A 71460-nucleotide genomic window follows, 5' to 3' on the forward strand; every position below is an offset into this window, starting at 1 on the left:
ACTTTCCTAAATCTAGGGAGTTTACAGGACACATCTGAGGAGAAGTATCCGTTTTACTTTCCTCTGATTTAACAGAAGTATGGCAGATTTGGGCCTATAGCACCCTGCCTCATGTAAGGCACCAAACAGATGTAACACCACTTTGGCAAAATAAACTAATTTGAAGACAGCTGCTCTTATTCCTATCTGTAATAGGCACAAGTCTTTGTAAGCATCAAAATTCTGAGAAGCAAAGAAAAGATTTCCCATCAATACGGAGACTAATAATTTACTAAAAGGCTCAAAGCCAGTTTGAGAGATGCAAAACGGTACAGAAGTGAGCAATACTAATGTTACAAATCCCGTGTTGCCATTTGACAATTCTGATAGTCATCATACCATACAAAAAAATAGGTTAAAACAAATGTGTGGTTTTTTTAAAAAAAGAAACCGATTTGCTTTGATAAAAACAAAATTTTGGATAGAGAATGCAAGTTGAAAAAGAATTTCAAAGGCTTTGTGTGCTATAACTATCGATGGGCAAATTCCTCTTAGTAAGTGCACCCTCCCTCTCAAACTCTGAAAATAACTTGGGCCCTTTCAAATCCAGTTCTGAGCCTATTTGGTCTTGATTTCATTGGTAGTACAACAAGGTTTGATCCTTCCTGAAACTTTCCCAATGATATCCAATGCTCCGTCAACCACCTTTCTGTGTCCTCCCATGTTTCTGTCCCCTACACTTGTCTTTGTTGCTGCTCCAAAAGGGGCAGTGATGGCAGGACAAGTGAGGGAGGTCTCCTCTCAGTTTCCTAATATCTGGCATGCTGCTAAGGCTGGATGCCAGAAGTACTGTTGAATAATGTCATTTCCTAAGTGTTGCTAACATGAGTCAATAGCCATTAAAGCATGAAGCCACTGTAGTGTCAGGGATGGAAGAGATACTTCTTTTATTCACTGCCAGAGCAGCAAAACCTAGGAGGGGGTTAAATGGCTTCAGTTCTACTCTAGTTTGAATTTTAATGCTATCTTTGTATTGAGCATTACAAAGTCAGCCTAGACCAGTCTTTCACGCTGAGGGCAGATGGATCCATCGCTAGCTGTAACATGTTTGAAGAACCGTTCAAAGTCTTGCATCCTTTCTTCAATATGAAAAGCAGGTTTTCAGGAGGTATGATCAGCGTAAAATTGACTCTGATGTTGCAATTTATTGTCAGTGGGCCAAGCAAGCTTTTCTTCTGCTGTAGGTCTGATTCAAGGCACACCTTATCTTCTTTTTACATGGGGATCATATCTGAATGGAACAAAACAATGCATAAATGCCTGGTTCTGAAATCCAGTAAAACTGAAAACACAGTCACATGACCTGCAAGTTGTCCATGAAGCTGACTGAGTGACCATATACCAGTCATTGCTTCTTGGCCCAACCTGCCTCATAGGGTTGTTGCAGGGTCACAACAACCTGAGCTTGGAAGGAAGCTGGAACATAAATAAATAAAACCATTAAGGAGCAGTTGAATCTCAAATCCATTAGCAACAATGCAACCCACTGCTGAAAGAGTCGTATCTTTATTGCTTGTTGAATATTAAGCAGTGATGAGGCCACATGGGGCCAGTGTGGGAGGACAGTCTACAGTTTAAGTATCAGAGTGACTGAAAAGGCCCACATGTCATACCTCTGATGGCAGAACACAGAACAGGGTCTCTGATGGTGATGTGAGCACATGTGCAGATTGTATCAGAGACATTTCTTCTGTCATTAAATCTCAGACCCCAAAAGGGTGCCGACATGCCCAGTGGGAATTTAGGACTGCCTGACCCAAGGGTCTCTGAATACTTGTGATATGGCATATTCCCCAAGCAGAGTGGTCTTTGCCAAGGAATACATAAAAGGAAACAGACTAATCCAGGGTGAATTAACATTTTACTTTACTTCGATACTTTCTGGGCAGTCTGTTGCTGCACAGTGAGTCATGCATTATCATGCACACTGCTTCTTCAGATTTCCAATAGACTGAGTGTAGAAGTTTCCACCGTATGATCCGAGGCTTCCTGCCTATTATCACCCAACAGCAAGAGCAGTTTGCAACTGACAGCAAAAATTATTGTCACTTATCAAAATTGTCAATAAAAAAATTGTTAATTAAAAATTCTCATCTTTGGGTTTTCCTTCCAGAAGCAAAAATGAGGCAGAAAGTTGTCCTTGCTTCTTAATTCTGATTTTGGTCTGCTCTGAAGAACCAGGTATTAGTTTGGTGTATTTATTTATATATTTAAAAGCTAGCTATGTCCATTCTATAGTTTGTTATTTGTTTGGAGGGAAGAACAGACAGTCACATGCAGTTTGAGCAAACATACAATGAGTCCTTGGACTCAGCTATATAGCTGCAAATAAAACATTTTAAGTGCAATATACAGCACAATGTGACACTAGATGGCAATGGAGAGCCTTATGGAAAATCCAATGTGTTTTTAAAAACATTTTTTAAAAAAGGATTTTCAGAACATTTTTGTATGTGTGTAGATTCCACCCTTGAGTCCATTATGGGGAGGAGGGGAACCCTCACCTGAAGAGGTCATCTGCAAGCGAATCTTCTTTTGCTTGGCGACTCTGTTCCTAGAAAAATAAATGATTCTTTGAGAACTTCTGCCAAATATGAACTGCTCTGAACCAGCATGATTTGGGTGCAGTCAGGCATTTACACATAAATACAATGGGTGGTATCCAATACTGCATGAGCATAAGGAAACAAGGGATATTCCCTACCGTCTCCGCCCCACTGCATACTGCCTGCCCTGTGCCAAAAGGTCTCTTCTGAAGATCCTACAAAAAGGCCAGGGATGGGAGGACGGTGGGGCTGCAGTGGGAGTGGGGAAAGTGGGAAGAGGCCGCTTGCAAGCGGTCTCCAGCCAATTTTCCATGATCTTCCACTCCCAATGCAGCCCCTCACCCAGCCAGTGTATGAAACACTGACCTACAGCTCATGATCATGACCGTGATAGCTCAGTTGGGTTAGAGCATGGTGCTGATAATGCCAAGGTTGCAGGCTATTTGCTTTTAACTACTACTTCTTGCTCCTCACCTCCATTTCTTGCCTCAACCATTCTTCCATCTCAGAATTCTTTCTAGCATGATGAGCTATCAGATCCGATCCCCCAATAATGTATGGAAGTTGTCCTGCTCCAGGATAAGCTACCTGTCAAATGGAAAGATGTATTAATCTCAACTCTATTTAACTCAGGTTTCAAGCTGGGGCTCCAATGCATTTACAAGTCTCACTATGCAAAGATGGAATCCGAAACAGCTACTTACTCAATTCAGCTTCAAAGAAGCAGACAAGGGTGCCCTTTGTCATTATTGCATTCTATCATTTGAAGAAAACTCAGAATACATTAAATACAGTTGTTGAGTATTATTCTTTCATTCTAGGTTTCGGCTGTAGAGCAGGAGGCACTATACAAACTATGCAGGTTTCATATACACTACAGGAATAATATAATACAGTTATAACTACAATTATCCACTTAGAATCATAGAATCATAGAATTGGAATAGACCACAAGGGCCATCGAGTCCAACCCCCTGCCAAGCAGGAAACACCATCAGAGCACTCCTGACATATGGTTGTCAAGCCTCTGCTTAAAGACCTCCAAAGTAGGAGACTCCACCACACTCCTTGGCAGCAAATTCCACTGTCGAACAGCTCTTACTGTCAGGAAGTTATTCCGAATGTTTAGGTGGAATCTTCTTTCTTGTAGTTTGGATCCATTGCTCCGTGTCCGCTTCTCTGGAGCAGCAGAAAACAACCTTTCTCCCTCCTCTATATGACATCCTTTTATATATTTGAACATGGCTATCATATCACCCCTTAACCTCCTCTTCTCCAGGCTAAACATGCCCAGCTCCCTTAGCCGTTCCTCATAAGGCATCGTTTCCAGGCCTTTGACCATTTTGGTGCCCTCCTCTGGACACGTTCCAGTTTGTCAGTGTCCTTCTTGAACTGTGGTGCCCAGAACTGGACACAGTACTCCAGGTGAGGTCTGACCAGAGCAGAATACAGGGCACTATTACTTCCCTTGATCTAGATGCTATACTCCTATTGATGCAGCCCAGAATTGCATTGGCTTTTTTAGCTGCCGCGTCACACTGTTGGCTCATGTCAAGTTTGTGGTCAACCAAGACTCCTAGATCCTTTTCACATGTACTGCTCTCAAGTCAGGTGTCACCCATCTTGTATTTGTGCCTCTCATTTTTTTTGCCCAAGTGCAATACTTTACATTTCTCCCTGTTAAAATTCGTCTTGTTTGTTTTGGCCCAGTTCTCCAATCTGTCAAGGTCGTTTTGAAGTGTGATCCTGTCCTCTGGGGTGTTAGCCACCCCTCCCAGTTTGGTGTCATCTGCAAATTTGATCAGGATGCCCTTGAGTCCCTCATCCAAGTCGTTGATAAAGATGTTGAATAAGACCGGGCCCAAGACAGAACCCTGTGGCACCCCACTAGTCACTCTTCTCCAGGATGAAGAGGAACCATTGATGAGCACCCTTTGGGTTCGGTCAGTCAGCCAGTTACAAATCCACTTAAAAGTGTATATCTTCATTGTTTCTACTCAAGCTTAACAACATTACAAATGGATTCCGACTGATCTGCTCTAAGTTTGTCTTTTTACAATAACAATACCAATTTCTGATCATTCCCAAAGAGTGCAAATATAATTTAAACATAGAAGCATTCTGCTTCAAGATACCCTTGCAATAGCTTTTAGGGCTACATTTAATTCAGTCCTCTATTCCCCAACACTGTACTGCAAACCTCTAGATTAAAAGACACACCCAACCAACCAAAACCAGAAGATGGTCAGATTTAGCTAATACAGATGTACCTTGAAAGTCAAAAGGAATCCGTTCCGGAAGTCCATTTGACTTCCAAAAAGTTTGGAAACGAAGGTGCGACTTCCGATTGGTTCCCGACTGCACAGGAGTGCCGGAAACAATAGCAGGAGCTGCGTCGGATGTTCAACTTCCCAAAAAATGTTCGAAAACAGGAACATTTGATTCCCAAGACATTCAGGAGCCAAGGTACGACTGTATTTTTACATATTTTCTGTATGTTATTATCCTCTTGTGAGTTTAAAAGCATGTACCAACCTTTTTAAACTTTTTAAAGTTGTTCAGATGTCCATAATCTATTTTTGCAGTGCAACGACCATCTTTCCTTGGCTGACTAACAACCAATGATCTAAATTCAGTCAGCAGGAGCCTGCTGGGCAGATTGCTAGAGTCATTCGCACATCTATCAGGATTCTTATTTAGGAGGGGGGAAAGAATTAGAGCAATTACTGAGGTTATTCTAATCAAACTTGTTTATTACAATAAACATTTATTCTTCATCATAAGATTGTAGGTACTTAGTCATCTATTTTCTGAGATGGTATTTGAAAACATTTCCACACTTTTTCTAACTAAATCAGTTTCTTCAAGGAAAACCGAAATCTCCCTTTAGCCATTTAATGAACTATGAAATATCTGCATCAATTTATACATTCACTATCTTCACACCTTTCACTCGTTTTCGTTTTCACAACAAACTTGCCTGTTCCTCCTACAAAGTAGGACAGGAAAATGGGTCTATTTCCTAGTTCTCTAGCAAAACAATGAAAGTTTGATAGTTTCAATTAATAATTGGGAGGGAAGCGAATAAATAGAATGCTAACAAAATAGTTTAAAGACATACTATTTTTTTAGATATATTTTCAAAAAACTAAATGTCACTAGCCTTAATATTGGAGTATCTTTTTAATTTAAAAGAATGCTTTTCCTACCACATTACCTATTGCAAAAATTAAATACACGAAACATTAACATGAAGATATTCCTTACATTGGAGTCATTCTTTGCGGAGCCTGGTGATTCTTCTCTCACTTGTTTCTGGTTTAAAACTGGAAGCGACTGCTTCTTTTCTTGCTGTTTAACAAAAGGTATTGGTAAGTGTCTAACATATACTCTATACCACTGCAGTAGAATTAGGCTGAATACTGTAGGCTGAAAGCTACTTGTTTGAACTCTAGCTAGCAAATGCTGAACTCGTCTGTCTCTGACTACTCCTCAAATAGAGGAAATAACAAATGGTTCTTCTGTCAAAGTGTGTGGTAGCTCCCACACGAGAGAGCTGAAATAAATTACTCTGAATGAAAGAGTTCTTCAGCATGGTTTCTCCCAAGCTAAAGAAGCCTTCTATTCATCAGAATTTATTTATGGTCACAGCTTGCAAAAACAGAACTTGACTTGTTACCTAGTTCTTGGGTTTCCACGTGAAATACTTTCACAGCTTTAAAGTATAAAAGAAGAAATAATCTCTTTCATTAATGAGCAACTTTAAAATTGCTGTTGTGCAGAGCAGTGTGGCTGATTTACTGTGGCAGCACGATAAAAGATGGATGTAAAAGAGTCAGTACATACTCACAAAAAATCTCTAGGAGAATAGTGTGAAGTTATTCAGGAAAACAATTCCGACCCAACAAAAGTAGGTTTTCACGAGAGGTCATTAAAAATAATAATGGATAAAAGCTATTTTAGATAGTAATGTAAGAAAAACCCAGCTGGATCATGCCAGGGGCTCATGCAGTCCAGCATCCAGTTATCACAGTGATCAACTAGATTCCTATGGGAGGTACTGCAAGCAGGAATTGAGTGCAACTGCATTCTCCACACTTGTGATTTCCAGCATAATTCAATATAGACTTCGACATACATAAACCTGTGGTTTCAATGGGACATAAATGCTTTTAATTGTGCAGCGGATTGTGACTAGTTTTGTTTTTGAACCTTAGGTATACTAGGCGACCACTGTTCTTCCATGTAAAAGTTGTAAAGCTTTAAAGGAAAATAAACCTCTCTCTCCACTGTGAGTATAACAAATGCCATCACTGGCAGAAACAGGCACATTGCATCAATCTGTTTCATGTTCAATGAGCACATGGAGTTTCTGTGCCCAGTGGCTTCCTTCCATACAACAAGAAAGCATGTGCAAAAACATGAAGTACATGAAGCTGCACCACAACTGAAGCACATGGGAAAATCTGAGTATGCTAGAATGGACATGCACACATTTGTGGGCTGGGGAGGAAATGAGCACTACACAAAAAATGGCGAAAGCAACAAAAAGGAATCTCAACCTGAAGGGGATATTTATTGATACTGCCCGATGCTCTAAATCAATGATTTAAATATTTTACCATGTTACAGAATATTTAGCTAATCACCAGATATATTTTTAATCCATCACTGGCTTGGCCCTGTTCTAAATGTCCCCCCACTTTGTCAGATCTGAAGAGTAGTTCTATGAAGCCCATCCTCTAAAATTCCAGAAGTCTGAGTACGATATATACCCACCTTGTTATCCCCTCTTGTAAAATAATATAAAGCATTTATATTATTCCTTCTTTTATTGATAGAAATTCAAAATAATTTTATCTTTATGCTAATAGTCTAAAATTGTGGTTTGTGGCATCTCTCTCTCCCTCTCTCTCTGTGTGTGTGTGTGTGTGTGTGTTTGTGTGAGACAGAAAAAAATGTCCCTACCTGAAGTCTCCCAGTCTCCATATCTGAATTCTCTTCTTTCATTTCCAATTTCCTTTTCTTCTTTGCACCTTGAGTACTGCCTTCACCATGATTTCCTATATCGTCTTCCCAATCCAGTTCTTGGCTTGCAAAGACAAGTTCTAACGATGCTTCGTCTTCTATTGAGTCTTCCAATTCTTTTCTCTTTTTTGATGCAATAATGCTTTCATTATTATTGTTTTCTAACTGGCTAGTCTCAGCAATAGACTTTCTACTTCCACCTATACAGGACTCGTTTGTGTTCTGGTCCAAGGTACATGACCCCTTTTGAGATCCTCCTGCCTTGCTTTCCCACAGCCAAGAAGTTACAGGCTGAGTATGACTAGAAGCCAGCGATGACTTCTCCTCTATCTTTGCATATTTAGACTGTGATGTTTCTTCAACCTCATCCCTTTCCCTTGAATAGAAAGAAAAAAGCATTTTAGACTTTCTTTTCAGATTGAGGGAGAACCTAACATCGTGCAAGTGAACATGATAGATCTCCCAACCCTCTAGAGCAAATGTTGCTGGTGCAGAGGAGGGAGGAAAGGGAAGCTAAGTTCCTATTTGCAAAAGCAGAACATCACAAATGGATATACACAGAAAGATCACAAACACACACTTGTTCACTACTTATCTTTATGATGAATAGCTATGACCCCAGACAGACTGAATCCAATCAAGTACAACTCAGATGGCACTTGTAATAATCATAGCAAGCATTTAACTGTGCACTGTAGTGTCTCTAATTTCAAATGGGATTCATCGTGATGGCATCCTTAGGAGCAATCAGCAAAAGGTAGTTTACTCATAAGCAAACTTATTTTATTAAAATGTAGCACTGATTAGCATTGTTCAGGCAAAGCTTCTTGGAGCCAGGATGTTATCAATATGCATTGTTTGTGAGGATTTCACTTATTTTCAGTTAACTATGGAACTGAAACATCTGAGATCTTTGAAAGCTAAGCAAAGACCAAAAATTAGGGAATAAATATTAGAACTAGCCTGACTGCAAGAGATTTATGAGAACATACCTTTTTTTGGTAACTGTCTGGAAGTAGTCTTTAATTGAATTCAATTGTTGCTGTGAATCTCCCTCTTTATTTCTCCTATTCCCTGACATTTTAGAGGGAGAGGGCAAAAGGCTACTCTGGTTAGTCTCGGGCCTTGCATTCAACCTGGGTAATGTAGCCCCAACATTCACAGTGCCAGTTCCTGCTGGAGTCTCATTAACAGTAGTTATATCCAGTGGGTAAGGTTTTTTCCTTTGTTCCCTAATAGGAGTTGTTGTTCTCTTTCTGTCCTCTCCTGACACTTCCATGCTGTGTAAACAAGGAAAAAAGGAATAGGTCAGTACTAAGTCAATGACCAAAATCTGTACCACCACATTACATAATCTATAATCCGTTTCTCAGATTTCTGGTTATTCTGCTGATCCCTAGAAATGTGAGGTATTTGTAAGGTCCATGCATGGGTTGCACCTAAAGATGAGAATTTCTTGCTAGATTGAAGCAAAGATGAGAATTTCTTGCTAGATTGAATTTCTTCTTTTTTTTTTGCCAGCTCCCAGGAATTTGAAATTTCTCTACCATCATCTGCTATAGGAGTAGTAACAGACCTGATGGCAGTGACTGATATAATCAGGCATTGGCTGAGGGTCCATGAGCTCAGATGGGCCCCTCATTAATCTCATCCTCACTTGGCCACCCACCTCCCTACCAGGACCCTGAAATGGAGGCATAGTAGTAACTGCATTTTAGAATGGCAGCTGCTGAGCTCCCCTACATGGGTGCATGCATCTTTGTCAGTTCCTTAAAGGGACTTGGGTACAAAGCACTAGTAAGTATGCTTGCAAACAAAGGGCATGGCCACCGGTGCTGCATATCTATGAGTTTGCTCCTGTTAATCCTGGGTGGGTTACACACACTTAGCAAATGAAAAGAAAAGGAAAGCCATTTCTTCCCTTTCCATTGTTTGCTTGCTTTCGTCCACCCTATTCCTCAACTTGCCCACTGAAATCACAGCAGCAAGGCAAAACTGCAGGAGAAGGGCAGGGCCTGAGGAAGAAAAATCTGCTCCTTTGCAAAGTATGTATTACCCACCAGTATCGGTTGGGGTTGCTGGAACAAATTCAAAAGCGCAGCAGCACACACCTGCACACACTCTAGTAGTGCTTCCAGACACTATTTTTTTCTTCAATCTGGTACAAACCAACTAGTTTGCTTTCTTTTTGGCTTATTGATTGATTGATTGCTTTCTACCCTATTTGCACTTTCTTGCTTTTTTCCACCTGTCCCTCTGCTCATTTTTCTCCTCTCTCGAGCTTCCTAGGCTCCCCTCCAGCAGCAGCTTCAAAAATGACTCTCTTCTTTTTTGGAAACAGCTGGCTGTGTCAATAGTAACTGGAACTCAGTAAACCCTATGTGATCTATGAAATGCTAATATGACTAAAGCTGCAGTCCTAACCATGTCAACACAGCAGCGCTCCCCGGTAAGTGGAATTAGGACTGCAGCTTGAGCACCTGAGGACCTCGCCAATAACAGTCTGTACAGAACACCCTGCTTAATTTTGGGAGGTGAGGAGAGGGGTATCAGGGCTCAAATGCATCAACAAATTCCACCTTCTGATCACCAAGCCATTAGTTCCTAAATGGTGCAGAGGCAAGATTCCAAAGCTACAGCTGACTGCATCTGCATGTTGATCCCTATCAAGATGCCTCCTGTAAGTTTGTTGCGATTTTGGCTGACTTTTTTTTAAGAGAAGAGATAAGATCCTAAAATGCCACTCTTCGGTTATCAAAAACATTCCTTTGTTCATTGTTTGGAAGATGCAAACAGTTCTGTCACCAAAGCAGCTTCCATATCACTTGTAAATCTTCCTGGATTTATAGTGCAATGCTATAAATGCTTACTCAGAGTGAAGCCTCATTGAGTTCAACAGAGGTTACTCCTAGATAAGTGTATGTAGGAATGCAGCCTAAATATTCTAAATCTAAAATGCAGCCCTAAATGCATTTACTAAGGGTAAGCTCACTGAATTAAGTGTGACTTTTGAGAAAACATGCATAAGATTATACTGTTAATATTATTTTAGCATGCATTCTCATTGATGTCAAGGATTTCAGAAGATATAAGCCACAATCACTAAATATGCATACAGTGGTACCTCGGTTCTCGAACATCTCAACTGACGAACATTTTGGAATCCGAACGCCGAAAACCCAGCGTTTTTGAACGTGCCTCAGAAGTCGAACGGCTTCCATTGTGTATTTTTCAATTTTCTCAACTGAATTTGCCAACAGCCTTTTTGCCTCGGTTTTTGAACATTTTGGAACTCGAACGGTCTTCTGGAACTGATTACGTTCAAGAACCGAGATACCACTGTAATTATGTAGCAGCAAGTAAACACAACAGGATGCATTTCTGAGCAAACATGTAGGATTGTTTTAATTCTGTAGTGCTGAGTAATGGCTACCCTTGGTTCTGATTTTCCCACCATCTGCAATTCTCCCCTCCCCCACATTTCATGTGTAATAAACATTCCACATTTTGCACAATGTGGCTAGTGATAGTCTTGCTCTATTTCCCAATTGTGTGTACTTAATATACCCTGAAGTTATATGTCAAGGCTAACACTTGACTGGACAAGACCCTGGGCTGGCCTTGGACAGTGGCTAGAGTGTGGGCTGCACTCCTCTCAACTGTTTGGAAGAAGGTGGAATATGAATGAAATAAATAACACTGGTTTGTTGAGTGCATGTACACAGAAAAGCAGTATACAAATAAAATGACTGAAGTGTGTTTACATGAAATGTTGCATTTTTTTCCTGCCTTAAAAACTCACCAGGCTTTTTTTTTTTTTTTACAAAAGAAAAGACAGATGCAGTACTGAAAGTTACTCTCCATAAACTAGGAGTCCCTGTCTTTTGTAACTTCAGAAGATTAGAAACTCAAGAATCTACCCATGCAGTTTTTGGCACATGATGAAAGTTTTCATGTGAAAATAAAGGCATCACAGTCAGACTAACTGTGGCTCATGAAGCCATATTTAGAAAGAGCAAATCAAAAGAGCTCCTGCTGGTACATTACCATGTGTCCATCAGTTGGTCCATTTCTGTGTCAGCTACGTATGCTGCAATGGTGGGCATTACTGTTTCATCTACTACACTTTGAGAAAGGTTTGGTCCTGTAACAAGTGGTGCTGATGTGGGTTTTACACCTGCAGTTTAAAAGCAGCAAAGAAGAATAAATGTTAACATTTTAAAACTATATAATTCATGCCATTTCAGACAAAAATTATTCAAAAATATATTTTTGGGCAACTCTGCCTACTAAGAAGTGTCCATTTATCTCCCCATCTTGCTTCTTCAATACAGTGGAACCTCGGTTTTTGAGAGTCTCGGAAGCCAAACGTTTCGGAACCTGAACACCAAAAACCTGGAAGTAATTGCTTCTGTTTTCAAATGCGCCTTGGAAGTCAAACGGCTTCCGAGGTGCATTTCCCATTTTTTTCAATTGAATTCTCCAACCGCTCATTGCACCTTGGTTGTCGAATATTTCGGATGCTGAACAGTCTTCCGGAATGGATTACGTTCGACAACTGAGGTTCCACTGTACAGTGGTACCTCGGGTTAAGAACTTAATTTGTTCCGGATGTCTGTTCTTAACCTGAAACTGTCCTTAACCTGAAGCACCACTTTAGCTAATGGGGCCTCCTGCTGCTGCCACGCTGCTGGAGCACGATTTCTGTTCTCCTCCTGAAGCAAAGTTCTTAACCCGAAGTACTATTTCTGGGTTAGCGGAGTCTGTAACCTGAAGCATATGTAACCCGAGGTACCACTGTATTCAATACCAAAACCTAAAATCTAGTATATCCTCTTACTTAAAATTCTATTGCATGAGGTGTCTGAGCATCCTAAAACTAAGGGCCAATCCGGAACTAATTCTATCCAGTGGTCAACCATACTTAATGAATTGGGAGCAAGTCACAGGACCCGTCTCTGGCCTCTCCCATATAAGCAAATTAATTAGATAAAGAAGTTACAGAATTATGCTGCAGAAAAAGAATGGAAGTGAATAAAAGTGAGATTCAGCTTATTTGCTGTTAAAATTGGATACTAAAATCCTGGTGCTTTTTACTTTTCCAATTGAAAGCTATTTAAAATCTGTTAAATCTGCTAGCAAAAAAGATGTAGGGTCATCAGTAACATAAGGCTATCTGTTATCCTAAAACAAAGCACTCTTAAATAATATGCTCCCTCTTTTAAGCTGTTTGCTGAATTCAGTTCCTTAAAAGTAAAAAATGCAGGACAAAGATTTTTTTAAAATATAGATTTTAAAAATTACCTGCATCTAGTGGAGTTTGAGGATTACAGTATGTTTTTGTGGATGAAAAAATAACTGCTAGACCAATTTCTGCCTCAGATATTGTCCTCCATTGCTTCCTATTAGAAATAAAACACACTGTCAGAAAAACAAGTGGAAGTCATTCACCAAATAACATCCTTGGAAAATAATGCTAAAACATTACAGCAAAGGAACAGACTATCATGCAGGATGCAACCTGTGAATTGGCAAGGGATGGATATCAGTATTTGTTTAAAAAATATATGGCATTCTAACAAGACTCTGGGCTGGGTTATAATGAAGGGTGAGCTAACAATATTTTAAATGAATAAAATGGTCCAAGGGAAATTGTCAGTGAAACATTTAATTCTAGTAACCTGCTGTTTCCTGCCTACATTCATTTATATTCAGACCGCACATGCATAACAAGTCTGGGAGACACTCCAGATGTTGTTAATTTATAATCACTATGTATATACTGGATTTTATTGAAGCATCTCAAGGTGACTGAACCCAATTTGCCATCAAACCCCAGCATAAGTGCTAGGGGTAATAGGAACTGTAATTCACATCATCTGGAGGACCACCATCCAGTGGTGTCCAAACATTTTTCAAAGAGGGCCAGATTTGATGAAGTGAAGCGCTATGGGGGCCGACCAAAGTTGTTGAGCTTTTTTTATTCTAATTCAGCTACAATAATTTCTTGCATGTGATAGAAATCTGTGGACTTACTTTAACATTAGATATGCACAGATATTTTACAGACCCTATTTGTATATTTGTATTCGTTATGGTTTTACAGCCCCTGCAACAACAAAAAACAACCTCTGTACTCTGTACTCTGTACTCTGTACTCAATTACTAACATTTCAGCAATCCTACCTTTGGAAGACAGCTGTGATTCTATCCATCCATTTCCTGTCCAAGTCAGAAATGGATCCTTGAGAGTTTGTCAACCCTACTTCAATGACACAAATATCAGGTGCTACCAAAGAAGAAACAATCTCTGCTTCCTCCGTTATCAGTTTCGCTTCTCCTCCTCCAAGTTTAATTGCTGCACTCAGTTTTGCAAACTAAAATTAAATACAAAGCCCAAAGGTTCAAAGAACAGAGCTCACATTAATATGACACATTTCTATAATAAGCATACCATTTCGTAACTTAAGAAGTAATGTAACCAATATGAGGACTCTACAAGTGACAATAAATGCAATGGTATATACAGAGAATGTTACAAGTGTGCTTATTACTATTTCAAAGGTTTCTTCTTTATTACCATTTTATCATATTACCTTGTCTAGAAAGACTATCAACTGTAGTATGGAACCTGTGATCCTCCAAATGTCACTGGACTACAAATGCTGGCGTGCTCTGGTCCATGGGGTCACAAAGAGTCGGACACGACTAAACGACTACAACATCTGGAGAGTGACAGGTTCCCCATCCCTGATTTATATCATACAACTTGAGTTCCTTTAGCAAGATAGGAAAGAGTCAGGCAGGTTCTGCATTCTAAAAAATGCCAGAGTACCCACTTTGGACACTACATTGCACACACAGTAATGCATGTGGGTGCATGCAATGCAATGGGGGGGGGGAGAGACATGGGAGGAAGTGGGCAAGACCTTCTTCCAATCAGAGAACAAGCCCTTGGTGGTCTTTCAGCCAGTTCTCTGCTCACTTTTAAAAGCTGCATGTTCAACGTGCCTTTTGTTAACATGAATGCAGCTCAATAGATGACTCTGAATAAAGACAAGTAGAAAATTGACTGAAAAGTCAAGTTCTGAGCTCCAATGAGTACAAAAGTCCTTAACTTGGGTTACAAATGTTCATATATCGAATAATCTAATTTAAATGTCTTTGTTACTTTTAATTTTCTTTGAGGCACTTGAGTGAAATTTTTTTTGACAAATAAATAGTAGGGGCTCAAGTTTTTATAAGAAGAAGTATGGACACATCAGTGGCTCCACTCACAACATCACAACCCCCAGGGACCTAATCTCAACATCTGCACACTGAGCATGGACATCTGCAAAACGGCACCTATGAAAGAGTAGCTGGACATGCATATGTAATCCATGTGAATGGGGATCCCTGTGTGCATTCACACACTCGATGTCCATGGATGTCATGAATAATAATAATATTATTATATATACCCCACCCATCTGGCTGGGTTTCCCCAGCCACTCTGGGCAGCTCACACCATAAATCAGAAAGTACTAAAACATCAAACATTAAAACCTGCCTTCTGGTGTCTTCTGAAAGTCAGAGAGTTGTTTATTTCCTTGACATCTGAAGGGAGGGTGTTCCACAGCCAATACTGAGAAGGCCATCAGTAGGCCAAGCAGTGCAAACCTTCTTCTCATTATTGCATGTGTACAACATTTAAGGAGGGCTAATGAGTACACAAAACCTGTGCTATTAAAATAATCTCTGTAGATAAAAGTATTTTAAATTACTTTTGTCAAGCTTTGAACAGTGCCAGTTACCTGCTTAGCAGTTAGAAACACAAACGTTTTTCCTTTGAATATTGTTCTTCTTATGGGAGAGGTTGCCAGATCTAATTTGTTATTCTTAACACTCAGCTCATCAATAGGAGGGTTAAAACTGTGAATGGAAGAAATGATTGTAAAAATGTAGCTTACATTTTACACTACTATTAACTGTCATTCATTTCTACATTGCTTACCTAGTTTGAGTACATCTGTTTTTCTATCCAACATCTAGCTGGTTTACTATGTTATACGCAGTGTTGCAGACAGTAATCTTGAGGCATTATCCATTTGCACACAGGCTCAACAATGAAGGTCTGCTTCTTCCCCACCCATGTAGCATGTAGTCCTAGAGCCCAGGAATCACTGAACACATGTTCATTTTTTTCTCTATCCAGCCCCCCCTTTGCTGAACGCAATCTTGAAGTCTGTCTTGGTCAAAGGCAAAGACCACAACCATGCACCCTAATAATATCTTTATTGTCACTGCCCCCTCTCTTGATTATCTATTTGATTAACAAAAATCTGAAAACTCCACAGGCACGTTTTTATGACATGCCCACTGTGTATAACCTGTCTGCAAAAAAAGTTCTAAGGTTTAAATAAAAGTTGTGAATTCAAATTACATAAAAAATAAAAGCTGTTCCATACAGTTTATATGGACAGTAGGTCCTCTCTAGAGGCAATATAAATTTTAGTTTTAATTGAAGATCAAAGCATCACAAAACTGTTAATTTTATTCATCAGCAGAAATAATTTAACATTAACCTGATCTTAGATTGTGAATTGAGATGTATTTTACCAAGGCAATTATTAACTACATAATTTATTTTTAAAGCAATGTTTTGTTAATGTTCATATTCCCAAGAGTATTTGCACCACTTCAAAATATATTACCAAAGATATCTCTATAGCAACCTGTGAAAATGAAGACGAATCAACTCGCATAACATCCAAAAATATCCTGTCATTTCCCCAAGAGCTCATAGCAACGAGTCAGCAGTACAACACTTTGCCAATTAAATATAATTATACTTAATCTTCCTCACCATGGGAAGACTTTGCTTCACCTAGTCTGAAAGAGGGAAGACCATAGCTGAGGAAGTCTTCACTGGATCGACATGAATTGGGAAGTTACAAACCAGTATAGAATCCTCCTTTCCTAGACAAATAAATAGACTTTGGCTAAGCAGCTCCAGATACCCCAGGGTGGTGTTTTATTTATTTATTTAGAATACTTGCATCCCACCAAAAGGCTCTCAAAATGGCATATATAATAGATTTGCACAATACAATCATTTTCAAAATGATTTGCACATGTAACCAGAAATAGCATGGTGAGAGTTGATGAGAGCTGGAGTACAGCAACATTTGGAAAGCCAATGATCCCCTACTTCTGCACTAGCAGATTACAGAAGGTGGTGCTGGGAGACAGATATTTTTCCTTATAGGAGTTTTTTTGTTGAGTTCCACACAAGTCTATGCTATTATTTGTTATGGGAACTTTCTTGTGGAGTTCCACATGGGTCTATATAAAACTACGGAGAAATGTTGCCTGGATTTTAAAGTGGGTTGTCACCATGCCATCTAGCTATTTCTCCCTGCCAGGTGAACCAGGCACAATGGATCAATGACAGCCAGAAGTCAGTAGTAAGTTTGATAAGGGTGAGTAAGTTATAATAATAACAACTCCAGGCACGCCTGGAAGAAGCGGACCATTTGGATCCCTTCCAGTCGGGATTCAGGCCTCATCATGGGACTGAAACTGCCTTGGTCGCACTGGTTGATGATCTCTGGCGGGCTAGGGACAAAGGTGAGAGCTGTTTCCTAGTTCTGCTGGATCTCTCAGCAGTGTTTGATACCATCGATCATAACATCCTTCTGGACCATCTTGAGGAGCTGGGGGCACTGTTATACAGTGGTTCTGCTCCTTCCTCCTGGGCCGTGTTCAGAAAGTGGTGGTGGGGGATGAGTGTTCAGACCCCTGGGCCCTCACTTGTGGGGTGCCTCAGGGTTCTGTCCTCTCCCCCATGCTTTTCAACATCTACATGAAGCCGCTGGGAGAGATCATCAGGGGATCTGGGCTGGGTGTTCATCAGTGTGCGGATGATACCCAGCTCTACCTCTCTTTCAAATCAGAACCAGTGAAGGCAGTGAAGGTCCTGTGTGAGTGCCTGGAGGCGGTTGGAGGTTGGATGGCGGCTAACAGATTGAGGTTGAATCCTGACAAGACAGAAGTACTGTTTTGGGGGGACAGGAGGCGGGCAGGTGTGGAGGATTCCCTGGTCCTGAATGGGGTAACTGTGCCCCTGAAGGACCAGGTGCGCAGCCTGAGAGTCATTTTGGACTCACAGCTGTCCATGGGGGCACAGGTCAAATCTGTGTCCAGGGCAGCTGTTTACCAGCTCCATCTGGTACGCAGGCTGAGACCCTATCTGCCTGCGGACTGCCTCGCCAGAGTGGTGCATGCTCTGGTTATCTCCCGCTTGGATTACTGCAATGCGCTCTACATGGGGCTACCTTTGAAGGTGACCCAGAAACTACAACTAATCCAGAACGCGGCAGCTAGACTGGTGACTGGGAGCGGCCGCAGAGACCACATAACACCGGTCTTGAAAGATCTACATTGGCTCCCAGTACATTTCCGAGCACAATTCAAAGTGTTGGTGCTGACCTTTAAAGCCCTAAACGGCCTTGGTCCAGTATATCTGAAAGAGCGTCTCCACCCCCATTGTTCTACCCAGACACTGAGGTCCAGCACTGAGGGCCTTCTGGCAGTTCCCTCACTGCGAGAAGCCAAGTTACAGGGAACCAGGCAGAGGGCTTTCTCGGTAGTGGCGCCTTCCCTGTGGAACATCCTCCCACCAGATGTCAAAGAGAACAACAACTACCAGGCTTTTAGAAGACATCTGAAGCCAGCCCTGTTTCGGGAAGCTTTTAATGTTTGATGTATTATAGTATTTTAATATTCTTTTGGAAGCCGCCCAGAGTGGCTGGGGAAGCCCAGCCAGATGGGCGGGGTATAAATAATAAATTATTATTATTATTAGTAGTAGTAGTAGGTTTGATAAGGGTGAGTAAGTTGAAATCCGGGCAACATGGTAGGAGGTTCCAGAATCTGAGAAATTGTGAAAGTGTCTGTTCTGGATACTCTCTACTTAAAGAAGTATACAGATGCAAAAAGAATTGCAACCAGTCAGTAGACAACAGTGGGCCAGAAATAGCAGTATAAAGAGTAGCTCCTTATAGACTTTCCTAAGGAAAAACCAACTATAGCAGCACCATTGTATAAATTTACAAAATGTTTCTGCTATACTTCAAGAACGTAAATGTTCCATATAATTCTGAATGTGTGTAAACATATAATGATTTAATCTGACGACATATAAAATTACACTATGGCATAGATATCTATAGCGTGTATGTTATGCATCATATTCAATTCATGAACGTGCATGCCTTGAATATGGTTATATCCAGTGCTTTCTTTCTAAAAAATAATGTTAAAGGGTACTCTCACTTTCCTATTCATATTAAAATACTGCCCCTCAATGAGGCCAAACTTAGATTCACAAAATGTTTAAGGGTATGTGTCCCCCTGCGTCCCCACAGAAAAAAAAGTACTGGTTATATCTAAGCAGGGCATACTCCAGGAGTTTTTAAAGCCAACTGCTACATAGTAGAACATAATAGTCCAAATTATAATTATCAAATCCTTTTTAAATCTAGGGTGTGTATTATAAGGTATTACCTTTCAGGTGTCGGTAACTGCTGTTTCGCCTGAATTGCTTTGATTAATTCATCAAAATACTCTGGCTTCACAATTGGTCGACCACAGATCAAGGCACATATTGCCTAAAGATAAAGCAGATAATCACTATCATAATTGACAATAGTACAAAAACGCTGCATGCTCTCTCTAACCTGTCTTCATTCCCAGCCTTTCACTCACATCTCTCTACCCCAGTCTCACAACCCACTGGTTAGTGGTACCCTCTTAAAACAGAAAACTACAACCCTTTTGCTGCCATTGTCTGTGGACACCATTCTCACTGCCTTATCAATTCCTCCCATCAGCAGCACACCTTAATGCCCCATATAACAACGAACTCTGCCAGGATGGTTACCTTCCCATCACTCCCAAACACATCAATACCAAACTGAGCCTCAGAAATTACACCAGGCTTCCTCAACCTCGGACCTCCAGATGTTTTTGGCCTACAACTCCCATTATCCCTAGCTAGCAGGACCAGTGGTCAGGGATGATGTGAATTGTATGAAAACATCTGGAGGGCCGAGGTTGAGGAAGCCTGAATTACACTCAACTCCTAAGTACTTCTAAATCAATCATCTCCTTTACTCATATGCTTTACAGCAGCTTTCTTGCTAACTCTATACAATCTTGCTAACTCTATACAATTCAACTTCTCTTCTCACTCCTGCACTCGAATCCAAAGATTTATGCCAAATCCACACCCTCCTATATCCTAACTTCGTTGTTTTTATCTTTCTATTAAATTGTTCATTGCATGGCCATCAGTGTCAGCTCTACATCTTCTGGAATGCCAAAAATACACTCCCTCTTATTTGACTCCATAATGGCTATTTGTAATCCACTACACACCTCTAAGAGTAAACCCCAAGGAACATATTGGGACTTCCAAGTAATTATGTGCATGACTGCATTTTTAAAGCACAAAGATGCCTCACAAAAAATGTCACAATTCTCCAGTGCCTGCTGCCAGGAAGTCTCAATTTTACAATGAAATATTAAAGTGAATTGACAGGAAAGGGAATATGAAAGCACGGTTTGCGGCATATAGGACTACAGACCATTTTACTGCAATGCACAGTTCAGAAAAATCAGTATTACGCTTGCATATCAGATGCACTTGAAATGTCACAACTCACCTTAACTGTAAGTTTGACTGAGTCCATAACAAGATGAGTACATCCTTCTTTCCACTCATTCACTACATGGCCTCCCAGCTGTAGAATATTTTTACTTAAAGCACTTTTCTGTGAAACAGCTAAGCACGAAGAGCACACTACCAAAGGCTCATAGAATATTCTGCAAAGTAGGGTTAAAAGAAACACACAATATTATTACTTTATTTAGTTAAATAATAGCAACTGAGTGTGTGGTCCTTTACAGGGAGAGGTCCCTGCCCTGAAGAGCTTATCAATCTAAATTTGACACGGGAAGCAACATAATGGTTTCAGTTGCATGTAAAGGTAAAGGTACAGGTACCCCTTACTGTAAGGTCCAGTCGTGGACAACTCTGGGGTTGCGGCGCTCATCTTGTTCTATAGGCCGAGGGAGCCGGCGTTTGTCCTCAGTCAGCTTCCGGGTCATGTGGCCAGCATGACTAAGCTGCTTCTGGTGAAACCAGAGCAGCGCATGGAAATGCCATTTACCTTCCCTCCGGAGCGGTACCTATTTATCTACTTGCACTTTGACATGCTTTCAAACTGCTAGGTGGGCAGGAGCTGGGACCGAACAACAGGAGCTCACCCCGTCACGGGGATTCGAACCACCGATCTTCTGATCAGCAAGCCCTAGGCTCAGTGGTTTAGACCACAGCGCCACCCGCATCCCTCAGTTGCATGTACTTAAGCTCAATTACAGGTTCAGCTACAGTGAAGCATAGCATCTAAGGGGCTGTGGCAAAGGTCTTATAGAAAAGGTGGATTTTGAAAGAAGTAAGAGTTGGCACCATGACAGTGTTCTAGGAGGCATTTCCAACTGTACAGAACAGCTAAGGTGGAATATCTGAGGCAACAGGAGGCCTTCAGACAGTGGAGGGAGGCAGAGCTACTGAAGCAAAGATTATGGCAGGAATGTATCATGATCTAAGAGTAGAGACATTTGCAAGGGAACTCACACCCTTTGTAAGATTCACAGCTGAGAATGACTATTTTTGTCCATTTCTAATTAGTCCTCAGACATATTCCATGACATTCAAACAAGCATAGCCATGAACATTTTAAATTGATCTTACCTGTACTTGCTTCCAAAGACTCCAAAAGTGACTCTGTCACCGGACCTCAAAGTTCTAGTAGTACCATTTGCTAGTTTTTCTTCATTAACAAAGGTACCATATTTAGAAGTGTCTTTTAAAGTTAACACAGGAAATGTAGAAGACTGAGTCTGAAAATAAAAATAACATTTCAGGTACCAACAATAGCAACTGAGTTCATTTTATCCAAACCACACATCGTGGTTTGTTGGGAGTGTAACAATCTATAGGCAATATTTACTCTTGGCTTACTGATTGTAGTTTGTTGAAGCAAAACAAAACACAATTATTCGTTTGGATGTAACACTAAGCAAGGGATCAAATGTTTTCCCTATGTTTCACTCAGACAGAGGGGTTGATGGCAAACCATTATCTATAGTTTATTGTGATACGCAAACTGGGTCATTGTGTTTTTTGTTTCTAGCATTAACCCTCTATCTCAGCCTTCCTCAATCTGGTGCTCTACAGGTGTTTTGGACTATAGTTCTAAGTGACAGCCAGCACAGGAGTCTTAGCCCCAAATACCTGGAGGATGCCAAGCTAATAAAGGCTGCTATATCTGGTAGCTACTTTTTTCATTTGGTAAACATATTGAGTAAAACACATCCAAAACATAATCTTGTTAGATGAGGTCTAAAAATCTGGGAGCAGTAAGAAATCTGTGACTTGACTGAGGCGGTGCTGCACATTCTATAACTGCAGAAATTATGATAAAAATTGCATGATGCAATTTCATAATGTTGTACATTTGGTACTTACAAGGTTCACTTGAGGGTGACTAACTGAAAGGACTGCATGGCTTCGGCTGATGGACTGATCTGCTTGAATTAAAATGGCACAATTTTTACGTCCGACAACATACTCAACACCAACTAAAAGGTGGTATGACTGTCCTGAAATGGGAAAAACACAACCAAATTTTAATTAACCTCTGATGGTATAACGCTGATTTTAATCTTTATTCATGTGGATGGAGAGTTGGAGACAGGACTTTAGCCACCGCTTCCACCTTACAGCAAGGATGTGGAAAACCTGCGCCCCCCCATGTTTTGCTGGACTACAACTCCCATCATTCCTTGCTCTTGGCGATGCTTGCTGGGGCTGATGGGAGTCGTGCTTCAGCAATAGTTCCCCACACCTGCTCTCAATGCGAAGCCCACCTCCCCTCCCCCCCCCCCAAGTTTTCCAAAGTAAACATCGGCTAATTGGCTAAGTGCCGCTTCTCCAACCCGCTCAAACGCGGCGAGCCAGGACAGGCTGAACCAACCAATCAACACGCAGAAGCCGGAAGGCGGTAGAACCAACAGGCGTCAAACCGGAGTGAGACCAGTTGCCCAGGACACGCCCCCTCTCCCTCAGGCTCCGCTCCTCACCTGGCCCGGACTCGTCAACTGGGCTCAATTTCCACATCCTGAGCCGGAAAGAAGCTGGAAGGCCCGGCCCGTCTCGCCTTTGTATCTTCACCAGCTTCCCCAGCCCCTCTTCTCCACCTCAGAGCAGCTGCCCGAGGCGACGCACCGCTTCTCTGCACACCGCGCATGCGCCTGTCGAGGAGGCTGGCACAGCGACGACATCGCGAGAGCCCAGACTGAGAGAACAGCGCCTCCTACAGAGAGCGGAGGGAAGCCCTCCGACAATTGAGCGCATGCGTGACCTTTTCTCTATTTATTTTTTTTTAAAGCAAGTTTAGTTCTTAAGAGAACAGAAGTAGGAAAATAGTTGAGACGCGGTTTCCCGATTCCCTTCGTTTTCTCGGAATGTTGAAACCAGACCTGTGTCTCAATCTGAAATATTACAAGTCTAAGAGGGGGGTGGGGTGGTAAGGGCAGGGCGGTTGGTGGGCGATTTTTTCCCCCATCTGGTAGTGAAGTGACTTCAAAGCAATCCACTTCAATTTATTGCAGCCTAACAGGATGGCCCCTCTGACATTTGTCGCGCACGTACTCGCGCACACATGAATTTGTAAATGTGTCTGTGCTTGGTTATCTTAAATACATGACCTTTCACACACTCTTTCAAACACGTGATCCCTTACTTGGCAGAGAGAGAGAGAAGACCTGAAATACAAAACAAAACTGTATCATTACAGGATGTAACATTTTACATTGAAATAACGGGACAATCCTGGATGAATACAGGACAGGGGGCAACACAGGCTGATGAAGGTTACGCAGCGGCCAAGAAAGGCACTCCGGCTCTCCATATGACTCCACTTCTGCGCCTGCTTGCTTGAAAAGGTTGGATTGCTGACTCGGGGACTGGCAGCTCTAGATCAATTCAAGCTCATTGATAAATCTGCAGGCAATGAATACATCGGCGCAGTGGCATTGCAAGTTTTCCGAGAGGTGGGGCGTGGCCTCTCTGCCGAAGGGGGCGTGGCCGAAGTGTGCGCGTTCCATCGAGCCCCACCCTTCAGCTTCTCCTTCCATCTCTGATTGGACTTTGAGGGGGCGGGGCAGGCGGGGGCGGGGCTTAGAGGAACTCCCTCTTCGGACAGGACTCAGAAGTAGGGGAAGATGGCGTTGGCACCGGTGCTACGTGTGTCGTGCGGAGTGCGGGCCAGGCTAGTCCCGCGGCTGCTTCCTTCACCTGTACGGGTAAGGTGCTTTGTGCTGCGCCTGGATATGCATACGCTGGAAATTTGCCGCACCTCCCGACGGGAATAAGTGGTGCAAATTTGCGAAACATCTGCCTTTAAGCTATACAGTATGTATAAATTTGTTTATGCATCGGATGGAGGAGCAAATCTCCCACTTACAAGGAAAGACCACTCCTCTCCCTGGCTCTGCTAGTTTTCTGCTTGCAAGGCGCTGTGTGTATATGCAGGGGTGCCAACTTCAATAAAATGGGGGGGGGGGCAGGTAAGCCCCACCCCGCATAATCGATCACATGATATTACACACGCACACCTCATTTAAATGGGAATTACCCTTAAATTCTGCCCCTAAGAATTGACTAAGAATAGTGTGTGTATATCTATATATCTGTCTCTTAATTATTTAACTAAAGGTAAAATGTCAAAAACAAAAGGTAGGACAGCATAAAATGGGACAGCCTTTAAAGGTGCTGAAAAATACGTTCATTCGCAGGATCATGCCAAGATTCATCCACTTATCAGCAGATGTACCAGCAGCAGAGAACTGTAATGCCACCACTGCCATTCTGCAGTGTTTAGGGGGCGGGGTATCAGCGGCTCAGATTTTCATTCCAAAATTCCACAGTAGAAAAAGCTCCTTATGCAGGCTGAAGCAGCTTTTTGGACCCCCCCACTCCACCCTTGTGGCTAAATAGGAGATTGTTTAACTGGCATTTGCTCAGTACTTTTCCAGAGTCCGGAGCTCATTGTAATGATCTCCATTGGTTTCAGTGGGAATTGTTTCAATACTGAAGTCCACAGCATTTGAACAGTTTACTGAGCTCAGTTAAGAGGCTCATTGGCTAATCTAGAGCTATTTGTTTGAAGCCTGTGCTCTAAATGGAGATAAGATCAGGCTGCAGGAATGTGAACTTTGAACCCGGTGTTTGAGAATGACAGTTTTCTTTAAAAAGTTGTTTTCTTAAGCTGTTATCAAATGTGGGATGGCATGAATGTCCAGCACTCACTCAAATGGGCTGGGTAATATTTTTTGTATTTGTTCATAGAGAGTTGGTATATAGTTAAGAGAGAAGCTCATTAGGCAAGCAACTCTCAGGTCAATTCTCCCCCTCCCACAGTATGGGGAATTGCTGGCAGGGCGAGTGCTGTTGTGTTCAAGTTCTGCTTGTGAGCTTCCCATGGGCCGATTGACCACTGTGAGAACAGATGGACCTTAGGCCTGATTCAGAAGGGCCTAATAAATAAATCAGATTTACTTTACAGAGTTGATATAATGTAGTTGTCGAGAATCTCTGCACCACAGCACTAATTAACCCCCACAGGCTTCCTTACTTCAAACTTATCCCATGGGTGGGGTGACAGTGGGGAAAGTTAAGGATCTGGTCTGCTGGCCAGAGCCAATTCTTCACTCATGCTGTTAAGTTTACAATTAGATAATGCACATAAAGCAGGGGTCAGCAACCTTTTTCAGCTGTGGGCCGGTCCACCGTCCCTCAGACCATGTGGTGGGCTGGACTATATTATATATATTATACAGTGGTACCTCGAGTTACATATGCTTCAGGTTACAGACTCCGCTAACCCAGAAATAGTGCTTCAGGTTAAGAACTTTGCTTCAGCATAAGAACAGAAATCGTGCTCTGGCGGCGCGACGGCAGCAGGAGGCCCCATTAGCTAAAGTGGTGCTTCAGGTTAAGAACAGTTTCAGGTTAAGTACGGACCTCCGGAACGAATTAAGTACTTAACCTGAGGTACCACTGTACATGCCCCACAAATAACCCAGAGATGCATTTTAAATAAAAGCACATATTCTACTCATGTAAAAACACACTGATTCCCGGACTGTCCGCAGGCCAGATTTAGAAGGCGATTGGGCCAGATCTGGCTCCCGGGCCTTAGTTTGCCTACCCATGACATAAAGTTTTCAACTTGTAAGTTCTATACACAGATGTTAAGTATTGCTATTGATATTCACAGCAATGGTGGTTTTTTTTAAAAAATAACTATATCCACAGTAGCTTTATAGCTGAGAATTATCTAGGTTTTATTAACCTGTAAAACATAGTACATTATCTTCTTTCCCTTTTTCAGCTTTTAAGCCATGGAACAAAAGTAATGTATCAAGCTGATCGTGCCTTCGCACCACTTCAGAAAGTGATGCTGCCATCAGATACTTTTCATGGCAAAGTGGCCTTTATCACAGGAGGTGGCACTGGCATTGGGAAAGGGATGACAGCTGCTCTTTCTGCTTTGGGAGCAGAGTGTGTTATAGCAAGCCGGTAAGAGCATCTATTCCATTTTGCATGATGTAGTCTTTTAAAATTGAGAGTACAGTTCTCAGTATGGAGTCCTCTGCACACTTACTTGGCACTAAGACCCGCTGAGCACAGGGAGGAAGCAAACACATTTAGGGTAGACGTGTTAGTCCTACTCAATGGCGCTAAGGTAACTTAGGCCCATTCATTTTAACTTTGTGGGATGCAACCCTAGGATTGCGCAATGGATTCTTCTGGTTTTTTTAAGCAGTTAGGCAATATTTAAGAAATCCAAGTTCACTGAGCAGTGTGTTGTGAATTGACACTGAAGGACCATTCAGACAACCACACCAAGACTCAGAACTGGATTTTTGTTCTGTGGGGTCCTTTTGGGGGCGCCGTTTGTTTACCTAAATAAGTGTGACTGTGCCCAAAAACATGACTGAACTAAATTCATAAGAATGAGTTAGCTCCATTTTCCGCCCCTGTTTTAACCTTCGCCCCCATGTCAACGCCTCCTCCCCTCTCTTTTTGTGCCACAACCCCACCCCACCCCATGGTGACCTGCATCTTCTTATGTTGTTCAGAACTGAAAATTTTCCTCTCAGTGTGCTTTACCCAAATTTCTGCTGTTGTTTTTAAACATCCACTTTTCTGCTTTCAATGTTTCTCCATTCTTGCTTTGGTCAAACCTGTCTCTCTCTTCCATTCCTCAGCTGCCTCATGCGAGAGAGATAGAGGATGTAAAACCCTCAGATATTCTGTTGTTTGAAGCTAGTTTACTGAAGCCTCTGCTGTTGTTTGAAACCCCCATTTTCCTCTCTGTTATCTCCATCCCTGCTTGATTCAAATTCATGCCATCGTTTTAAACTACCACTTCTCCCCTCTCAGTGCCCCTCCCTTCTGGATTGTGCAACCTGCCTTCTCTTTGGTTCCCACTCTAACTTCCTACAAATCCATTAGGCAATACAAATCATCCAATAAGGGCTGTGCAATGACATCCTTACATTTTTATGTGTACAGTGGACACTCGGGTTGCGAATGTGATCTGTGCGGGAGGCACATTTGCAACCTGCAGCATTCGCAACCCGCAGCGGAGCATCTGCGCATGCGCGGGTTGCAATTCGGTGCTTCTGCGCATGCGCAAAGCGTGATTTAGCGCTTCTGCACATGCACGACCGCCAAAACCCAGAAGTAACCCGTTCCGGAACTTCCGGGTTTCGGCACGTCCGTAACCTGAAAAAACGCAACCTGAAACGTCTGTAACCCGAGTTATGACTGTATAGGAAAATATTATTAAACAATATTTTTGTTTCTGTTTAATGGTATAATATTGAGAGAGGCAAAACACTTCATCCAAACATGAACTTTTATTTGTAGGAACAAAAAGGAATAAAAATTATTTTTAAAATCGTAAAATCTTCATAGATGTTAAATGCTCCTGGGATATAGTGAAATGTAAGTAACATTTTACTCCTTTAAGGGTGCAGGTAATATTCTGCCCAAAGTTTAACACAGCCTCTGGGGTTTAAATTGAGCAGGGGGAGGGGGGACATGAATTTTGAGCCTCAGAAATAAAAGAGCAAGCACTAAGTGTATCTGCCTCCCCAATAATAATAATAATAATAATAATAAATTTTATTTATATCCCGCCCTCCCCAGCTGAAGCAGGGCTCAGGGCGGCTAACAACAATAAAACAGTACAAAAGTACAGCATAAACAACACTCTAAAATCATTCATTATAAAATTAATTAATTCAAGCCACTGGCAACCATTGGGCCAGAGCTCCATGAAGATTGCCGAGAATGATTGCCGCGAAGAATGAGAAACCTCTGGTTGTATTTAATAAGATGTTTCCACAACAGTAACTTCAGTCTGAAATAGAACTTACTGCGTTGCGTCCAATGCTAGTCCTACTCAGAGTACACCCACTGAAATGAATGAACATTAATAACTTAGATCCATTAATCTCAGTCAGTCTGCTGTGAATGGGACAAGCATTGGACAAAGCTCTTCATTGTCAGTCTGCCACGTCACACATGGAATCACTGCTAAGCTTTTACCAAAACGCTAAGAAAGAAACCCCAGAAGTTTGATGCACAGTATATGGCTGTAATGGAAACTCAACCGTAATGTGTAATTATTTATAGGAAACTTGATGTATTGAAACAAACAGCAGAAGAAATTTCTTCTAAAACGGGAAATAAGGTATTGTTAAATAACAAATGTTATTAATGGTGCATTCAGTCATGGGATTTTATGCATGTAAGAATATATTTAATTCTTTCTTTTTCTCTTCTGCTGCTGGTAGTGGTATTGATATTAGTTTATTACACAGGTCCACGCAGTTCAGTGTGATGTGAGAGATCCAGCATCTGTTAGCAATGCAATTTCTCAATTAATTGAAGTGGCTGGACATCCCAGTGTGAGTATCCTAATTCAAAACTTTAATTAATCATTACTGGAAAAATCCAACCCAGTGTGCATTAAAAAAACCAACAACTTCTAAATGTAAGCAAGCTAATGAATTGAAAAGGATTCTGAAATATTTTAATATTTTCAAAAGTAATGTTCAGTTGAATCTACCCATAGAGCAAAATCCATGGGAATAAGTCACAGCAGTATTTTGAGGAAGCTGTGGACTTTAACTGCCTGGTGTCGACATGACCTTGATGTCACTGGGATGGGCACGAACCCCCAGCCTCTCCCACATCCCCGTGAGGACTGAGCATGCTCAGTGGCCACACAGTGCTTACTGACAGTTGTGAAGGCAAATAGATTGGACTATCCTGGAAGAAGGTGTGGCTGGTTGCCTGAAGCTCCACATGAGAGCACTCACGGCTTCAACATTTTGCTGCAGCTTCAACTTGCATCACAAAGCTGTTGGAATTAGCTTGTTAAAAGTTTTGAAAGCGGTGGATAGGAGATGTATTTTTTGTTAATGGAGGGTTCCACTGCTCTAATGTACTTCTTACTGGCCAAAGGGCAGTTAGATAAAGTCACCATCTCTTTGTTCGTGTCTTGTGAGTTAAACTCAAGAGGACAAGTGTGGTTGACTGGCGTTGCTTGCTTGGTTGGAACACATACTGGAATTGATGCGAAAGCTTTTAAAACCAAAATGGTTACTTGGTTTTTCTCTGCGCTGCTGATTTTTGATTTTGCCAAAGGTTCTGGTAGGTTATACTGACTCGGAGTGTGTGTACCTTTCAGCCAAACTGTAGCTCAGCACACATGAACCAAGATATGGTTTCCTGGACTGAAATTGTCACCTGAAGCATTGCACCCCCAGTCCTCCTGCTGCCTCCCTAGCTGATGTTAAGCCACAATTTGGATTAGCATTACATCTGAACCTAGGCTCGTAGTTTGTCTTGTTCCAGACAAACCACGAGCCCTAGTTCAGTTCTAGCACAGAGGCAAACCATGCCTTAGCCCCAAGCAGTGGGGTGGCAGCAGGACCAGGGAATGAGCAGTATGGCTCTGATCTTCCCTCCAGGAACCTGCACTCTTGTCATTTGTGCTAAACCATGTGTGAACTGGGCCACTCTGTTTTTATGTAAAAATTCTCCTGGAATTTCTGAAACCACCACCGAGTATCTTAAATGTGCAGAAGACCGATTTCAGCAAATATTTAAGCTTTCTTTCTCTCTTTCAGGTTATAATAAATAATGCAGCTGGAAATTTTGTATCTCCTTCTGAACGTCTTTCTCCAAATGCGTGGAGGACAATCACAGATATTGTTCTTAACGGTACTGCCTATATAACTCTGGGAATTGGAAAAGAACTGATAAAAGCACGAAAAGGTAAATTGAGATTGACAGAGCTTGTCCTTTTCTTACTGAATACCATTTTGGACAAGAAATAGATTTTTTGGGGGGTGGAGCCTTCTTAGAACCCTGAAAACCTCAAGGTTTATTTTCATAGAAGTAGAGAATTGTAGAGTCCAATCTCCACTGTCTCTCTGTCTCTCTCCTTCATTGATTTCACCTGTTTTAGGAGACTGATAATTTGGAAAGGAGAGCAATACGTATAATTATTTTTTAAAAAATCTTGCATCTTCCAGGAGCAGCCTTTCTAGCCATCACCACAATTTATGCAGAAAGTGGGTCAGGGTTTGTGTCGCCAAGCGCTTCTGCCAAAGCCGGCGTTGAAGGCCTGTGCAAGTAAGTAATCTGTCAGCACTTGTCCCCCTCATTTTTCTTTAAAAAAACATTCCCTCTTAAGGCTGAAATAGACCAACCCAAAAGAGACAAAATTGGAGTGAGAAGCGGCTGTTTGCCATTGTGGTGGGTTCAAAAAATTCATATTTCATTGGGTTTTTACTTTATTTTAACAAATCATATACCATTTAACCACAGTACAGTGGTACCTCGGGTTAAGTACTTAATTCGTTCCGGAGGTCAGTTCTTAACCTGAAACTGTACTTAACCTGAAGCACCACTTTAGCTAATGGGATCTCCTGCTGCGGCTGCACCGCTGGAGCACAAATTCTGTTCTGATCCTGAAGCACAGTTCTTAACCTGAAGCACTATTTCTGGGTTAGCGGAGTCCGTAACCTGAAGCATATGTAACCTGAAACGTATGTAACCCGAGGTACCACTGTAACCTCAAAATGTTTTACAAGGAATACAATACAAAAAAGGCTAACAGTGGTTAGAACTATAAAACCAGGCTTCAGTTAAAATGCCTGCTGGATTAAACTAATTATTCAGTAGGTGCCGGAAGTTCAAATCCGAATGGCTTCATATAGATGTTAAACAGCATTGTGGACAAGATTGTACCCTGCTGCAGATCATAGTACAAGGACCGTGGTGCTGAAACAGTCTCCCATTGTTGCTTTCTGGACATGGCACCGTAGGTAGGGTAGGATAAAATATTAACCCCAATACCCATTCTGCCTAGGCAGTCCAAGAGGATACTTGATCAAAGGTATCAAAAGCAGCCAAATGACCAGAGTCGCATTCCAGCTGTCGAATGCATTCCCCAAACTGTGCTTGAATCAGAGGCGGACTTTGGCCTTTCAGTGCCCTGTACAAGAACAAAAAATCGGTTCCCCCTGCCTCTTGCCTTCTGTTCTGCTCAGTTCACCAGATCATAGCTGTGTTGCCCAGCAGCGCCCCTTAGGCTCAGCACCCAGTGCAGCAGAACCAGTCCTAAATCTGCCTCTGCTTGAACTATGATTAAAACAGATCCACGTGATTCATAACCTACAGGAATTCCTGCATTATCCTCAGTGGACGTAGCCCACAAACAGGGTAGGGTTACAGCACAGAAGGGCAACCTATGCCCTAGGGGCAACCTTACTTCATGTTACCCCAACACCCCCTGAAGCTGCTTCATTTGTCTATCTCATCAGAGTTCCTTCTTTCCTATTCACTTCCTCCTTATTCCCCCTCCCCCCGATTTTCGGAATAGTGTTTTCTCCCTCTATGTGTGTAGTTCTTCTCCATTGGGAAGGGACCTATGAACAGAAAACCTAGTGTGCAAGCCCAGATACATTTTTATTATTACTTCTAATCCTCTTTATATGCCGAGTACTTACAAAGTCTCTTCATGAATTTCTAGGTCTCTTGCAGCGGAATGGGGTAAATATGGCATGAGATTCAATGTGATTCAACCAGGCCCAATAAAGACTAAGGTACATGATCATGTTTTGTAGCCATTAAAGAATTGGCCGAGACATCAGATTGACTTTAGTGACTGGGTCTCTGAGCCTAATTTCAGTTCTACCTGAGACAGATCTCATAGCTGCCTTGAGCACCATTTTGTGAAAAGGAGAGGTGCAAATAAATACTGGTTTAAATAGAACTTGGAAGCACATATAATCATTATCCACCTTCATTCTCTTTTTTAAAAAAAACAACTTTGTACAATTATATACCACTTCATCAAAGGCCACATGACAGTTTACAATGTAGCATAATAAATAAAACATAATAGGTAAAAAAAAAGGTAAAGGACCCTTGGACGGTTAAGTCCAGTCAAAGGCAACTATGGGGTTGCAGTGCTCATCTCGCTTTCAGGCTGAGGGAGCCGGCATTTGTCCACAGACAGCTTTCTGGGTCATGTGGCCAGCATGACTAAACTGCTTCTGGCGCAACGGAACACCATGACGGAAACTAGAGTAAATGGAAACACCATTTACCTTCCCACCACAGTGGTACCTATTTATCTACTGGTGTGCTTTTGAACTGCTAAGTTGTCAGGAGTTGGTGCAAAGCAATGGGAGCTCACCCCGCCACAGGGATTTGAACCGCCAACCTTTTGATCAGAAAGCCCAAGAGGCTCAGTGGTTTAGACCACAGCGGCACCCACGTCCCGAAATAGAACATAATAAACAATATATGTCAATAAGTAATATAACATATTTACAATTCAAAAAATAAAATTATCCTATAGATGCAATTTATAATAATAAATACTTATTAACATAGATAATCTCATGGCATAAATTATTATCTACTTACCCCAGTTATTATCTAACTTACACGTTATACATATCTAACATAGGTTTTTTGTGTTGTTGTTTTTCTGGCTCATTAAGGAGTATTTTTCTGCGTGATATGGTTGCCTGGGCGAAATGTATGACATTTAGTGTTTCAGTAGATACAAGTCTACTAGAGTTACCCACATTATTTCCCCAGTTGACACTGCTTGATCTGTGCTACACAGTCAGTTTACTTTTACCCATGATTGTTAAGTATAAAACTTTTTCAGATGGCCTCTAGCAGAGTTCCGAAAGCAATAGTTTCTCTCGATAATTTTCTTCAGGGAGCTTTCAGCCGTTTGGACCCAGAAGGTGTGTTTGAGAAAGAAATGCTCAAGAGAATTCCTTGTGGGCGTCTGGGAACAATAGAAGAGATTGCCAATCTTGCCACCTACCTCTGTAGTGATTATGCAAGTTGGATTAACGGAGCAGTAAGTTATGATTCTAGTTGCTAGGGGTGCCCAAAGCTCATTGCTACTGATGCTAGAATATTGTGATCCAGAAGCCATTTCCACCTGGTCCCATTAGAGGGGGCTAAATGCTTTCTTTGGGGCTAGACAAGCTCCATGCAAATTCATTGGGAATTTGACTTCTTTAAAATTATGTGTGGCTTTAGTTGATGGAAAAAGCAGTTTGTGCATATTCTAGCATAACTAGTTCTGTTGAATGATGCTTTCCATTTTGTTTTTACTAAATAGAAAACATTAATGACTTAAAAGTACTTTATTTGGCCATACTAGGCTTCCTTAGCATATTGGTTCAACTGAAACCAGTTCAAATTATTGTTGGGAGTGGCTTAATGGGGGGAAATGTGCTTTAATCTTGCAGGTCATTAGAATGGATGGTGGTGAATACGTCTCTATGGCTGGAGAGTTTAATCACCTAACCAAGGTAATAAATTGCAAGTCGGATCGGCAAAAAAAAATGTTGCAGCATGATCTGTACCTTTTTGAAATTGTCTCTCTGCCTTCCAATGTCACCAAACAATGCTTAGTTTTCATTGGGCAGTTTTTTCAGGGTGTTTGTGTCTTCACTATTTTCCCCCCTTTAATGAAGTTTGTAAGCCCACCCCACCCCCACCCTTCTAATACCTCCCCTCTTGTGCATGGATCATGTTGTTTTGGCGATGTAAGCACTGGCACTCACACCTGAACATCAGAAATGTAGAAAATTATATGTTTAGGGTTCAATCCCGCCAAAAGTAAGCTTTTAATCACGTTCATTTCAATGGGGAAAGATGTTTGATTGTGCCCATTATGTCTGCATAAAGCTCAAAGACGGAAAAAACCTGTAGTATCTCATCTAAAATGTTTTATTTTCTATGCTAGGTTACCAGTGAAGAATGGAATAAGATGGAAGAAATGATAAGGAAAACAAAAGGCTCATAACTTTCTTTCAAACTATATTTTTTATATAGAAATTCAAGCATTATAAATTTCACTAATGTTGGTATTAATTGACTGACTTTTATACATTTTCAAGGCTGAACAATTTTAATTTACATACAGCACAATATTAAATGCTTTTTAAATAAGCATCATAACAGAAATGGATCAATAAGGTGTGGTTTCATTTGGGGGGCTGGTTTGGTATGTGATATTAAAAAAACAAACAAACTTTGTTTAGCATGCCAGTTTAGAATGAGGCCTCGTATCTTGCCTGAGTTTTGGTTTTAGAGTTTGAAGTCAAGCAATTGCGTCAAGGAGTTCTGCATCTCAGGAGAAACTTCAGTTATTATCAGGCAACTACGTATATGAGTAGGAGAGAAACAGCACTTCATCCCACCCACCCACCCACCCACCCACCCACCCACAACTCCCTATATTTGTGGCAATATGGCAATATTGTGAGAATATGGTCATCATCTGATCTGTGACCCTGAGATGCAGTGATATCATGGAACGATTGTTGAGGTGACTGCATCAGTAATCAAATGCAGTGGTACCTCGGGTTACAGACGCTTCAGGTTACAGACACTTCAGGTTACAGACTCCGCTAACCCAGAAATAGTACCTCAGGTTAAGAACTTTGCTTCAGGATGAGAACAGAAATCATGTGACAGTGGGAGGCCCCATTAGTTAAGAACAGTTTCAGGTTAAAAACAGACCTCTAGAATGAATTAAGTTCTTAACCCGAGATACCACTGTGTTGACAAAACCACACAGCTTCTATGAAAAAAAATTTAAGGTGAATTTGACTGGGGAGAAACTCACACAAGAGCTGGAGTAGCTGCACCGTTAGAACAAGGATGTGGAACCTTTTCTAGTTGGCAGACCAGATCCTTAATCTTTCCACAAAATTTGGCAGATGGGCAGGAGCCAAACGCAACCCTCCAGGCCTCCATATCTGCCCTTCAGAAATCTTCCTGGGTCACACCCCTCACCAGTCCTGCTTTTGCACTCTTCTCGAATCATGGAATTGTAAGGGACCCTGAGGGTCATCCATTCCAGCCCTCCTGCAATGCAGGAATCCCAATACGTGTTCCCCCATCCAGTATGAAACAGTACTAGACCCTGCTTAGCTTTGCAAATATGCCTAGCAGCTTTATTGCAGAATGTATGTTTGAACTGTGACAATGCCCCTTGCTTTCCTGGAGAGAGGATATAGAGCAGGCATAGGCAAACTGCCCTCCAGATGTTTTGAGACTACAATTCCCATCATCCCTGACCACTGGCCCTGTTAGCTAGAGATGATGGGAGTTGTAGTACGAAAACATCTGGAGGGCCGAGTTTGCCTATTCCACAGGGAATATGCACCTTCAGCTGAAACGGGTTTCCCACCTCTGCCCTAGAGATTGGTAGGGATTGTTCTTCTTTGGGACCGGCTGTACTCATATGAAACTTTTTTTCTTTAGAGTTGAGGCCATTGGTCATTCCAGGATTGTCCACTCCAACAGTAGCTTCCCATAATCTCAAGCTTTTCCCAGTTCTGTTTTTCTTAAGACAGTCCTTTGAACCAAAGATGCTAAGGATTCGTTCTTGGTCTTCCGAGTCAAAAGTGGCCAGTAGGTGGAACCATAAGACAGGAAGGAAAACCTCCAGAAGTACATTTCAGGTTATGAAAACTCATAAAGGTCTTACACAACCTGTGTGATTTTCAGCCTCCCTACCTATGCAAGCTGAATTGCTGTGGGGAAATGAACCCAGTAAAACGTAGGTGGCATATTGAGCTGGCACCAGCATAATTCCATGGTACTGAAAATGTGTAGAATATTTGAAATGAGATTTTTTTAAAAAAAAAACCTCGCAGAAACACAAAACAGGCACTTAAATGTGCTGTCCAGCAGTTAGATATATGGGAGGACCACTTTGAAAAGCTAAACCTCCCTCTTAGAAAAGCAAACAGCCAGTAAGTCCCTTTGTCACCACAATGTCCATTCACTCCTATTGCCTCTAGGTTGGCAACTGGGAGATGAGGCACAATTCATACCTTGCAGCAGCCAATGTGTGCTTTAACAGGAAGGGGCAAACTTTCGATATAGTTGAGAGCTACCAAGAGGCAAGTTAAATGGAATGAAATTGACCGGAGGCAATTGACACACTGGAGTTATATGTGGCTTGCAACTACCCACCACATCAGTGTGGGTAAGTGAAACCCTATTTTCCTGGACTGGACAAAAGAAAAACAGCATTTGATGTTTCAAATGGGGGGGGGGTGTTACCACGTGGCTTTCTGAGTTCTTGTGGAATTTCTACTTTTTCGTATGAATGTAAGTTGGACTTAACTACTAAGCGTAGTGTGACTTGCATCCTTATAGTTTAACTTGTAGCCATAAAATGCAGTAAAAGAAAATGGTAAATGATCTGCCTTGGCCTGATTTACAGAGATTCACAGCATTGGCTGCTCCCATTTGATGCCGGTGGGATTTGCAGCCACGCAGCAGCTGGGGAAAATGGGGCACTTATATTTAGGTGCTTAATTATGGATTGCTGAGCAACATGTTGCTCCTCTAGAACTGATGGTTCTGATCGGCATGAATATTGATGCCGGTTGTGATTGCTGAATGTTAGATGGTAATATGTAATTTTTTAATAGCGCAGGTGACGAAAATGGAAGCGAGATTTTGCTTCACCCAATGACATCCGCATACGCAGCTTTTCAGTCTTCTTGCTGATGTTTCGTGTAATTTATCAGCCAGCAGAAAAGTTGCACCATAGGCGTATGATGGATGTTTGCTGGAAGCATTTAAGCAGAGGCTGTCAAGATACCAGGCCATCTGCGGCAGTGGGGGACCTGTGGCTCTCCAGATGTTGGTCTACTCCAAGCTTCCTCAACCTCGGCCCTCCAGATGTTTTTGGCCTACAACTCCCATGATCCCTAGCTAGCAGGACCAGTGGTCAGGGATGATGGGAATTGTAGTCACAACACATCTGGAGGGCCGAGGTTGAGGAAGCCTGGTCTACTCCCATTACGCAGCTCCAACAGCTGGGGGAACACACTGAGCTGCTTTCAGACTATTGTTTCGTTAAGCCAAATACTGTCTGCTCTGACTGGCAGGCTCTGCTGCCCAAGAATTAGAACTGTAGAGTTGGAAGGGACCCCAGGGATAATCGAGTCCAACTCTCTGCATGGCAGGAATATGCAGCTGGCCCATGCTGGGATCGAACCCACAACCTTGGCATTTTCAGCACCACACTTCAACCCAGTGAGCTAACCGCCACTGGTCAGTGCTTGAAGGACAGCAAAGAACAAATTGAAGAATGAAGCCCTTAATTTTTGTGGCAACTACTTGGGGTGATAATTCAGACCTTCCCCACCACCAACACCGTTCTGCCTTAATACAGTCACAATAAGTGTCCGCCTCTGGAGGCCTAGGCTAACTTTATAGAACATGATCCTTTAAAGGAGCCAGAGTCATCAATGAAAATAAGGTTGGTGTCTTGCACTCTTTCTTCCATGTTCAGACTTCTCGTGTTTTCTTAAGATGACATCTATTTGAAATACTTAGCTTTTTGCATAATAAGGTAGCACCCTAATAGTTTTTATATCCCAGGGAGGCAGTGGGGTCCAAAATATCCTTTTCAGAGAAAGATGGAATCCTATTTCCAATGCTTTTCATTTGGGAAAAAGTTAAGCCCAGCACTGCTCTGATCGGTCTTGCATCATACACATTCACAGCATGAGGTTTCCCCTTTTCAGTTGAGCATGAAAAGACAAATCGATGGTTTAATTGTCAATCTAAGTTTAATCATATTGCCATTCATAATCATGCCTCTAGGCAGATATTCAAATCATTGTATCTCTTTCAGAATACAGTCATATTTTACATTGCATAGAGAAGTTAGAGGTGAGTGAGAAGGTGAAGAATTAGCTCACTCGGCTTGTAGCGGAATTATCAAAATAGGCCACCGAACTTAACTAAGCCTCTTAATGTGTTAAGCCTTTTTTTCACCTAGAGACACTCCTAATTTAGTACATATTTTCAGAAATGAAACAAGGCACTTGCTCGTTGGAGGCCATTTTGTATCTTTGCGAAGTGACTTCTAGCTTTCAAAGAATCGTAGAGTCGGAAGGGACCCTGAGGATCATCTAGTCCAACCCCCCAGCAATGCTGGGATATGCAGCTGTCCCATTCAGGGATCGAACCTGCAACCTTGGTGTTATCAGCACCACGCTCTAATCAACTGAGCTATCCGGTGGTGAAAGGATAAAATCAGCACCCTTCAAATATATATATATTTATATAAATCTTTGTAAGCATTTTAAATAGAATAAATTTAGCCCTGTTCATAAGCAGCGACAACCCCATTTATGGTAATTAACACAAATATGCATGATTTCATATCCCTCTCATTTCTAGATTTCTGGAGAAATTACATAGATTTAACTGGGATGTACAGCCACCACCTCTTTAACTTTCTAAAATTGGGCCCACGTTTTAAACCAAAGAACTGAACACATTGCACACATGGGAGTTCTAGAAGTAATGCAATTTTAAATGCTCATACAATTGTTAACGTAGTCCAGAAATCTTACAGGATGCCCTTTTTCAAAACGTTCAGGGCAATAGTACTTGGATATCAGCCATTGTGTCTCCTTTTGCAGCCAATGGACATAATCCAGGAAAAAAATGAAAGTTGGTTTAAGTTTCAGAGCTGATAACTGAATGGGATGCCCATGAACAAAATTAGCTGTGCTCATATAAAGATGCATAGGATTTTCGTAACTTAGTAAGTCCTATGAATTTCAGTGGAATGGTGCCATGCATTGTTGAAATGAAAGGACTATCCCTGATTATCTCTCTCATGGAAACAAGACTGTGGCGACTGAGATTAACCTGGGCAAAATGCAAGCTTAACCGTGTTGTGGATCCTAGCTGTATAAAAGCGCAAGTTATTTCTTTATCACCTGCCAAAGTAACAGAACATAGGAAGTAGACAGACTAGACACCAGCAGTCTTAGTATATTAAATTTAATTATAGATTACACAGAATGATGTAAAAACAGCAGTTTGCTAGAATTATAATATTCTGCAAGTGGAAATAGTTTTTAGAAAATGGATTGTTATATTCTCTGACACAGCAGCAATCATTAAACGTTAAAAGTTATAAAGAGGCCGGCTTGTGGTACCTTTTCTGCCCGCCTATCCTTTGTTGTACACTTTTCTTGCCAAGCTTGCAGTTTATACAGTAAGACATCGTTGTACCTGTTAGGCTATCAAGGTAGCTTAAAGGCTTCTCATGGAGTTAAATTCCTCAGTGTCCCAAGGTACCTGTGGCCTTGGGATCCGAAGTCAGGGGGAAATGGAAAGCTGTAAGACTGATAACTCGTTGGGAATTAACGCAATTAACTACAGCGCTGCTACATTCTCTAATATCAATGCTTGTTTGCCAGGAGCCTCAGACCTCCCCCCGCCCCCCCCCCGCCCCCAGTTGAAACACTGCATCTAGCATCGTTTGCAAGGAACAGACTTGCTTTCTTGATCATTTCTTTAAAGCTTCCAGTAACTCCAATGTCAGGGCTAACCTTTTCATCAAGTATGCCACGGGACAAGTCTGAAGTGGGCATGATTGCCACTCCAGGACAGCTTATAATAAGTAGCCCTTCCACGTCTTAAGACTGGTTTTCCCTATGGCCCACTAACTTGAGCCGACAGGCAGCAGGGCAGCTCTGGAGAGGTGGATATGAGTATAAGCCACAGGTGGGGCAGCTGTAGTCCTCTAGATGTTTTCGAACTACAACTCCCATCATGCCTAGTCACGCTGGCTGGGGCTGGTGGGAGTTGCAGTCTGACAACTTTTAGTTTCCCCACCCCAGAGTTTCTCTCCACCATAGTGAGAAGAACCATTTCATTAATGGAGATCATTATTGCTGCTGCAGCCCCAAATGTCAAAGTACATAACAAGCCAAAAACAGTCTCAGTGAAATCTGAGTGTTGAAATCTCCCACTCTTCTCCGTCTTAAGAGTCATTATTATTATTATTACTTTAAACGAATCGGACTGGCCCAAACATAGACATCCTCTTTATCAACCTTGTAGTTACAAAAAACTGTACATTACAAACAGTATAGAAACAAGCTGAAAAGAATGCGCCACATATCCTGGCTAATTATCTATATGCCGTGTTAAATTTACAAGATATAAAAGAAAGTAAAGCCTACCCTCTTATAGTGCACAGTTATTGTTGTTGGGTTGTTGTTGTCATTTTTTTAAAGATATAATATATCACTAGTTAAGTGGAAGTAATCAGAGGGCTCTAATTCCCGTCAGCAGAGAGAATGAGAGCAAGTTCTGTTCGGTAAAGCTTTCCTCCGTCGGACAAGGCCATGATGTTTTTCTTGTATGTTGCAATGTGGTTAATGTCTAATTCCTGTGAGGGTTTTTTAAGAGAGAGAGAGAGAGAGAATGCTTTATAACCCAGTTCAGTTACTAACGTGGGTACACAAAGTGTTACTGCTACACGAGAAAAGACAGCAGATCCCAAGCACATGCACTTTCAGTATGGTTGAGAACAAAAATGGTTTTGAGAGTATCATCAGTGCCCACTTAATACAAAGAAAGGTATAAGATTAGTGTTTTTTCTACTCTGCCTGCAGACAAAGGTCAGAGGGATGAGAACAGTTGCTCACTGAAATGGGAAATAACTTGGGAGTAAAACTACTGCTGTTTGATAGGAGAAAGGGCTGTAACTCAGAGATAGAGCATCTGTTTTGCATCCATAAGGTCCCAGCCAGTTGTTGGTGTCTCCAGGTATGGCTGAGATCCTGGGAAGCCACGGCTAGTCAGTGTATACAAGGCTGAGCTAATGGCCTGACTCAGCAGAAAGTAGCTTCCTATGATACCATACCATCCAACCTTTGAGACCCTGGGCGAGTCATATGACCCGCGCCTCGCTCTCACCCCCCAAAACACTTTTTTCAGGGTGAGATCTTGCATGGCACTCAAAATGGCTGCCTTGATCTTGTGCGAAAAAACAGAAAGTGCATTTTTTTTCCAGAGCACATGGCAGGTACGTGAAATTAGAGTTATCTGTACACCTTCCTGTAGGACTGACATACGTCTGGATTTTCCAGGATATTACCAGGATTTCAAAGGGGGAATTGAAATGGGGGGGGGGGTCTCTGAAAGGTGGCACTTTGTCCTGAATTTTAGACAAGCTAATTGAAAAATGACGTTTTCTTGATTTCTCAATGACTTGGGGTTTTCCTGGTTTTATCTTTTTGAAATACGGCAACCCTATCTTCCTGTTATATCCAGAAACTGAAATATATTGAATTCAGAGCAACTGCCTTAACTGACTAGATGGGGAGGGCAGAGTTTAAGTGCACTTTTAATGGAAATAAAATTAGAATTACCGTTTTGTTCTTTTCACAGAGATCTTTCAGCAAAGCATCTAATTCTTGTTCATCTATGTAGCCATTCCCATCCTGAAAACAAAAGACGTGAGCAATTATAACTTTGCTTTCAGCTGCTTTCAGCTACATTGTTTTGTCTTGCAGAACACGTAAGATCAGAGATCTTTTAAAAATAGAAATGAGTTATAAATATTGTAGGTAGTCTACTTACTGAATCAAATGTATCAAAGGCTTTATTAAATTCCTTCCCACACATTTTGACACCCTAATTTTAAAAAAGAAAACAGGTATTAGAACAGTAGTGGTTTGGATCACTACTCACACATATAATTTATATTATGCGTGTTCAAACTTTTAGGAGTATCGTGTTACAAACCTGAAATTTAAGGAGAAAGTTTTCCTGTACTGGGAGTAATCTTTGGAGAAAAACACAAGCAGAAGTCAGAACAATTGCTGAGTGGTTACAGTAGGAACTTGAATTGCATATCTGGAAAATGTATAAAAGCAAACCTTTTCAAGAAACGAGAGAGGAGATGACCTTGACAGCTGACTAGGAAATGGTTTACTAAAATGAGCTGCAAAACCCCAGTACATTTTTTCATGTAAAATCCTTCTTTGTAGGCTGCTTGTCCCATTCAAACTTTTCCTTAATTTTTATTTGTTTAATTCACTTCTGGATTCTATTTTAAGGGGGGAGGAATGCAATATGCTTTGTAAACTGCTTTGATAAGCAACATACAACAAATATATATATATTCAGCACATTTTCTTTCTACAATACAGGATTCATCTTTGTAATGAAAGGGTTGAATACTGAGAAAAAGAGAGGTTTCTAGCCCAAATTTTTGCAGTTCATAGAAACTGTTTCTCAGCCACATGTGGCCATTTCCCCCTCTCGTTTCATCTGCTGATTGGTGCTCATTTCATTCCCTCACCCTCTTAGAAGAATACATACCTGGCCATTTCAGTCAGTTCCAGTTTCCCATCATTGTTTTCATCAAACATCTTGAGCTGAAAAGGGAGGGGTTGTGTGAACATTTTTTCTCTCCAATACCAGCAATAAACAACAACCAAAAACAGTTAACATCATCACCTGTATCTTAATGCCTGTTTAGTGCAAGTGAATTGGCCTCTAAGAGACAGGTGGGTATTTTTTAAAAAATGCCTTGTTTCTGTGGTCATTTTACAGTTAGGGTTCCTCAAATGTGCTTTCACCCTATGGCTGCTTTTATAACTCTCTTTATTGGGCTGGATCCAAAGTTCATTGAGTAAAGTCCTGCTCTTGGCTTCTCCCTGTGTCCCCAGAAAATCTGTTTTGAAAGGTTGACGCATCCTCCAGAAAAGCATGGAAGATGGTGGAGTGATCAACAAAAGGAAGTGGCAGGTATCTACTATCTGGGGAAGGATTGTAGCTCATTGGAGAGCCACTACCAATCATTGTAGACAATACTGAGCTAGATGGACCAATGATCTGACTTGGTATACAAACAGATTTCCTATGTTTCCCCTCCACCATTAATGGAAACCTCTGCTGCATCCAAAACCATTTGGTTCACAGAAGGGCACTTTTGGATCCAATCTATTACAGTTGTACCTCTACTTACGTATCCCTCTGGATACATAAACTTAGGGTTGCAAACACGGCAAACCTGGAAGTGTATACTTCCGGGTTTCAGCGTGTACGCATTCGCAGAAGCAGTGCCTCCGGATATGGACTTTTCAGGTTGTGGACAGACCCCCAGAACGAATTAAGATCGTATCTGGAGGGTCCACTGCATTTTGATTTGGAATAGTCCATCTTCATTGTCTTACCATTTTTTTAAAAAACAGACACCTTAAGCACATGTCAAAATATTTCATATGCAATAAAAGAAGGGACGGAGATCATAAATATCACAGTCAAACAATAATTTGCTGATTTAATAAATCTATTAAATTTGCCTCTTTTTTGGCCTTGTAATAAAACCAGCCAGACATTCACATGCACTGATTTTCCATTGCAAGAGAAGTATTGTGATTTTGCAAAAGCAATCTGCCTTAAGGCCATTATATCAAGATTTAACCAGGACACTGAATGTGTGCCAAATAGATTACTAGAACCTAGGAAGCTGCTTCATGTAAATTCAGTGTAAGGCATTGTCCAAACTCCTGAGTCTCAATCTAACAACATAACTCCTGTCTGAAGTGTATGAGAACTTGCACACACTTCGTTGAAATGAATTAAGGCTACATTGCAGCCATACCTGCTATATTCCTTCTAATTATGGTATATCTATCGGAGTCTCCTTTTGCTGCTTGGTATCTGTGAAGCCTATGCAGCAAGCTAGTTCACAATTCAAATAAGGGATGAGGAAAATACAGCAGTGAGAGAAGATCCTAGCTTCTAGAACAGATACGCCTTAATATGTAGACAGGGAGCTAAGTTCCCTGAACGAAATAGCTTCCTCCTCTTACCATGATGTCTGTATATTCTGACAGCTTTGTATCCTCAATCTGCTTGTTTGCTTTCTGCAATAGGTCTTTCAAAAAACTCTGAAAGAAAACAAACACGAGTGGTAAGTGTAAAAAAAGACAATTAAACCGAAGGAAGGCAGTAAGTTGCTTTGCTGACCTTTGAAAAAATACTGTTTTTCATCTAGGAAATGACACTTGTTTTCCCAGGAGACCAGTCAATTGTCCTAGTTCATAATGACATTTAAAATCCTTATTAAGCAAGAAGTCTAGAGAGCTGGGGAATTGCAAATGCCTATTGCCTGGAAGCATCTCTCTCTCAAGCACACACACCTGTTCTAACCTCTTATTATTATTCTTTGGAGTATTGCTACTTTTCCTATTTCAGACAAGATCTTCTTGTTCTGATAGTTGGGGGTGGAGAATCTTGCACTAAATGGAGCAGAGATTGATGGGGGGGGGGTTACAAGGCCCACGTTGCAGCACGAAGCGGATGGAACAAGTAAGCAGTGATTCCCACGAAGCCATTCCTCAAGAAAGGCTTGTCAGCGTGGATTTGCTTCACTGCCATGTTCCAGCTGCTTTCTTCTTCACAAGAGAAAAAGAGCAGCCAGTCTAATAACAGTTTTAAAACCAGGCCACTCAGTGGAGGTGGGGCAGGTAGATTTAAATCTAAAGCTTTAAGAACATTCAGTGAGGGCAGAATTTACCCATCGGACAGCTGATTTGTGCTCTTCTCGCAACTGCCCATTCGAAATTTTGCACCAGTGTTTCCCAACCTAGGGTCCTCCAGATGGTTTAGATGTCAGCTCCCAGGGACATAGACAATGGGCAGGGGTGGCTATAGCTCAAAACATCTCGAGAGTAGCTGGTTGGGGGAGTATTAAGCCCACAGTGGCATCAAGGCAGAGTAGTTTCCCAGGCCTTGAGCTGCACCAAGCAGCCTGTAGGCAAACTTGGTGGATATATGAAGCTTCCTTGGTCAAGCTTAGACTATTAGTCCAAGACTGTTGGCCTTACAGCAGCACTTCCCACATCTCAAGCCCTTAGCACTGCTTCTCAAGATCCTTTCAACTGGAGTTGCCAGGGACCTTGTACACACAGAGAGCAGGTGCTTCATAGTGAACTATAGGCCTTTGCCGCCTTCTTCTGACAACTATGCAATCCACTTTGGTTTGTATCAAAATATCCAGAAAACTCGGGGATAATCAACAGGGATTTTCCTAGACCATCAGTGAATAACTTTCCAAATATTGGGCAGCCAGCCAGCCAGCTTGTAGCTCAAGACTCTAGATCAGCCTTTCTCAACCTTGGGTCCCCAGACGTTTTTGGACTACAACTCCCATCATCCCTGGCCAATGGTCCTGCTAGCTAGAGGAATCATTTTGTCAATTTGTCATTATAGGGAAGGTAAAGGTAAAGGAACCCTGGATGGTTAAGTCCAGTCAAAGGTGACTATGGAGTTGTGGCACTCCTCTCGCTTTCAGGCTGAGGGAGCCAGCGTTTATCCACAGAGCTTTCCGGGTCATGTGGCCAGCAGGACTAAACCGCTTCTGGTGCAACGGAACACCATGACAGAAGCCAGAGTCCATGGAAACACCATTTACCTGCCCACCGGAGCGGTACCTATTTATCTACTTGCACTGGCGTGCTTTCGAACTGCTAGGTTAGGCAGGAGCTGGGACAGCAACAGGAGCTCACCCTGTTGTGCGGATTCAAACCGCTGACCTTCTGATCCACAAGCCCAAGAGGCTCAGTGGTTTAGACCACAATGCTACCTGCATCCCTAATTTGTCATATGACATGATTAAGTGATTTCCCTATGCATAGAAACTAGCCAGGCAGAGAGAAGGCTAGCACAGTGTTTAGCTTTCTAGTTAGCTACTACCCATCCACCTCTGCAGTGGTGACTACTCAATCATATAATCCCCATCTGTGATCTGCAGTGGGATAGTCATGAACAGTTAATGATGATGATGATGATGATACCAGCAGGGCCATCTTAAGCATATCTGGAGCAGTGGTGCAGAGATCCCTCTGGCGCTCCACCCCCCCCCCCATTTCCCAGAGTTGTCGACCTTTTCCCAAGCCTCTGCGGGGATCACTCTCCTCCCACAGAGGCTTGGGAGGCAAGCTGCCCACCCACCAGCCATATGGTTGACGGGGCACAGCTGGCAGGCGTGCAGGAGGGAAAGGGGAGGCTGCCAGCAATGCCACGCAGCTCCCCCACTCACTGGGGCACCCCTGAGAGGCCGGTGCCCTGGTGCAATGCGCCAGTAAACCCAATGGGAAAGATGGCTCTGGATACCAGGAGGAAGGGAGTAAATTGACAAAAACGCCAATGCTTTAAAAAAATGATACAGAGGTATGTGAGTTATTGTTTTGCAACACTGAAGATTCCATTCACGGTTTTGTATCACTGGAATGGGAAGAGCACAGTATTAAGACTGCATTGGGTTGTGTAGCCCTCTAATTTGAATAGCTTCGACCCAAAATGCCTTGGATACAGTTTCTTCCAAGGCATCTTTCAGATCCTCTGAAAGTGCCTCTAATTAATGACACCAGCCATACATCACGTTACAACAGCAAAGATACAAAAAGATGCATGCCTTGTGGGTCCCCACCACTATCGCCACAATAAGGGAACTTAAACTCTCTGCAGAACTGCCCGGACCCTGAACACCTTAAGAAACACTGCAAGACAACCAGGGTCGTTTTGAGGGGCTCAACAGTTAAGTCAGGAAAGGGCTTAAAAAAAACCACACCAAATTTCTTTAATATATTGTATGTTTTGCTATGTCTTTCTGTTCTTGCAATTTATTCTGCTACCACCCCTGGAAAAAAACCTTTGGAGTAGGGGCAGGAAATGCATGTTAATAAATAAACATAGATAGCTTCTTACCTTAAGTTCTTCAGCATCAATATAGCCACTATGGTCACTATCATATTTTCTCCATGTCTGGAATTGAGAAGTTAGCCATTAAAACTAAATCAAGCACAACCAAAAACATTTCTTTCAACCTGGCAATTTAATTTTGCAAAATGCAAAAATGTATATAGATTACCTGCATGAAGTCTTCACTTGATTTCAGCTGCTGGCACCTAAAGAATAAGAGGAAGTTTTCTTCTGTTGGTAATATCTGAGCAAGCTGTAAAAGATTTAAGACTGAATTAAATCAATTGTTCATCAAATAAATGTAATACACACTAAGGCTTTAGGAGAGAGAAAATGTTTTAAAAATTCAAATAACTTGCATATTTATCAATGGTCTGTAAATACCAAGTACAATCCACCAGGATTTTCTGTGCATACCACACTGAAACAAACTGTTGCACGATAAACTGAAACTTTGAAATATTCTATGTAATTATGCTGCCAAAGGAAGGAAGCAGAAGTTCAGTCTATAATATTTGCAGACAGAGTCTTCAGTGGAAGATGCTCTTCTATTCCACTTTTGGCTCCAAGCTGCTGAAGAACTTTAAAACTGCTGCATGTTTTCCTTGAATAAACCTGAATTTTGTCACAATATTCTTTCCCCCCCCCAAATAATGTAAAAGTATATGAAGAATATATCTAGTCCAACATTTTGCTCCCCCCAGTGATTAGCCAAATATCTAGGAGAAACCCACAAGCAGGACATGAATGCAATAGGCCCCTTCTGCTGTTGACCCCCTGTAACTTCTGTTCAGAGCTATATAATTTTCATGACTGAAAAGGCATAAAAATATAGTTTGCATTGAATTATGCAGGGGCGGGGATGGTGTTTGATGGACAATCAAAAGCAAGGCCAGCCCAATGCATTTTTGCATTTGAGGAGAACGGCAAAATGGTGCCTCCCTCTCTCCTCCAGAGAAGAAGGGGCGAATGAAGATCTCTATCAGGAAAAAGTGGGGGGTAAATAAATATCTACATTGGGATCTGTTGCCCCATGGATCCTGCTGCCTTAGGCAGTTGCCTTGCCTCAGGAGTGGGCCAGCCCTGATCAAAAACTTTCTTTTGAAATGGTCTAATGGTTTCAACCAGCTTCAGATATCCGTATCAAAGTGATATTTGGGGGAATCTTTACTGCATTCCAAGAATCCCTTTAAATTACAGTTTTTGATGGGACACAGATATGGAGGAAAAGGAAGTGCCCTGTAGTTCTTCCACTGCACCACTGTCTCATAAACTTAATACAGTGGTGCCCCGCAAGACGAATGCCTCGCAAGACGAAAGGGTTTTGCGGTTTTTGAGCTGCTTCGCAAGACAAATTTCCCTATGGGCTTGCTTCACAAGACGGAAACGTCTTGCATTTTTTGCAAGTTTGTTTCCTTTTTCTTAACACCGTTAATACAGTTGCGACTTGACTTTGAGGAGCAACTCATAGAACGCGGTGTGGTAGCCTTTTTTGAGGTTTTTGGTGATTTTTGAAGCTTTTCCAAAACTTTTCCGACACCGTGCTTCGCAAGACGAAAAATTAGCTAGACGAAAAAACTCACGGAACGAATTAATTTCGTCTTGCGAGGCACCACTGTATTCACATTTCACATCCAGCAAACTATTCCTAAATCGAGAGCTCCTTTCTGCATCACCAGAACTGCAGCATGTGAATATTCTATTTCAGACAGGATGGACATGAAAGGGAACAGGAAGTACAAGGTTGCTGCACTTCCTGTTCCTCCCTTCCTCCCATCAGTGCCATGTCCAAAACTGTCCTGCAGTGACTTCTGAGATTTGGACTTAAAATTATGTCACTTTTGACCTTCTCCCTTGTCCCAACCCCAAGTTCAGTTCCTTGCTTATTGCCTTTACCTGAGCTTCATGGCTGCAGTACACTGGGACCTTAGTTGTCCCCAGCTCCCGTCTCCTAATCCACAGGCTCTTGCTTTAACACATTTAGATGAGCTAGAAATAGAATGCCTTTGTCTGGAGGGTTGTCTTTGCAAAGGGTTTCTTATAAGCACAGTTCTCAAAGCATAACCTCAATATCCTCATGCTTTCTTAAGTATTTCAGAAAAGAACTGTTCAAGTTGCCCAGACCAATGGGAAACGCTGAAAGCCAAGTACTGAATTGCAATGTTTGGTATTTAGATTTTTATTTATTTTTTTTAAAAAAGTAAACTCAAAGTTTTATTTCACATAAAGGAATACTTGAAATGGATGCATGAAGTTTGAGAGAACTAAACACTCAGGCAAACGAACATTCTGGCAGCTGACAAGCTTCTAATGCCACACGGGAATTCAAAATATTTAATTTTCTGCTTCAAATTAGACTGGTGAACCAATGTTTTAGTAAAATCAATGCATAAGCTGACTCGAGATACTTCCACATCAATATGTCACTTTATCTAATGATTATCCTTCAAATATATTGATATATATAAAGAACATTTTCAGTGGTTGATATCAAGGCCCAACTTTCTATCTGTATTTTTAAAGAATGCTGCTTGGCAATGAGATGGCAATCTTTTTTTCCACCTTTTCTTGAGGCGGTGGTGGGGAAATTGACAAAAAAAAATTAAAATACAAAAATAACAAAGTGCGCGCGCACACACACAAAAAAACCCCAAACCAATAAAAACAGAAATGCTAAAAGTGCTCATCCACCATCATAGAGAAGTATCCTTCCCCACCCTACTAAAAGGCGAGCACCAAAACAGGCCGTAAAAAATCTCATAAAACAATCTTAAAAACCTGAGAGTAGAGGAAATGTCTTTGGCCTGGTGATTAAAAGTTGACATTGTTGGTGCTGGTTGAACTTCCGCAGGGAGAGCATTTCACAATTGGAGAGACGCCGCTGAAAAGACCTGTTTTCTCTTTCTATTCATTTAACGAGAACAGAGGAAGCCCCACCAAAGCTATCAGAGCTTGGCATCACTGGGCACCTGCTGAGCCCCTCACCCAGTAGGGATGGGGAATCTGTGGACCTTCCAACGTTTCTGAATTCCAGTTCTACTTCAATCCCAGCTAGCATGGCCAATGACCAAGGAAGATGGGCGCCTGTCACATTCCCCATCCCTGAAGTCGGCTGCCCTGCTGCCAGCCCATGGAGTCTCTTGGCCCTGCTGCTGCTCCACCTTGTGATTTCTTCATGTTCACCTGCTCTCTCTGAATGAGCAAATAGTGAAAGGAGTGAGGAGAAGGAGCAGCAACCTCTGCACACATGGTTCTCTCTCTCTGGGAGGTGGCCCCCATTGGGCCCCCATGGAGAAGCAAGCAAATAGCCAGTGGCAACACAGGAAAGGAGGAGGGCGGCTCCCTGAAGCAAAGGTCCCACGAAACCTGGAACTAGCACAGTAGCACAAGACAACATCCAAATGCACCCACCCCTCACAGTTCTGGACGTTTAAATTCAGGTGTGGGGAACCTTTCGCCATCCAGATATTACTGAACTCCAACTCCCACCAGCCCAAGCGGGGATGAAGGGAGCTGTGGTTCAGCATTTTTGGGTGGCTAAAGGTTCCCCACACCTGTTTTAAAGAAATGAATGTTCCTTTGGTTTACTTATTCAATATTGTTTCTGAAATAGATGGAGAGACAGACATCTTGCAAAGTTTATTAGGGCTTCTGTGCTACTGCAAGTGACCCCAGTCCAAACAGTCCACTGCTGTGTATGTGTTCTTGCACAGAAGCTGCACAGAGTTCGGTAATATATAAATATAGATGACAAACCATGCTAATTAAGTCATCTGTCTTTACATCCCTCTCAGCCTGCAACAGTGAAAATGCAGCAACTGCAGCAATTTTGCCATCAGTAAGGAAGCAGCTTTATAAATCGGTATGGATATGACTTTTAAAAATTGCTCTTTATACAGTCTTTCTTGGAATTCTGCTTGAGAAAGATGGATCCAGCAGCCAAGATTACTTTTAAGAAACAGTCTCTACCTTTTAATTGAGATTACAGGATTCTGCTGCTGCCCATCTCCGTTTACCAAGCTGCAGTGCAAAACTCCAGCTAAAATATTATAGCAATAGTTCAGAGAATCTGCCTTGGTATAACCGGAAATAAACTGCTGCCAAGGCAGTCTTGTGTATCTCTTACTTTCAGCATTTTAATTTGTCTCTCTGAATGTTTCAAAGATTGGAATGAGTCCTTGTGGGAAGTTTTGGTAGAGGCAAAACGCTGGAGTGGATTATATAATCCAGAATGGATTCATCATGGCTCAGATCTCAGTGTGACAGGAAGTTAATAACGCTTTGTACAGCCTGAGTCTTCTGAGTAACAACAACACCCCTTTGCTACTCTGGATACAAGCTGGCCAGGTCCTCTCAAGACAGTGTGTTGCCCAAGTCAAATACAGGAAAATGCCACACTCATGTACATCCATGCACATCCAATGTACAGAAGATGTACATTTGAATCTTATTTGTACATCACCAATGGCACAGCATCCTACATTGCACCAGAGAGCAGCAGGCTAGCACAGAATTACACTCCCAGCTCTGTCCGCTCATCACTCCTTAGCACCAGCTGCCTCACTCTGTCTAATGGTAGGGCTGGCACTGAGACTGGCCCAAATGGCACTGGGGAAGATAGGGAACCAAATGGAACCACAGTATGCCTTCAAAGTCTCCAAAACACCACCAATATATTGTTGCCTGTTGTGCCGCCGGGTATTGTATTCTCAGTTACTGTGCTATTACTCCAAAGTTCCAAAACCGGTTGAGTCCTGGATCTGCTAAGGAAATAGCTGCATCCCAGCCTAGATTCAAACTGGTGACTAGTAAGAAAAGATGGAGGGAACGACAGAATTAAGATTCTAATGCAGAGAACTGGGCCAATCAATTACTGGGCGTGGATCATAGCACGTAATTCACATGGAGGAGGTTTCTGGTTCAATCCTCATTACATAGGAACCTAGTAAGCTGCCTCATACCAAATCAGGCCATTGGCCCATTTAGCACAATATTGTCTATGCTGATTGCCAGCAGCTTTCCAGAGTTTCAGGCAGGATTCTTTCCCAGCCCTACTGGATATGCCAGGGATTGAATGCAATGCAAAACTGGTATTCTATTGCAAAACAGGTATTTCTGCATGCAAAACAGGTATTCTACTGAGCTACAGGGTATACTGAGCTACAGTATACCCAGTCTAGAGGATTCTGTATTTTGGCCACTGGAAAGGCATCTGAGAACTGGAGAGATGCTGCCACCCAGAATATTACGCTAGATGGATAAACAGAACTGGTTTAAAACAAAAACAACAACCCAACTTCCTATATTATGGAAGGGTACACTTGGTAGAACAGTTCTTCCACCAACACATGTATTACAGATCAACAAATTATCACTCATTTCTGCAGTCCCAGAAAAAATCAGAACACTGATTATTAGCACCTTATGACCCACACCAAGTCATACGCAATCAACTAGCCACATGGCAGCCTAGTAGGGAATCAGCCAATCTCATGGCTTTGCCATTTGGCTGTATCTGAAAAATGACAGGGTTTCCAAGCACCACATAGGTACCATGGATGACTAATGGGCTACGAATTATACAGGTCTGCCTTTAGGAGTGAAAGTGCTGTGAAAAAATGTTATTTCTAGAGAGGAATTTATTCTGTTCTGTAGTGAAACAGGTTTTAAAAAAATACTTCTTATGTGGATTACTAAATGAACCTCTAGTTTGCATTCTGTTCTGTCGTGAAATGATTAGATAGATAAATAGTGTTTGTGTACACCCTTTTAAAAAGCAAAGCAAAGCAAAACAAAACAAAACAAGGGAACATTACATCCCTTCCTCCTACCACCCAGCCACCTTTCCCTAGTAGAAAAAAGCTATTGAATCATTCAAACATGGAATGATTGCAGGTTGAGAATGTGAAAGGATGGGCTTTTGAAACCCCATCTCGGTGCAGGCAGTGACTTGAACAAATAAGCTGGAGTGCTGGGAGGGGGAGCCTTTTAGAAGAACAAGTGGCTTGTCAAATTCTACACATTAGCCCGAGGGCAATGGATAAAAGCTCAGGGAAGAACCTCACTAATGCAGGCTCCTGAAGATGCTCCCAGAATTTCCTTTAACTTGAGCAGCAGCAGTGCTCAAAATGTCTTAAACTATTCAGCTTGCCTTTTAACAAGCTTAAATATTGTCTCACAAGAAAACATATTTTGGAAACCGAAGGTATCTTGGGCCACCTTGGAGGAGGAGAAAAATCACAGAAAGCAAGGGGTGAGCTAGCCTGCATTCTTAAATGCTCCTTTAAATTAAAACAAAACAAAGCAAACTGCAACCCACACCCTCCTAAAACTGCATTTAGGTGATTTATGCTAGGAAATAAATTATGCCAGTCTCATTTTCTATTTACTAATCAAGAATGATGGTTGTACTAAAGATTATATAATTCTACATCATTATCTTTTCTCAGAGGTAAGTCCCACTGAGGTAAGTCCCAGTGAGTTCAATTGGTTTTACTCCTAAAGAAGTGATTCTTAATGCTATTTACTGCTTTTATCCTGCTGTATGGTTTTCTTTAAATTAACCTTCTTCTGACATTGTTTTTAGTAGTTCTGATGGGGTTGTTCTTGTTGCCTGAAGATTCATTGCCTCCGTCTTTCATAGGATCTCTTCCCTTTGACTCTCCAGTTCCCTTCATCCTTTTTCAAAGGATGAGGCTTTGCAACTAGAGCTGTCTTTTTAAATATCTGTACCATAAGCTATTGAATCTGCCGTGAACTTTTGGATTCATAATTCACTGCTGAATCAATAAAAACAAATACATCACTCTATGAATGTATTTATAGGACTTTACATGCACAACTCTTGTGAAGTTTCATTCTATGCATGTCTACTTGGACAAAAGTCCACATTTATTTACAGTCTACATCTTAGTTCTCAATGAATGGCTATTATAATATTCAGATTTATATCAGCAATCAGATACTTGGTCCCTATTAACCTTTCTTACTGACAGCAATGGCTATTGAGAGCATTCACAAGTGAGATAATCACATCGTTCGAGAATCAACCTGGTATGGTTTTACCAGTGTCCAGTGATAAGTTATTGCAGCAAAATTAAAAACAAGAACTCTCATTCCTGCCTATTATCACAATGACTGACATCTTTCTCGAGTGAACATTGTATTTTTACAGTTATTTTAAGCAACAGGAGCAAATTTCAAGATGGAGCTAAGCTGGTTTGCAAAGTAACATCTACTGTTTTCTATGCTTCAGTTTCAACGAACGTTTAAAAAGGGCATTATATAACCAGTCAATGGCTGAAGCTGCTATACAAAACCATATCCAACACACTGGGCATGATTTAGCCATACCTAAGCATGTTTAGGCCTCACTGAGCAATATGCAGCAAACTCCAAAAATGAAACAATATCATTCTTCATATTGTTGTTGACTCAAATTAAGTCCATACCAGAAAGGTTTTTGCTGTGAGGTTTCATTGAAAAGCAGTTTTAGAAAATGTCAGCCTAAACAAGATACTATTCAAGCAACTAAACATTTTTGGCAATTTGAATTTCTTAAAAAGAGACTCTGCTTTGATATTTCTAACCTGTTTTCTGTGATGATTTTGTTTATGCTTGATTTTGCATTTATTTTGTTGTTGTTGTTGTTATGCAAAACAGTCTCAAGATTAAATGCCATCAAGAACTGAGTTGTTGTTGTTTACATGGATAACTTCAGAATGAAAACACTGAAATGTTTTCGTAATAAAATGATGATAAGTTCATAAATTTCATAATAAAAGATAATAAAATGAAGAAAACCATTTTCCAAGAAACATCAAAAGCAAATACTACAAATATTTGCAGACAGGCTTATATCACTGCAGAGCTATGACCAACATGAATAAACAAATTCATTAAATGGCAGTAAGTAAACCAGTTAGCTTACCTCTACAATTCCTATCTTTCCATCAGAACTTGAAAACTGGTCCACAAATTTTTTCATTTCTGGGGTCAGGTCCTATAAATGTGCAATACAATGATTATTACTTAAAAGAAAGACACAATCCATTGCAGGAATACCTCCTGCACAATTTCCACAGAAATGAATGGTGCTAAAGGAGCTTCCCAGTAGGTTGTACCCTATGCAGTTTCTTAAAACTAAGGAGTCATATAATTAATTACGAACGTATCCTGCTGGTTCTGCCACGTCTAGTAATATCCTGAGCCTAAAACCACGTGCCTTAAGGGCTTTAACTGCTCCAAAATTAAACACTAAGCTGCAGAATTTCTTCTTTCAGATTTTCCAGAATGTTGTTAAATATAAAGTTATACACAGTGGCATATAATTTTTTTTTATATCCAGCAATGAATGCAAAACATTGACTATTGTGCTTTCCCACCATTTAAAGTCTCCCCCCCCCCCTTCTTGGTGATATTTGCATCGCTTTGCAAAAAGGTGTGAAAAACGGGCCACAGCCATGTTGCTGAGGCAACCAGGTGAGCACTCCTTCAGTCCTTCCTACTTGACTAGTTGGGACAGGATATGGATCGACATGTGCATTTGGATTCATATCCAAATGAATATTCCATTGGAAATGATGCAGTCAGTATGGGATACATCCTCACCTAAATATGCATCTCTATCATTCATTCTTTCCCAGATGGGCAATGGGGACAGAGTCCCTCTTCCTTCCCCATTGAGAGTGTGGGCAGTGGGAGGGTTCCATTTGCACTCAGTGATATTGTCACACAGTAAAATCTGATTGGCTACATAGCCCCATGATGCCACCATGTTCTTGACAGTATCTCCAAGACGAGAATCATGCAATGAAGATGACTTTTCCAGTAAAAACAAAAATCAGCACTAGCTGACAAAGAACACAAAGGACACAAACAGGCTGGAGGAAATGTGCAAAAGAGGAAAAGGTAGAGGTTTTCCACTCACAATTTCACTTGCCTTACAACAGCTGTTTCGTTACAAAAATTCAACCTCACAAAAATTCAGCCCAATTTAAAAATGCAATTGCCCTCTCTCGCTACACACTGCTAACACAGAGATGATTAAAACTATTTCCAAGCAAGTAAATATATAAAAGCTATTAATTTTCTAGAGCAACTCATAAAACAACATCAGTATAATTCATTTTATGTTACGGTGAACGTCCAAAATTTGTCCTGGTTTTACATTCATGCATGAATTCTGACCATCTCAGACAAATTTAATAAATGTATGTGGGATGCCATTTTATGAACATATAGCAGTGAATGTTGACAATCACATTGAACTGACTGTCAACTCTGACAGATGTATCTCTGAGTCTTTTGATGTTTATGAAATTTGTCTGGGCTTGTCCACATTCACTTGTCACTGTTAACATTGATCAAATTGTGGACACTCACAGTAGCATACACTGTCTCTCATCATCACTACAAATTTCATTCAAAAGGAGTTTGTTCATAATAACCATTGGTGTTTTCTTCAGTTTAATAAACAAAAACCTCCCTTCCACAGTTCCACTACCTGGCTATGAGATGAATCACCATATCTAAGACGAATCACAAAAATGAGACAGTGGTTCATCATCAGCTGAGTGTCAATGTCTGTATAGTCTGAGCCTGTGTATGGACTCAAAAGTGAGTCCCACTAAATTCACAGGGACCTCTTCCCAAGCAACTGTGCGTGAGACTGCAGCCTTTGGACGCAGAGCCAAGGATGCTTTTTTTGGAAGTCAGTCCCACTGAAATCAGGGGCGCTTCCTCTTGAGAAACTTGCATAGGACCAGGCTGCTAGATGCCCTGCACCGCTGAATTCACTTCCATTTTCCTACCAGAAATCCACACTAGTTATTTCAAATGTGCAGTGAAAACAAATAAAGCTGTATTCTCAAAGATACTGAAGTGAAAAAGATTGCTACTGGCAGGTATAAAATTAGCACAACTATGGAAGGCATCTACAGGCGCCGCTGAAATATTTTCTTAGATCTTATTCGCCATGAATAATAGATCCCTGAACAATGCACACTTCGCTATGGTCTATTTCCCAATGCTGTGGTGAGCAGTTTGAGTTTTTAATGTGTGTGTCCCACCCCCATAAGAAAGGTATGTTTGTATCCTTGCATGCATTGTACTGAAATTCAAGCAAGTACAGCAAGGTGGGTAACTCAGCAAGGGGACCTCTTTGTATTATTTGGGAGGAATGGAGTGTTCCACATGGAGTTCAGGCACCTATACTGCAGAGGCATTAAAGCCCAGAAAGGCCATTGGGTCAGCTCCAACATCTCCATCTCCTCCCTGATGTCCACATAGTGAGGCCAAACGTCTGAAGGAAAGATTCTTCATGTGTACATTTGAACATGCTTGGAATCACCTCCCAGATCAGGGACTCTAAGCAATCAGAACCACGATTTCAGGGAGGATTCTAAGGGAGTTCAGTTGAATGCATGAAGATCCCTTCCTTCAGGCCTTCCTGTTCAATGTTGAGAGGTTAAAGAGGAGCCCCTAAGGAGCTGCCACCCCAATACTCCATGCTTTATTCCTCCATACATTCTTTGAATGCCCAAGCAGGGCTTAAGAGAAACATAATGATTATATTATATCCAAGCTACAACTAGTTAATGATTAAGCATCAAGTTGTTACTAAGCAGCTGTGTTCACACTTCATTGTACTGGGCACTTGTCAGTCAGGCATAAAGCACAACTGAAAGCAGATCTTAAGACAAATCTTCCCCAGAAGTCTTTGGGAATTGTTTCTGGGCAGCAAGATGATGCACAAAGCAATCCATTTTCAGAATTTATTGATGAGGTAAATTTGAAGCATGGAAGATTAACTATATAGATTTTTGGAGCTTCTGAAACATCTTCCTTTACTATGCATACAGTCCAGTCCTATGACTGTTATAAATACTTAAGACTCACCAAACTCTGTGAGACTTACTCACAAGCAATCATACATAGGATTGTAGAAGCCTTATTTTCTTTAATTTATTAGGGGTTAAGAATTGCAGAAGGAAAGAAGTTCTCCACAGGGCGGGGAGGGGGCAACTTTGGCAGACCTACAGAATATACGCTGCATATCCTACAGGGGAGTATTCATTTTCACCCATTAATCCTACCCACCAAGTCTATGCCAAAACATAATTAAGACAAATATATTACAAGTCATAAATATTGGGAGGAAAGAGAATTAAGCAGTCTTTTTTAAACAACAAAAAACCAAAAAAAAAAACAACTGGAAATATAGACAAGATATGCAAGGTGAATGAGATTTAAATTTAAGTTGTAAAACTGCATTAAGTACTGTTGTTAAGGGAAAGGAGCAAGAGCTTTCTGAAATGCAAGCAAAATTGAAGTTTTTGTTGTGTGTGTACGAAAATAATGGTAAAACCACAAAAATTGCTTAGAACATACATTAATTTTGCCACACACCGCTTTTGAGAAAGGACACAAAACTCAAAAGCTGTTTGAAATAGTATCTAGTGGAACAAGTTGTGTGAACTAAAGAAATATCTGCAAAACAAGCCTTTCAAATCCAAGAATCAGCTTAGATTTGAAACCACTGATAGTCTGACATGCATTAGTCCAGGAAAAGAGAAAAGCTTCAAGGATCAAGAAGCTAAGAATGATCCAATGAGAGAACTGAACTTTTGGTGCTGTTCTTTTCAGAAAATTCCAGAAATAGTCTTGTCCAGAAGCAATGTCAATGGGAAACTGAACAAGAACACCTGAGCACTTTCAAAGCAGGCATAAAATGGTACATATAACACTGTGGGTGGCACACAAGAAAGTGCCTACAGAGATTTTATATATCACTTTGAGAGAACTTGAATTTGTTAATAGGAGTCTGACACCATTTTCAAACCTGGGGGGAAATGGGACGAATGCCTTATAAAAAATGCAATCTTTTCAGCTGAATGAAGAACTTATTAAACAGAGAGTAGATTTAATAGTGATTGCTTCAAAAAATAAATTATGAATCTATTTTTCTCTTATGGAGATGTAGACAATGACTCATATTGCAAAGCCAAAAGTGAAAACAGTGCAGAAACCTCAAAAATAAAAAAGTATATGATAGGAACCAGCCATCACTTCATTTGAAAAGTAATTGAAGTTATTACAAATCCATTTTTGCATCACATCTTCAAGTCCTTGATAGTAATCATAAATATGTATTTTATAACGCTTGATTACAATTTTTGTAGGCAGCCTCAACTGTACACACATAAATTGTAAACTTGTAGATAGACTCAAACTTTCACTTATGCAGTCAACTCGCAATCATTAAAGGACAGCTCAAATGTATTTTAATGTTGGAATAATCTTACAGGAACTGTGTAAATATTTTACAAATACACATCCTTGGTAATATACAACATCAGTCAAATCTGAAGTACACTGATCAGTTGAATTCAATGATCTTAAATTCATTGATTTCAGTCAGTCTATTCCAAGTGTGACTTGGTCAGATTTCACTGGATAACTTCAGCTTTATTTCAAGGGACACTGACTATCTTTCAGAGCTGAGCTCTCTTAATTGGATTTTCATTGTATTTGGCACATAATCTTAAGCCTGACTCTCAATACTTCATTTTTCTTTCTTCTCTGAATGATATATTCATTAACTAGCAAGCCTATTTTCCCATTTCCTTTTCCGATAAGAGATAGTTTCTTATTTCAAACAGGGATAGCAGTTAATATGTTTTGCATTATTTTAAAATTTTTTGCTTAAAATTCCCAAACATCTCCTACCTTTAACGCCAAATAACATGTCAATGATTACCATTTTAATCCCCCCCATTTTCCCCAGTAAACATGTTCATCACCTACAACAGTCAGATAGCCCTGTTTTGGGCTAATATTCCACTATCCTAAAAGCAAACTATTATCTAATATCTAGTTAGTTCTACTTACAACTAATCTGCAGATCTGTTTATTGGCCACCAAGGGGCAGAAATGTATTTCAGCCAACATATTAACAATGCATCCAGCTAATTTTGAATTTCTTCTTAACCACTGGGGTGGGAAAAACTGAGGAAGTAACAGAACAATCGTTTCTTTGCACATTTTTGTACATCACTTTAAGAACTCCAGTATCACCTGGTTTGCTCTTATAAAAGGATCCAAGAAACTTTCTTATCTAGTTTCCATCTCCCCCAGATTTCCCAAAGTCACATTTCCTTTGATAATCGCTAGGTCATATTCACCTGCACTTTACACCAGAGGTATGCACCCAGAAGGGGTGCCGCCTCGTTGCTGGAGTTCACCTGAGGATAGTTCCTCTACTTTAATGAAGATGAGATAAAGCAACGGGAGGAAAAAATCTAAACCTACCAAGCCCGCTTTCTTTCGCGCCTGCTGCAATTCCTGGATAAAACACTGCAGCTCCTTTCCATCCATGTACCCATTGCCTGCAACACAAAGAAAAGGGAGAGCATCGCTCGTTACAGCTGCGGAGGTTTAGCTCACTCTCCCTTACCAGCTGGAAAAGGGGGGGAGGGGGGCATTTGCGCGTTGAAAAACAGCGGTGCCTTTCAACGTGTTTACAGAACTTTCATCTCTCTCTGTCCCCAAGAAAAGCAACATCGCCAGGTAACTTCTAAGGCTATGCATTCTTTATTGAGTGGGTGCGCTTGAACTTTTGAGGTGCCTCCAGAGAGGAAAACGAGGAACCCTGCTCCCAAGAGGCCGCTCCCAAGGCACCCAGAGACAGATAGACAGACAGAGAAAGGGAGGGAGACAGAGAGAGAGAGACGAACGGTGCAGTTAAGTCTTCGCAAACGCTTCCCGGTCGTTGCAGCTCGCAGGCAAAAGTTCTGGCACGCGCGCGGGGCAAAGTTTTCCTGCGCGCGGCAGAGGAGTGGCGAGGAAAGTCCTCTTCCCCTCGGGGGCCTCTGTGTCCCCTGCCCAGCTGAGCCCTCGGAACCCCTCTCCACCCGCTCTTGGGTGCCAAGGTGGGACAGGTTGAGAAGAAGGGGTGGGGTGGGGGGGTTGTAGTCACCATCAGCGTCGTAATGACGCCAGATCTCGAAAAACTGGCTTGCTGAGATCTCCACGCCTTGTAGGTAAGTCTCCGCGGCCATGGCGTGCACCTTTGGGTGGAGGAAGGAGAAAAGGCGGCGACTGGTGGTGGCGGTGCTGCTGCAGCTGCTGGAGATGTCGCTGTCCGCGGTGCTGACTCTCCGCCCGGGCTAGTCACTCCTGGGCGATCTCCGCTGAGCGCGCTCTATTTATCCAGTGCTCCACTCGCCGAGCCACGCCTCCGGAGCGCTCCCTCCCCCTTGCTATCTCCTCGCATTGTTCCACCTCGGTTGCTCTTCCCCGTTCACAAAAGGAGAGGAGGCAGCCTGCCCCTCCCCCCCCCACCACTAGGGACCCAAAAGTGTTAATAATTACACCGGTGACATCATGGAGGTGTTGGGTGGAAAGTGATAAGGATGGCCCAATTCAGTTTTTCCCTTCCTCTTTGCTTACCAGTTCTGGTTTAGGTCAAAGGTCCAGCTAGACTAGAGTAGCCAATGCAGTGTCATCCCGTGTTGTTGGACTCTGACTCCATCAGTCTTAGCCAGCACAGCCACCGGTCAAGGATGATGGGGGTTGTGGTTAGTACCTGAAGGGTACATTGGCTACCTCTGATCTGGACCAGCATCCTGTTTGCTGTGTTAACTAGTGAGATGCCCACCAGCAGCCTTCCTATTCTGCACCCCAGGAAGAGGAAGCTCGTGGTATACTGCCACTGAACTTGGAGGTTCTGTATAGCCGCTATGGCCCATAGCCACTGATAGACTTCCTCTCTGCAAAGGCATCTTTGGAAGACATCCAAATCATGTACACTTGAGGACTCTGTAAATTCTTAGGGAGACCAGCTGTCCGCCTCAACTACTTATCTGTGAATCTGGAGTAACAGTGGCCCACAGTACAGAGCTGTTATGAAGGTGAATGAAAAGTTTATCCACACCAAACCTTTATCCACACCAAACCTTGATGAGTAGGTGAGCTATGCATCTAATAAACATTGTGTTCTTGCCTACCATCTTCACTGGTGGGCATGTTCTATCTTCGCTGGTGTGCATGCTTTTTGTCTCCTCAAAAATCTTTTATGACTTACACATCCATTAGTCCTTTCAAAGGAAGGTTACCCTGCTAGACAACTTCCGATAGCATGTGAAGCAGAATCTCTAATTTTTTCGTCTCTCTGGTAGATTTAGCCAACTGCTCAAACTGTTGCTAATAATAATAATAATAATAATAATAATAATAATAATAATAGCTGCCCAGCGTTTTCCTTGAAAATCTGATATCACAAAAATGGATGAAATTAGATGTAGGCATGCACTGGCAAATGAAAAGGGCCCTGGAGAATTTAGTTGGTTTGGGAAAACACCTTGATGGGTTTTGTGGCTAGGATGTTGACATACTGGAGAAACCCATCTGCACAATTGATTGAATTCTGTCTCAGAGCTTTGTGCATCGCATGCCTGCATCTCATAGCTTTTTTATTTCCCATTATATTTAGCAGTTCTGACTAATGCCTGCATAAAATTAGGGTGCCTACTTGAAACAGCTGAGTGCATATTAACTACCTTTTAACACATCTAAACCACTTTGGGGTACTCATAATTAAAGCAATGAAAGGTGGATTTGATTTCTTGCTACTCTTCTATGAATATTGATAACAGATAAGGGATTATAACTGGTGTTGCTGGTTGTATATGTAGAACAGAGTTTGCCTCCCCCCCCCCCGCAAGGCTTGTGGGTACATTTGAGTCACACTACCCCTGATCCTGAGTCAGAAAGAGAAAAGGGGCACACATACTTCATTTTTACAGGGAATCTGGGTAAAAATTAGATCCAGTAATCTGAGAATCTAAAAGCACATACAATTGAAAGAGAGTGTGGAGAAGAAGGTCACTCTTTCAACTTCCTCCTGCAGATTCTATATACTGTTCAAAGATAAAAGGTGAATGACTCTCACCACTTCATGACCAAGGAGATGTGCCATGGCTCAGAGACTTAACAGACACCGGGTAAGGGCTCAAGGGCACCATAATGCCCATGGGTGTCATATTGGAGACCCCGATGTAGAACCAGGAAGGAGCAGTTATACTGAATTCATCAATACAGAAGGTTCATGATCTCATGTGTGCACCCTCAAGTCTAATTTCTGAAGGAGAACTCAAGGCTGGTACTTCTGTGTACCATAAAGCACATAGCACATTGTTAAAAGCAGTAGCTGAAGCTTCACTGTTGGCTGCAGTCACAAAGAATCTGCAAGTAATTTTGTTTGACATCAACACAACGCTCTCCACCATCTCCTTCACCGTAAGCCTAAAGCAATGTCTCAGAAACCCTTAAGGTTTCATGCTGGTACTGCACTGTGCTAAGGAATGGATATTTCTATTAATTGCAAAGTTCCCTCAGCACAGGAAATTCTCCTGGCCACTTTCAGGCATGTGATAATAAAACCATAAGGAAAAGGCTGGTGGGTAAGGGTTTGAGTCCATAGCTGGCTTAAGGATGTCTCACCACATGTTTACTGGCTTAAAAGTATGTTAAGTCTCACAGAGGAGCGGGGAGGAAGGGTAATATAACAATCATCTGCTCCAAGAGCCCAAGAGAAGGACACTGGCAATGCAAGAATGGAATTGAGTTTGGCAGCAGGCTTTCTGGGACCAATCAGTGTGCCTAAAAGACAGCGAAAAGTTAGAGGGGTGAAAGAAGGTACTGGAAGGTGAGAAAGAATGACAGAGTTGGCATTTCCATCATTTTTGTATGAAACAGGCCCCTTCCAGTGAGGTGACCTTTTATATCAGCCAAGTATATTGAATTTCCCAGTACAGTGCAGAATTTCATCTTCTAGCAGCATGTCCTAGTGGAAAATCAGCACTGAACCAGTTTCTACTGTCATCTTACTTGTTGTTGACATTGGTACAACTACTGGCGGCACACTGTTCTGAAATGACAACAGTGAATGTGTTGTCTTCCCTTGAACTCTGATTTGTAACACAGGAAAAGCTGGGTCACTTCAAATCTATTACTTCTAATAATAGTTATACTGAACTGAGTATTTTATCTGTCATGGGTAATAACTGCGATCATTCTAGCTGATTCTGGATTGCTTGGTTTTTTCTTAAGGTTGAAGAAATGAAGGAAAACATCCCATTTTACATATGCTTTGGTTGCAATTTGGAATGCAACTAGAGTTGCGTTTGGTTTAATAGGCAGATTATTCAACAACAAAAACCCTCAATTAACTGACACATTGCCTGCATACAATGTGCTGGAACGAAACTGTTGTGGCAGGGAGATAATAAAGGTTCCTATAATGAGGCAGAGTTGAATCACTGTCTTGTTAAATGTAAAGGCAAATCAGGACCATCCTATCACTGCTCTCATGCTACCTTTTACTGTCCTCCTGCCTCACCTTCCAACACCTTCTTTTCACTTTATCTTTCCAGGCCTCCTCTTTAAATCTACCCCAGAATGGTTAAGAATGGAAATTGCAAGTCTTACACTGCCATTATGCCTTTTCTACTGTGTAATGAAATTATGTTCCTTGTTTAACCAGACAAAGAGGTGAACAAGTTCACTAGGGCTGGGCTGACACCAGCTTACTTATTTTTTTACCAAGGCATAAGAAACAGTCACTTAGGAAAATAATCACTTCTGTACCTAAGCTGTGATCCACATATTCTTCATGCTTAATGAATTTTGAAGTGCATTCCATATATAGTGCAAGTTAACCCTGCTTGTAGAGGTCAAACATTGGAAAGATTGCTAAACAGATATAAAAGAGAAAATGCATATAGTAAATCTTCCTCATGCCTCACTCTGCATGCTTCACTCAGCTTCTGTCATTCCAAGGCAGCGGTCGCCAGCATGAGGCCTGTAAATGCAGATGTGCATGGAGAAAACTCCCCTGGTACCCACAGGGTCCCCTCTCCCCTTTGAAATTAGACCTATTATGGTATAACCAATAGAACTGGTCAGGGGACAGGTGCTCACAATAGTTTCTCCAGTTTGCAAGTGTGACAAGGGTCCAAATCAAGTACCCCAGCTCTAAAGAAACAAATTCAGTATTCTTAAGGGCGAAGCTGTATATGACATCAAAGATATATGAATGCATCACCCAACTTTTGTGAGTATGTGGCTAAAAGCAACCACAGGATGGATCCAATTTGGACTGGAACCACAACGTAGGAGATGGTGCCAATTACTCAGTGCAAACTGTACCACTCTGCAGGTTCCAATAAGTAAGGGATGTTCAACAGGTCGATCACAATCTACTGGTAGATCCCCGTGAGGTTTTGGTAGATCGCGGTCGATGTCTGGCTCCCTTTCCTTAGCATCAGTAAAACTGACTCCTGCCTCGCCCCCTCACCTCACCCTCCATTGTTGTTTGATCTCTGGAAGGGAAGACGGAGCTTTCTCTGTGCTGCTGTTTTCATCTATATTGATCTTTTTGTGAGTGACTTTACCCCTTTGTCCCTTGCCTTTTGTTGTTGTTGTTGTTTAGTCGTTTAGTCGTGTCCGACTCTTCGTGACCCCATGGACCAGAGCACGCCAGGCACTCCTGTCTTCCACTGCCTCCCGCAGTTTGGTCAGACTCATGTTTGTAGCTTCAAGAACACTGTCCAACCATCTCATCCTCTGTCGTCCCCTTCTCCTTGTGTCCTCCATCTTTCCCAACATCAGGGTCTTTTCCAGGGAGTCTTCTCTTCTCATGAGGTGGCCAAAGTATTGGAGCCTCAGCTTCATGATCTGTACCACACAGGGCTGATTTCCTTAAGATTTCCCTTGCCTTTAAACCCCCAAAAACAGAATTCCCCCCAAAAGCTTTTTCTTTAACCCCTAAAAAATGGGGGTTTGAAATGACCCCCCCAATGGGACTTTCCTTCCCCAAAAAAGTTCAACAACTTTGAGCTGGTAGATCACTGCCAGTTTTTAATTCTGAAAGTAGATCGCAGTCTCTTGGGAGTTGGCATTATAGGGCTAAATGAGAGTACAGTGGTACCTCTGGATGCGAATGGGATCCGTTCCAGAGCCCCGTTCACATCCTGAAGCGAACGCTACCTGCGTCTGCGGGTCATGATTCTCCGCTTCCGCGCATGCACAAGAGGCGAAACCCGGAAGTAACGCGCTCCGTTACTTCTGGGTGGCCGCAGAGCGTAACCTGAAAACGCTCAACCTGAAGCACATTTAACCTGAGGTATGACTGTAGTTTGCTTTTTGGTACATACTGGAAGATGCTGTGGCAGTATCTGCACATATGTGAAATCAATAGTGTATGATGCTATCACAAAGAAACCCAATCTTATACCAAAGAACACAATGAATTTTACATCCACACCATGCATTTAAAAGTACATGACTTCCACCAAAGAATCCCACAACTGTAGTTTAAGGGTGCTGGGGACTATAGCTCTGTGAGGGGTAAACTACAGTTCCTATGCTTCTTTGGGAACTGTAGTTCACCCATATTCATTTATCATCAAATGTATAGTATGGATGCAACTGAAGGCACAAAAACATGTTCCACAGCTATTACTGTATGTCTGAAAATAGTAGAACTTCAGGTGTCGTCCTATAAAAAATGATAGGTAGTAGGATCAGCAGGCACAGAAGAAAGTCCTTCGTTGCACAACACAATAAAGTTTGTAACTTCATTGTCAATGGGTGCTGGCAACTATTTCTCACTTAATAGTGCAACCCTGTTAATCAGAAATCCTCACGTTGAGTGGGACTTATCCCTAAGTATAGAACTACAGATTAACTGAGTCTCTAGAGCAGGGGTCTGCAACCCGTGGCTCCGGAGCCGCATGTGGCTCTTTTACACCTTTGCCATGGCTCCGGGGCGGATACTAGCGAAGGGAGGAGGCGCATTGTGCGCCCCGACACTCCCCACTGTGGCGGGTGCTGTACTGGCTGTGACGTCGCATGGGGGCAGTGCGTGCGTTAGTCACACACCGTCCCGACGTCACCTTCCCTCCCGCTGTCAGATCGGAGAGCAGCGGCATGCATGCTTTAAATGTTGCAATGGTTTTGCGGCTCCCAGGTGTTTTTTTCTTCAGAAACGGGTCCAAGTGGCTCTTTTTGTCTTAAAGGTTGCAGACCCCTGCTCTAGAGCATCTACAAAATTTATATATGCCATTATCTTTTCTGCAAAATGGCATTATTGGAGGTTGAAAGTCATAACTTAAGCTGCTTTGTTTGTTAGCAAACTGAATTCTAACCTTTTTCGAGATACCTGGCACCTTGCCTGCTTTAGCAAACAGGGCTAGTTCTAATTGCTTTTTCCCACTGTGAAAGGCAAGTGTAAGCCTCTGCAATATAATCATTTTAAGGCAACAGCACAACCTCAAAAACAATGAAGGCAATACAGACCTTCTTTTAAGGAAAATGAAAAGACCTTGATTCACCTTATCTATAGATCAGTGATGGAGAACCTCTGACTCTCTAGATGCCATCAAACTCTCTAGATGCCATCATGGCAAATGGAAAGGGGTGATGGGAGTAGTCCTACAAAATTTGGAAAGTTACAGGTCATCTAGAACGATATCCATCTAAACCATCTTCAGTGTAATCTCACTGAAATAAATAGATTTAAGTTAAGTAAATCCACTGGTTTCAATGGGTCTTCTCTGAATATGACTTAGTGGAATAACTTAGTTGGGTACCACTCATAGTATATAAATGACTATAGAAAACTTTTCAGAAGTTACATAGGCTGCAGTCCTAAAAAACAAACAAACAAACAAACAAACAATAATAATAATAATAATAATAATAATAATAATAATAATAATTTATTATTTGTACCCCGCCCATCTGGCTGGGTTTCCCCAGCCACTCTGGGCGGCTTCCACAGAAACCAAAAAACACTAAAATATCATACATTAAAAGCTTCCCTGAATAGGGCCGCCTTAAGATGTTTTCTGAATGTCAGGTAGTTGTCCATCACCTTGACATCCGATGGGAGGGCATTCCACAGGGCGGGCGCCACCACCGAAAAGGCCCTCTGCCTGGTTCCCTGTAGCTTCGCTTCTCGCAATGAGGGAACCGCCAGAAGGCCCTCGGCGCTGGACCTCAGTGTCCGGGCAGAACGATGGGGGTGGAGACGCTCCTTCAGGTATACTGGGCCGAAGCCGTTTAGGGCTTTAAAGGTCAACACCAACACTTTGAATTGTGCTCGGAAACGTACTGGGAGCCAATGTAGGTCTTTCAAGACCGGTGTTATGTGGTCTCGGCGGCCGCCCCCAGTCACCAGTCTAGCTGCCGCATTCTGGATTAGTTGTAGTTTCCGAGTCACCTTCAAAGGTAGCCCCACGTAGAGCGCATTGCAGTAGTCCAAGCGGGAGATAACTAGAGCATGCACCACTCTGGCCAGACAGTCAGCGGGCAGGTAGGGTCTCAGCCTGCGTACCAGGTGGAGTTGGTAGACAGCTGCCTTGGATACAGAATTGACCTGCGCCTCCATGGACAGCTGTGAGTCCAAAATGACTCCCAGGCTACGCACCTGGTCCTTCAGGGGCACAGTTACCCCATTCAGGACCAGGGAGTTCTCCACACCAGCCCGCCCCCTGTCCCCCAAAAACAGTACTTCTGTCTTGTCAGGATTCAACTTCAATCCATTAGCCGCCATCCATCCTCCAACCGCCTCCAGGCACTCACACAGGACCTTCACCGCCTTCACTGGTTCTGATTTGAAAGAAAGGTAGAGCTGGGTATCATCTGCATATTGATGGACACCCAGTCCAAACCCCCTGATGATCTCTCCCAGCGGCTTCATATAGATGTTAAAAAGCATGGGGGAGAGGACGGAACCCTGAGGCACCCCACAAGTGAGGGCCCAAGGGTCTGAACACTCATCCCCCACCACCACTTTCTGAACACGGCCCAGGAGAAAGGAGCGAAACCACTGTATAACAGTGCCCCCAGCTCCCAACCCCTCTAGACGGTCCAGAAGGATGTTATGGTCGATTGTATCAAAGGCCGCTGAGAGATCCAGCAGAACTAGGAAACAACTCTCACCTTTGTCCCTAGCTCGCCGGAGATCATCAACCAGTGCGACCAAGGCAGTTTCAGTCCCATGATGAGGCCTGAACCCTGATTGGAAGGGATCCAAATGGTCCGCATCCTCCAGGCGTGCCTGGAGTTGTTCAGCAACCACACGCTCAATCACCTTGCCCAAGAATGGAAGATTTGAAACTGGGCGATAGTTGGCCATACTGGCCGGGTCTAAAGATGGTTTTTTAAGAAGCGGTTTAATGACCGCCTCTTTCAGCGGATCTGGGAATGTTCCCTCACAGAGGGAAGCATTCACCACCCCGCAGAGCCCATCGCCCAGCCCTTCCCGGCTAGCTTTTATAAGCCAGGATGGGCAAGGATCAAGGAGACAGGTGGTTGGTTTCACTCGTCCAAGCAGCCTGTCCACATCCTCGGGGGTAACGGATTGAAATTGATTCCATGCAACTTGACCAGACAGGGCTCTAGCACTCTCCCGCCCCAGCCCTGCTCCCACGGTGGTGTCTAGCTCCTTCCGAATATGAGTGATTTTATCTGCAAAAAACTTTGCAAAATCGTTGCAGGAGATCTTGGGGTCTTTACAAGGCCCCGATGGTAAAGGTGGTTCCGTTAAATTGCGGACCACCTGAAAGAGTCTCCTGCTACTATTTTCTGCAGATGCAATAGAGGCGGCGAAGAAAGTCTTCTTTGCCGTCGCTATCGCCACTTGGTAGGCTCGACGTTGAGCTCTAACCTGTGTCCGGTCAGATTCGGAGTGAGTTTTCTGCCACCGACGCTCTAGCCGTCTCAGCGATTGTTTCATCGCCCTCAGCTCCGAAGAAAACCACGGGGCTGTCCGGGCTCCATGCAATCGGAGAGGGCGCTTCGGAGCCAGACAGTCGATAGCCCTGGTTAACTCCGCATTCCAGCGGGCCACCAGGGAATCAGCTGAAAGGCCATCAACACGGGATAAAGCATCCCCTACCACTCTCTGGAAACCATTTGGATCCATTAAGTGGCGGGGGCGGACCATCCGAATTGGTCCCACCTCCCTGCAGAGGGGAAGGGCCGCGGAGAAGTCCAGTTGCACCAGGAAGTGATCTGACCATGGCACTTCTTTGGTTTCATTTTTACTTAGTGTCAGATCACCCACGTCGCTAGAGGTGAATACCAGGTCTAAGGCATGTCCATGACTATGAGTTGGGCCCAACTTATTCAGGGACAGCCCCATGGAGGCCATGCTTTCCACGAAGTCCCGAGCGGCCCCTTGTAAGGTCGTGTCGGCGTGGATGTTAAAATCCCCTAGGACAACCAAACTAGGTGTCTCCAGGAGAACATCCGCCACGACCTGAAGCAGCTCGGACAGGGAATCCTTGGTGCAGCGGGGAGGTCGGTACACCAAAAGGAATCCTGTACTGCCCCTATTGCCCAACTTCCAGAACATGCACTCAGAAAACTGGGTCTTCCCAGTAGGACGCCTGGTGCAGACTAATGACTTCCTAAAAATCACTGCAACCCCCCCTCCCCGCCCACATGACCTGGGTTGCTGTGCGTAAGAGAAACCTGGTGGGCAAGCGGCAGCAAGGACGGGCCCATCTGTCTCATTCAACCAGGTCTCTGTCACACAAGCCAGGTCAAATCCTCCATCCACAATCAGGTCGTGGATGGCAGTGGTTTTATTCAACAAACAAACCACTTACTAGGGAGTAAGTCCCACTGAGCACAGCGAGACTTATGTCTGAGTAAACAACCAAACAGCTGGGCTGTGTGACATCTCTCATACCTCTAGAAATCAGGTTATGAAGAGAAAAGTCCTAAATTTTAATCAAAGCCTGTCTTTTCTTTGAATACCCGATGGATTTCCATGTGGGCTTCATGTTATTGAAGCTGAGTGTGTACATAAAACATCTGTAGTACTGGAGCTGAGTTTGAAACCGTTTTCTAGAATGAATCTCGTTACTTTTCAGGTAAGAGAAGGAGTTCAAAAAGGCAATGAATAATATCGGGATGACCTGACTTGGTAAAAGGTTGTCCCCTTCTGAAAAAGTCTTTAACTATAACTGTGTTGTACAGCATAGCTTCCAATTCAAGGCTGAATGCTTAAGAAAGTTGTGCTTGGATCGTCTGCATTAGCTGTTTCCGTCTAAATTTATCCTCTGTCATTAACTCTTTGGTTAACAATCGCTTACAGGGTGATCTAGTAGCAGAGTATGGTGGGGGAGAGAACAGAAGGCTCACACTAGCAAGACAGAAAGTGGGGGAATGCATTTTGGGGTGTTTGTGTAGCTGATGGGAGGGGGAAGAAACTGCCAGATTCAGCACCACTTTCCCATCATTCTCCCAGAATGCCTTGTTTTGCCCTCTCAACATCAGAACCCAATAGCGTTGGAGGGGCACCAACTCAGCTTCACAAAGGAAATGCATGAAGCTGGTTCTGCATCTCCAAGGCTGGGCGCCTCTCTATTGGACTTCACCCATGCCACACATTTAAAGCACACACACACACACACACACACACACACACGCCCCAAGAATTTTGGGAACCGTAGTTTACACTTCATAGAGCTA

The 71460-nt window shown here is 42.2% G+C and overlaps 3 protein-coding genes and 1 long non-coding RNA gene across 5 annotated transcripts; 2 read left to right on the forward strand and 2 right to left on the reverse strand.

Annotated features, from left to right (window-relative positions):
• Nucleotides 1-252: 252 nt before the first annotated feature.
• On the reverse strand, nucleotides 253-22949 carry NBN (nibrin). Its single transcript, XM_081204589.1, has 16 exons — nucleotides 22806-22949; nucleotides 22192-22325; nucleotides 21415-21563; nucleotides 20324-20483; nucleotides 19164-19267; nucleotides 15410-15527; nucleotides 13800-13990; nucleotides 12918-13015; nucleotides 11661-11790; nucleotides 8606-8893; nucleotides 7554-7989; nucleotides 5853-5936; nucleotides 5121-5276; nucleotides 3060-3173; nucleotides 2544-2593; nucleotides 253-1270 (listed from the first exon to the last, which is right to left on the reverse strand). Exons 1-16 carry the CDS (start codon nucleotides 22840-22842, stop codon nucleotides 1243-1245), a joined length of 2277 nt encoding a protein of 758 aa, XP_081060715.1. The 5' UTR covers nucleotides 22843-22949; the 3' UTR covers nucleotides 253-1242.
• A 950-nt stretch (nucleotides 22950-23899) lies between these two features.
• Nucleotides 23900-34317, forward strand: DECR1 (2,4-dienoyl-CoA reductase 1). 2 transcript variants are annotated; one of them, XM_081205003.1, is made up of 10 exons: nucleotides 23900-24029; nucleotides 26120-26307; nucleotides 28435-28492; nucleotides 28623-28709; nucleotides 29937-30084; nucleotides 30345-30444; nucleotides 31847-31919; nucleotides 33053-33199; nucleotides 33597-33659; nucleotides 34097-34317. In XM_081205003.1, the coding sequence occupies exons 1-10, from the start codon at nucleotides 23949-23951 to the stop codon at nucleotides 34154-34156; spliced, it is 1005 nt and encodes a 334-aa protein (XP_081061129.1). In that variant the 5' UTR covers nucleotides 23900-23948; the 3' UTR covers nucleotides 34157-34317. The 2 variants fall into 2 exon arrangements, with proteins under 2 accessions (XP_081061129.1, XP_081061130.1); XM_081205004.1 differs by having other exon boundaries at nucleotides 24020-24138.
• A 3199-nt stretch (nucleotides 34318-37516) lies between these two features.
• Nucleotides 37517-41756, forward strand: LOC308593125. Its single transcript, XR_014010751.1, has 3 exons — nucleotides 37517-37639; nucleotides 41131-41218; nucleotides 41584-41756. It is a non-coding gene; the product is annotated as an uncharacterized lncRNA (long non-coding RNA).
• CALB1 (calbindin 1) lies at nucleotides 37948-61087 on the reverse strand. Its single transcript, XM_081205160.1, has 11 exons — nucleotides 60890-61087; nucleotides 60223-60299; nucleotides 54842-54913; nucleotides 47081-47164; nucleotides 46918-46974; nucleotides 44019-44096; nucleotides 42520-42575; nucleotides 41941-41980; nucleotides 41776-41829; nucleotides 41565-41636; nucleotides 37948-40579 (listed from the first exon to the last, which is right to left on the reverse strand). Exons 1-11 carry the CDS (start codon nucleotides 60969-60971, stop codon nucleotides 40466-40468), a joined length of 786 nt encoding a protein of 261 aa, XP_081061286.1. The 5' UTR covers nucleotides 60972-61087; the 3' UTR covers nucleotides 37948-40465.
• Between the last annotated feature and the right edge of the window lie 10373 nt (nucleotides 61088-71460).

This window comes from Podarcis bocagei (assembly GCF_964188305.1).
Source record: "Podarcis bocagei genome assembly, chromosome: 8".
NCBI classification, from domain to species: Eukaryota; Metazoa; Chordata; class Lepidosauria; order Squamata; family Lacertidae; genus Podarcis; species Podarcis bocagei.

Excerpts from the sequence above, each read along its gene's own strand:
- NBN (XM_081204589.1), bottom strand. The coding sequence starts at position 22,842 with ATGTGGAAATTGAGCCCAGTTGACGAGTCCGGGCCAG. Across the intron at positions 13,991-15,409 it reads TGTTTCTAACTGCTAAGCAG|TTTGCAAAACTGAGTGCAGC; the intron begins GTAACTGGCACT and ends ATTTAATTTTAG. Across the intron at positions 7,990-8,605 it reads CAGACAGTTACCAAAAAAAG|GGAAAGGGATGAGGTTGAAG; the intron begins GTATGTTCTCAT and ends TTTCTATTCAAG.
- DECR1 (XM_081205003.1), top strand. The coding sequence starts at position 23,949 with ATGGCGTTGGCACCGGTGCTACGTGTGTCGTGCGGAGTGCGGGCCAGG. Across the intron at positions 26,308-28,434 it reads GAGTGTGTTATAGCAAGCCG|GAAACTTGATGTATTGAAAC; the intron begins GTAAGAGCATCT and ends AATTATTTATAG. Across the intron at positions 30,085-30,344 it reads ACTGATAAAAGCACGAAAAG|GAGCAGCCTTTCTAGCCATC; the intron begins GTAAATTGAGAT and ends TGCATCTTCCAG.
- CALB1 (XM_081205160.1), bottom strand. The coding sequence starts at position 60,971 with ATGGCCGCGGAGACTTACCTACAAGGCGTGGAGATCTCAGCAAGCCAG. Across the intron at positions 41,830-41,940 it reads ACTTTCTCCTTAAATTTCAG|GGTGTCAAAATGTGTGGGAA; the intron begins GTTTGTAACACG and ends TTTTAAAATTAG. Across the intron at positions 41,637-41,775 it reads CCTTTGATACATTTGATTCA|GATGGGAATGGCTACATAGA; the intron begins GTAAGTAGACTA and ends TTTTGTTTTCAG.